Raw genomic sequence first — 72,089 nt, 5'->3', positions numbered from 1 at the left:
TCAAGCAAATGGAGAAAAACAATTTAGTGCACAGACTAATATGATCCAGATACAAAACACTACAAATGGAATAGTGTCCAAATATAAAGTGTGAATCAAGCTTATAGTATCGTTGAACTGTAGTAATCACATTGATGCAGACAGCCGACACGTGTTTTGTCGTGTAGACGACTTGTTTAAGGCTTGAACGCAGACTTAGTAGACACGAGTAAGGTCCATTGTCCTCTAATCATTACGTAGAGAAGTAGAATTAAACAATGGAAAGAATCGCAGTGTCAAACATCATACCCCAAATATAGAAATAATACTTAAAGAAGCTTGGGAGGAATATGCCTCGTATGGTACACAAGATTGAAGATACATTGCTCTTTGGCACAGTACGTATTAGTAGATACCCAAAAGTTAATATTGCCCTTACTACAGTTCAACGATTCTATAAGCTTGATTGACACTTTATATTTGGACACTCTTTTATTTGTATTGTCTTGTATCTGGACCATATTGGTATGTGCACTAAGTTGTTTTTCTCCTATTGCTTGTTTGAAATTAAAATTGACTGACAGCAGAGTTAGTTTTAAAAATAATTCTGCTGTGCTCTATATTGTATAATTTGTGCCTATGAAACAATAACACATATCTTGAATACTGAAGGGTATGAAATACAAAATACAAATTAAAAGTTTATTCTGCTGGGTTAGAATACAGTACTGACTTTTTCTTCTAGATGCCATATTTGCTAAATGATTCCTCTCTGTGGGCAGGTTATCATGGAGCAGTTTCTCCCTTACTGATGTCTGCTCATCACTGGATTTTCTTGTTATTGTGATAATATTCTTCCGCAGACGGCTGGTGGTGGCAATGAGTCCTAAACTCAGGGTCCTGTAAATGTCTTTTACTTCCTTCTTCTGATCCATCAGCCACCTACATTTTTCCAACACCTTGTTGTGAATAAGATCTGCTGACTCACTGGACATAGTTAAGTAGTTTAATCTTGAACACAGGTTGGAGTGGACCTTATCCCAGGCTGGCAACCACCAACTGCCAACTCAACCACCCCACCATTCCACTACCCTAAAACTCCGCAACAATGGATCAGACATGTCATGCATGACACAAGCAAAGCGTGAGCTCAACATAACACATCCCCTTCCGTTCAATGGAAAGCCATGTCTTGTACAAAATCAGACAAGCTATATAATGAAGAAAGAAAGAAAGAAAGAAAGAAAGAAAGAAAGAAAGAAAGAAAGAAAGAAAGAAAGAAAGAAAGAACGAAAGAAAGAAAGAAAGAAAGAAAAAGATAGAAAACCTAGAAGCAAATAGAAAGGAAGAAAGAGAAAAGGTAAACTGGAGAGTAAAAACTGCTAGGATGAAAACAACCACAGAGATAATACATTTTATAATAATTCAATGTCAGACAAATAACACACCAGTGAGATGTAAGTGCTATCCATCACTACACAATGAACAAACTTACATGCAAAGCCTTTTAAATACACCGGCGGTTGGCGATCTCTTACACCTCACTCACATCCGCATCTATTCTGTTCTTCCATACCGACTTCCGAAACCAGAAGAATGGTGACCCAAGCCCTCGTCAGCAGCAGGCTGGACTACGTCAATGCACTCTATGCAGGGATCCCGGCCAAACACCTGCGACAACTACAACGCATCCAAAACGCCTCCGCCCGACTGATCCTCAACGTCCTACGCCGCAGCCACATCACCTCCCACCTAAGAGACCTGCACTGGCTCCCCGTCAACAAGAGGATCACCTTCAAACTCCTCACCCACGCACACAAAGCATTCCACATCACCGAACCAGCCTACCCGAACAACAGACTCAACTTCTACACCCCCGCCCCCATTCTCCGCTCCGCCAGCCTCGCCCTTGCCGCCGTCCTGCGCCTCCAACGAACAACTTCCGGTGGCAGATCCTTCTCCTTCCTCACCGCCAAGACCTGGAACACCCTCCCCACCCATCTGCAGCAGACCCAAGACCTGCTCACCTTCAGAAAGCTCCTCTAGACCTGGCTCTTCGAGCAGTAGCAGCACCCTCTCCCCTCAGCGCCTTAAGACGCTCACGGGTAAGTAGTGCTCTTTACAAGTTCATTGATTGATTGATTGATTGATTGATTGATAGTGCTCTCCATGAGAACCACAAATGTTTCACCTCCTCCACTCCTACCCCTTTAAGGATACTAACCGAACTCCCCATCTTTCGTTAGCATAAAACCACTGCACTTCTACTCTCTCTTCACAACACACTCTCCTCCCCTCTGGTACAAAGCCACCCTGAGTTGATTCCAACGTTCACCATTCTCCAAAACCATATAACATTTATAAGGATGCACCACTCTATGTGGACACCTACATTTGGATAAACCTTTCATCACATGTCCAGTCTGAATTTTCATCTAGTCACCTTCAATGACACCACATCTTGTGTCGGAATCATTAGACAACTCAGAGACCTGAACACCTTCTCTAGCCACCCACTCTCTCATCCAAGAAGGTACCATCTTGGTTCCTGGAACTCTACACCTCATGAGTTCAAAAGGGGATTTGGACGTTGATTCCTGTTCCATGGTACAATAAACCCAGACTAAATTTTGCACTGTCCTTCTGATACCTTGACCTGCAACAACTGCCATCTGAATCACTCCCTTCACCATTCTATTGGCCCTTTCCACACTGCCATTTCCTTGTGGATTGTAAAATGCTCTGCAATGATGAGCAATACCATTCAATTTCAGAAAACCTTCCATATCCTGGGACACTAACTGTGTATTATTTATTGTCTGTGATGAGTATGGATGAAGTCCCTTCCTCCCCAAAAATTTCCCGTAAGGCTACAATTGTGGCCTCGGTCGTGATCTCTTTCATAAAAACTACAGACACTCACAAGGTGCACTCACCATTTATCTCAGACATGGGTCCGATAACGTCGATACACACACTGTGCCAAGACTTGCCGGGATTGGAAATATGTTCAATAATGGACTGCTTACCCATCTTTGAGTCTTTTCTCTTTTTTTTGCAAACACTACAATTCACCACTCACCCAGTAGCCAGATTATCCATACCTGGCCACCACAAATTGAGCTGTGAACTGATGCTGTTTCAAACCTTGCCCTAGGTGTCCACTTCACCCTCAAACCCAATGGAGGCACAAACCTATGACCTCTCAAAAGACTTTCACACCACACATTGATAGCTCATCTATGATCTTGACAGAAGGTCGCACAGACAAAGCTACACAACTTTCCCTCCTTCTGCCAGCTGCCACCATGCGCATCACCTCAATGAGGGTGTTATCCTTCTCCATTTCCTCACACCATTCTTACATGGAAAAGGCACCAGAGCCCTCCCTCACAACATCCTGTAGCAAAGCAAACTGGTTCTTCAGCCTGCTCACCAGAACCAACTACTTGTTCACAATAAACAGATAACCAGGACAAGCAATCCCCCTGAAAATTACACCAGCCTGGTATATATTCTAACACGTAACAATATTCCTGAAATCTGGCTGCCAATCTGGATAATCTTGCCACCCCGTTCCAGCTCCACTGGGCAAAAGAATTTAAACCGGAGGTTTGTGATCAGAGCATAATGCAAACTTTGTTCTCCACACATCCGTTTGATAGTATTCCACTCTCTACACAGCAGGTGAGGCTTATCTCTCAATGACGGAGCAGTTCCTCTCAGTACAAATCAATGTCCTAGATATGATGTGAAGGTGACCGTTTTCTCACCTCCTGGATATTTCTGAACAAAAATTGCCCCAAAGTCCAGTAGCACTCACATCCACTGTTATAATAGTTTTGAGCCCAATATCAAAAGGAACTAAAATACCTAGCAAATTTCATTCTTAATGGCATTAAAACATTCCTCATGTTATGGACCCTAACAGAGTTCTGTCTCTTCCTCAGAAATGCCCTGAGCCCCTTTGTTTTATCAGCAAACCTCTACAAATTTAGAATAATAATTTATGAGACTCATAAAGGATCTCAATCGATCTTTGTCTGTAGGTCTCGGCTTAAGTTTGATAGCTTTCAGCAAGTTTTTCCTAGGCTTGACACCATCAAATATTCCACTGTCTAAATGAGGAATTAACATTTTTCCTTGCACAATGTAATTCCAATGTCTGCAATTCTCTGCAAGGCCTGCTTCAAAACCAATTGTGCTCTTTTACTGTTTTTCCAAAAATGTATATATCGTCTTGGAAGTAAAGCATGTTATCCATTCCTTTGAGTACTTCTGAGGTCATACATTGAAATACGCTTGCTGCTGAAGAGAGACCAAACGGCATGCCTATGAACTGAAAAGTCCCTTCCAAAATGATTAATGCAGTGAACGGTTTTGAGTCTTGGTGGAGCTTAATCTGATGGTATGCACTCTTGAATTCTAACTTAGAAAATACCTTTACCCCTTCAACATCAGTACTAACTCATTGATATTTGGTAAAGAAAACGTATCAGCCACAATGTTTTGGTTCAAAGACCTCAAGTCACACAGAACCTTAAACGACCGTCAGATTTGCTGTGATAACTACTGGAGAACATCAATTGGAGGTTTCCACAGGCTCTATGATCCCCTCATGCAACATTTGTTTTAACAATTTATTCACACCTTCCCTGACAATTGTAGGGACTCCCCTCAGCTTACATTGCAGCGGTACCACTCCCTTCTTGAGCATTATTTTGTGGACATATCCTTTCAACAGGTCAAATTTTCCATCAAAAACTTCTTTCATAGAATCCAAAATTTCAGTAATTGACTCATCATCCACAACCATTACTAGCAAGGGCGCCTTGGGGTTAACAATTATCTGTAGGTCGTATTGATGTACCCATCCTATAATAGCAGGACATTCCCCAGACATGTAAACCTTTCCTTTAGTGATCACCCAAACTCTGTCTTAGAGTCCATCAACCTTACAATGTACCCCTTTGTAACCAGTAGGACACTTTTCTCTAGTTTTTAACAATGTACCACCCCAAAATTGTGTAAATACGGTTTTAGGCTCTATGGTGTACATTTATCCTCTGTCAACCATGAGTAGTACATCACAGTAATTGACCTTATTTTTCCTAGGCCCCTCAGTATCCATGCTATCCTCACTGCCTGTACTTAAAGTTCTGTCAAAAGACTCAACAGAATCAGTGGACTCATCAGTGACACAGGATACCTTCCCCGAGGTGCCAGCCTGTGTACCTTTGCAAAATGACCTGTGTGACAGTTTCTACATTCTCTGTTATTGGAGGAACAAACTATTGAATCAGAAGCATTACCGGCACTGCCACATCAATTAAAACTCCTTGCCTGTTTGGTCAAAGCAAACACTCTCCCTTTAAAAGTTGTGGGTTTCACAGGGTGACATACATCATAAGAAGACTTACTTACAGTGATAGCTCTTGCTAGGACTTTTGACAGCCACCAGAAACCAGGAAAGGTGCTTTGCACACATGAATAAATGAGCGTATGAACCACCCATACACAAACATGCTTTCCCAACATTCCAATGGTGTCATGCTGTCAATTTTTAATAGAAATGAAATACTAAAGGACAGACGTGCTTCTGTGTGTGTGCACATGTGTAAAATACAATATGGCTTTGATTAAGTGAAAGCTTCTTCAATGGCCATTTATACTTCACATACTTTTAACTTGCACATAAATCTGCTAGTTGAAGAGGAAAGAGAAGCAATATTGCATTGCAAAGATCCTGCTTATGCAATAACAATGAAGCAATGTGTCTTGAATAGCTTGAGAGATTTTCAGTGGCATTTCATAAAAAATGCAAAAAGGTTGCCCCTCTGTACACCGATTTTTCCATTTGACTGCTTTTTTAGGTCTCGACTATTCTATCCCGTAAGGGATAAATAGACGAGAGTATAGAGGGCAAACCAAGCTCTGAAACCATTGCGGATTTCGTCCAGTTCATGTGGTGCACTCGTGCGGAACGCACGTCCACTTCAAAGCCATCAGCCTCCCTCCCACAGGCATCTGAAGCTTCCCCAGCATGCCCTCGGCCTCAGGCATTGAAGCGTGAAGCTTCCCATGGCCTCGCTCAGCCTCCCTTCTCCTCCCCCCTAACTCACCCCTGCCAGGACCCTAAGGCTGACTTCTTAGGACTGACTTTTCCAAATCTCTGTCCCTCACCCCTTCTTTATTTCTTCTATCTCTCACCCCTTTTTTTCAAACTAGCCTAGAGTATTTTCATACAGGGAAAACTGTTGGCTTTTTGTTTTTATTGCGGTATCTCGTAATTTAGAGCCGATTAGGTAACTATTTTGGCAAACCCAGTTTCAACCCGGGTGTGCGGACAAAAGCAATTTGAATACATAAATTCTCATTCATACTGTGCTTGTCTTGCACTTGCTTTCCTTTTTCAAACAGTGTCCGCCTTCCCCCCTACCACCCGTGAGTGTGCCTTCCCTCTACCACCCGTGAGTCTGCCTTCCCCCCAGGGAGGCTGCCTCACCACATTTCCTCCCTTACCGCCCATTAGTCTGCTTTGACACCGTGAATCTGCCCCAGCGAATCCGCTCCCCCCTTATAGCGCCCGTGAGCCTGCCTTTCCTTCCATTAACGCCCCGTGAGTTTGCTCTTACTCCAAACCCCCCATTAGTTAGATTGCCCCACCCATTGCCACGACCCCTCAAGACTGTCTGCCAACTTCCTTCCGTTGCAACCGCCCTCTCCAGTGACTTACCATCCCAGGGGCTGACAAAATGCCACCCGTTAGACTGCTTTCTGCCTACGGAACTCATCCCTTGTCTCAAATCTGTTCCCCACTGCCATTCCCAGAGACTGCATCTGTTGTATAAAAGCACAGCTCACGTTTTCATGCTGTTTAACTTCATCTTGATGTTAATTGAAGCATACACATTTCTCAAGCATTAGTAGTGTTTGTTTATTTCGCAGTACGTATTATTAGTATTCTTTGTTACAAAGTACCAAATGCTTGGCGTTTAGCGTATTTTGCCTTCTATTTTCGCTACGCCATTTCTCAACCCACATTACTGTGGTTTTCACATTTCACAGCCCGCATTTTTAGCGATATCTGCGCCGCTGTAGCAACTAATTTAAACTTTAGCTTCTTTGTGCATTCCGCTCGAGCTACGTTCTTTTGCAAACAAATTTTTTTGCATTTTCACATTTAGTACTCTGCATCTTTGCTGCTTTGCAGCCGCACCCAAGGACTTACATTTGCCGTCTTCTTGAAGCCCAAAGTAACGACTTCACAAGTTTAAAACATGTTAGGTATATGTTAACAAGGCTTTATTGGGCCTTTCAACTACAAAGCTTGCTTTTCCGCTGTCTGTGGTTTTGATTTTCGCTCCCGTTTGTACTATCACATGTACCAGCCCGCATTATTAGTGCTTTTTGTTACAATCTCCAAACTGCTTTGCTTTACGCGTGCTTTTGCTTCCGTTTACGATAAATATTTATCAAGCCGCATTACTAGTGAATTGTCATTTATGAGCCCGCATTATTAGTATTTTTTGATACAATGTACCAAATACTTTGCTTTTCACGTTTATTTTTGCTTTGATCAGCCCGCAACTGGTGCCTTTTTAGTGCTCCGAGCCTCTATTGCGGGTGTCTTGTGCGGTTTTGGGTTTTCAGTCCGTTTCTACTATTACACGTACCAGCCTTCATTATTTGTGCTTTTAGTTACAAGGTACAAACTGCTTTAATTTATACGTGATTTTGCCATTGGTGTTCGCAATGCCATTTATTTTTAAATCCGCATTATCACGGTTTTTACATTTATCAGCCCGCAAATCGTGCCTTTTAGTGGTCCGTGTCTTGTTAATGTTTACTTTGCGCCGTGGCTGCCGGTCGTCAGTGCTTGTTTTATCACTGGTGTTTTTGGCGTGAGCATTGCACAGAAAACAGGTTTTTTTTAGATATTTATTTAACCCCTGCTGCACTCTGGGCTCCGATTGCGGATTCACAAGGGCGGATATGTTTTTCTGTGACCGGCTCCATCCCATTATGTAATTGTACATATTGATGAGACGTTTGTGCGATTAAGCATACACTAGTCACTGGCTGATTTGCTCGTTTTCCCCATCTCTTTTCCTTTCCCTCTCCTACCGGCTATGCTTACCTCCCAACCCTTACTATGGAAAAAAACATGGGCTTGCTTACCAGCAAATTTCTCATGTTTCGAATGTTTAATTTTACCAGTTGTTACTTTTCCCACTTTGGAAAGATGTACATCCTTTGTACTGTGTTTTCTGGAAATGTTTGTTTATCATATCCCTTAGGCTACTGCCCTTGCATTGCACCCTGCAGCGTGCTCCAAAGGGATCCGCTCCCCCGCCTCTCTAGTTTTCTTTCTCGTAGCACCCCGATCTACCACATTCTTTCCCTCCCCTTCTCCTTATCTTTCAAGGCCGCGAGGCCGTGCTTCAAAGGGATCTGCTCCCCTGCCTCCCTAGTTTTCTCTCTCGTCGCACCCCCATCTACCACCTTCTTTCCCTCCCTCCCTCTCACTGAAGAGCTGTATAGAGCACTCGCCAGCTTTGAGTGCCTGTATGCACGTCATATGCTGTGTACTGTCCCAGACATGCCGTTCTCTTTCTCTACCCATAAACAGTCTTCCGATATCAGTCCAAAAGCAGTCCGTTAGTGTTGAGTAATTATGGAATACCATACTGCATTTCGTTCAAGTCCTAACACTATGAAGATAATTTCAATAAAGCGGATGCCAAAGCTGATTTTATATTTAGTGTATCCTTTCTTTTATGTGACACAACCTTCAACGCTCAGTAAAAGATGTGCCCTCCCTCTGCGCCACCGCCGTTTCGTAATATGATTTTATTAAGTGGTGATGTATTTAGAGCGCACTCCATAACATTACACTCTGCACTCAATGCAACATACACTCCAAACAATACCACTCAGTGCCACATAATTACACGCCACATAATTACACTGCACTCAATGCGACATACAAGACAAATACCACTCAGTACCACACAATAACACGCCACGTAATTACACTGCACTCAATGTAACATACACTCCAAACAATACCACTCAGTGCCACATAACTACAAGCCACATAATTACACTGCACTCAATGCAACATACACTCCAAATACCACTCAGTGCCACATAACTACAAACAACATAATTACACTGCGCTCAACGCAACATACACTCCAAATACCACTCAGTGCCACATAATTACACACCAAATAATTACACTGCCCTCAATGCAACATACACTCCAAATACCACTCAGTGCCACATAGTTACACGCCACATAATTACACTGCACTCAATTGAACATGTACTCCAAATACCACTCAGTGCCACATAATTACACACCACATAAATACACTCTACTGAATGCAACACACACTCCACACAATTACACTCAGTGCCACATAATTATAAGCTACATAATTACAATGCACTCAATGCAACATACACTCCAAACAATACCACTCAGTGCCACATAATTACATGCCACACAATTACACTCTACTGAATACAACATACACTCCACACAATACCACTCAGTGCCACATAATTATATGCTACATAATTACACTGCGCTCAACGCAACATACACTACAAATACCACTCAGTGTCACATAATTACAAGCCACATAATTACACTGCACTCAATGCAACATACACTCCAAATACCACTCAGTGCCACATAAGTATATGCTACATATTTACACTGCGCTCAACGCAACATACACTCCAAATACCACTCAGTGCCACATAATTACACACCACATAATTACACTGCACTCAATGTAACATACACTCCAAACAATACCACCCAGTGCCACATAATTACACTGCACTCAATGCAACATACACTCCAAATAGCACTCAGTGCCACATAACTACACACAACATAATTACACTGCGCTCAACGCAACATACACTCCAAATACCACTCAGTGTCACATAATTACACACCATATAATTACACTGCTCTCAATGCAACATACACTCCAAATACCATTCAGTGCCACATAATTACACACCACAAAATTACACTGCACTCCATGGAACATTCCCTCCAAATACCACTCAGTGCCACATAGTTACATGCCACATAATTACACTGCCCCCAATGCAACATACACTCCAAATATCACTCAGTGCCACATAGTTACACACCACATAATTACACTGCACCCAATTGAACATACACTCCAAATACCACTCAGTGCCACATACTTACACACCACATAAATACACTCTACTGAATGCAACACACACTCCACACAATTACACTCAGTGCCACATAATTATAAGCTACATAATTACAATGCACTCAATGCAACATACACTCCAAACAATACCACTCAGTGCCACATAATTACATGCCACACAATTACACTCTACTGAATACAACATACACTCCACACAATACCACTCAGTGCCACATATTTATATGCTACATAATTACACTGCGCTCAACGCAACATACACTCCAAATACCACTCAGTGTCACATAATTACAAGCCACATAATTACACTGCACTCAATGCAACATACACTCCAAATACCACTCAGTGCCACATAAGTATATGCTACATATTTACACTGCGCTCAACGCAACATACACTCCAAATACCACTCAGTGCCACATAATTACACACCACATAATTACACTGCACTCAAAGTAACATACACTCCAAACAATACCACTCAGTGCCACATAATTACACTGCACTCAATGCAACATACACTCCAAATACCACTCAGTGCCACATAACTACACACAGCATAATTACACTGCGCTCAATGCAACATACACTCCAAATACCACTCAGTGCCACATAATTACACACCATATAATTACACTGCTCTCAATGCAACATACACTCCAAATACCATTCAGTGCCACATAATCACACGCCACATAATTACACTGCACTCCATGGAACATTCACTCCAAATACCACTCAGTGCCACATAGTTACATGCCACATAATTACACTGCCCTCAATGCAACATACACTCCAAATATCACTCAGTGCCACATAGTTACACGCCACATAATTACACTCCACTCAATTGAACATACACTCCAAATACCACTCAGTGCCACATAATTACACACCACATAAATACACTCTACTGAATGCAACACAAACTCCACACAATTACACTCAGTGCCACATATTTATATGCTACATAATTACACTGCGCTCAACGCAACATACACTCCAAATACCACTCAGTGTCACATAATTACAAGCCACATAATTACACTGCACTCAATGCAACATACACTCCAAATACCACTCAGTGCCACATAAGTATATGCTACATATTTACACTGCGCTCAACGCAACATACACTCCAAATACCACTCAGTGCCACATAATTACACACCAAATAATTATACTGCACTCAATGTAACATACACTCCAAACAATACCACTCAGTGCCACATAATTAACCACTACATAATTACACTGCGCTCAACGCAACATACACTCCAAATACCACTCAGTGCCACATAATTACACACCACATAATTACACTGCTCTCAATGCAACATACACTCCAAATACCATTCAGTGCCACATAATTACATGCCACATAATTACACTGCCCTCAATGCAACATACACTCCAAATACCACTCAGTGCCACATAGTTACACGCCACATAATTACACTGCACTCAATTGAACATGCACTCCAAATACCACTCAGTGCCACATAATTACACACCACATAAATACACTCTACTGAATACAACACACACTCCACACAATTACACTCAGTGCCACATAATTATAAGCTACATAATTACAATGCACTCAATGTAACATACACTCCAAACAATACCACTCAGTGCCACATAATTACATGCCACACAATTACACTCTACTGAATACAACATACACTCCACACAATACCACTCAGTGCCACATAATTATATGCTACATAATTACACTGCGCTCAACGCAACATACACTCCAAATACCACTCAGTGTCACATAATTACAAGCCACATATTACATGGCACTCAATGCAACATACACCCCAAATACCACTCAGTGCCACATAAGTATATGCTACATATTTACACTGCGCTCAATGCAACATACACTCCAAATACCACTCAGTGCCACATAATTACACGCCACATAATTACACTGCACTCAATGTAACATACACTCCAAACAATACCACTCAGTGCCACATAATTACCGCCACATAATTACACTGCACTCAATGCAACATACACTCCAAATACCACTCAGTGCCACATAACTACACACAACATAATTACACTGCGCTCAACGCAACATACACTCCAAATACCACTCAGTGCCACATAATTACACACCACATAATTACACTGCTCTCAATGCAACATACACTCCAAATACCATTCAGTGCCACATAATTACACGCCACATAATTACACTGCACTCCATGGAACATTCACTCCAAAGACCACTCAGTGCCACATAGTTACATGCCACATAACTACACTGCCCTCAATGCAACATACACTCCAAATACCACTCAGTGCCACATAGTTACACGCCACATAATTACACTGCACTCAATTGAACATGCACTCCAAATACCACTCAGTGCCACATAAGTATATGCTACATATTTACACTGCGCTCAACGCAACATACACTCCAAATACCACTCAGTGCCACATAATTACACACCACATAATTACACTGCACTCAAAGTAACATACACTCCAAACAATACCACTCAGTGCCACATAATTACACTGCACTCAATGCAACATACACTCCAAATACCACTCAGTGCCACATAACTACACACAACATAATTACACTGCGCTCAATGCAACATACACTCCAAATACCACTCAGTGCCACATAATTACACACCATATAATTACACTGCTCTCAATGCAACATACACTCCAAATACCATTCAGTGCCACATAATCACACGCCACATAATTACACTGCACTCCATGGAACATTCACTCCAAATACCACTCAGTGCCACATAGTTACATGCCACATAATTACACTGCCCTCAATGCAACATACACTCCAAATATCACTCAGTGCCACATAGTTACACGCCACATAATTACACTCCACTCAATTGAACATACACTCCAAATACCACTCAGTGCCACATAATTACACACCACATAAATACACTCTACTGAATGCAACACAAACTCCACACAATTACACTCAGTGCCACATAATTATAAGCTACATAATTACAATGCACTCAATGCAACATACACTCCGACCAATACCACTCAGTGCCACATAATTACATGCCACACAATTACACTCTACTGAATACAACATGCACTCCACACAATACCACTCAGTGCCACATATTTATATGCTACATAATTACACTGCGCTCAACGCAACATACACTCCAAATACCACTCAGTGTCACATAATTACAAGCCACATAATTACACTGCACTCAATGCAACATACACTCCAAATACCACTCAGTGCCACATAAGTATATGCTACATATTTACACTGCGCTCAACGCAACATACACTCCAAATACCACTCAGTGCCACATAATTACACACCAAATAATTATACTGCACTCAATGTAACATACACTCCAAACAATACCACTCAGTGCCACATAATTACACACAACATAATTACACTGCGCTCAACGCAACATACACTCCAAATACCACTCAGTGCCACATAATTACACACCACATAATTACACTGCTCTCAATGCAACATACACTCCAAATACCATTCAGTGCCACATAATTACACGCCACATAATTACACTGCCCTCAATGCAACATACACTCCAAATACCACTCAGTGCCACATAGTTACACGCCACATAATTACACTGCACTCAATTGAACATGCACTCCAAATACCACTCAGTGCCACATAATTACACACCACATAAATACACTCTACTGAATACAACACACACTCCACACAATTACACTCAGTGCCACATAATTATAAGCTACATAATTACAATGCACTCAATGTAACATACACTCCAAACAATACCACTCAGTGCCACATAATTACATGCCACACAATTACACTCTACTGAATACAACATACACTCCACACAATACCACTCAGTGCCACATAATTATATGCTACATAATTACACTGCGCTCAACGCAACATACACTCCAAATACCACTCAGTGTCACATAATTACAAGCCACATATTACATGGCACTCAATGCAACATACACCCCAAATACCACTCAGTGCCACATAAGTATATGCTACATATTTACACTGCGCTCAATGCAACATACACTCCAAATACCACTCAGTGCCACATAATTACACGCCACATAATTACACTGCACTCAATGTAACATACACTCCAAACAATACCACTCAGTGCCACATAATTACCGCCACATAATTACACTGCACTCAATGCAACATACACTCCAAATACCACTCAGTGCCACATAACTACACACAACATAATTACACTGCGCTCAACGCAACATTCACTCCAAAGACCACTCAGTGCCACATAGTTACATGCCACATAACTACACTGCGCTCAACGCAACATACACTCCAAATACCACTCAGTGCCACATAATTACACACCACATAATTACACTGCTCTCAATGCAACATACACTCCAAATACCATTCAGTGCCACATAATTACACGCCACATAATTACACTGCACTCCATGGAACATTCACTCCAAAGACCACTCAGTGCCACATAGTTACATGCCACATAACTACACTGCCCTCAATGCAACATACACTCCAAATACCACTCAGTGCCACATAGTTACACGCCACATAATTACACTGCACTCAATTGAACATGCACTCCAAATACCACTCAGTGCCACATAAGTATATGCTACATATTTACACTGCGCTCAACGCAACATACACTCCAAATACCACTCAGTGCCACATAATTACACACCACATAATTACACTGCACTCAAAGTAACATACACTCCAAACAATACCACTCAGTGCCACATAATTACACTGCACTCAATGCAACATACACTCCAAATACCACTCAGTGCCACATAACTACACACAACATAATTACACTGCGCTCAATGCAACATACACTCCAAATACCACTCAGTGCCACATAATTACACACCATATAATTACACTGCTCTCAATGCAACATACACTCCAAATACCATTCAGTGCCACATAATCACACGCCACATAATTACACTGCACTCCATGGAACATTCACTCCAAATACCACTCAGTGCCACATAGTTACATGCCACATAATTACACTGCCCTCAATGCAACATACACTCCAAATATCACTCAGTGCCACATAGTTACACGCCACATAATTACACTCCACTCAATTGAACATACACTCCAAATACCACTCAGTGCCACATAATTACACACCACATAAATACACTCTACTGAATGCAACACAAACTCCACACAATTACACTCAGTGCCACATAATTATAAGCTACATAATTACAATGCACTCAATGCAACATACACTCCGACCAATACCACTCAGTGCCACATAATTACATGCCACACAATTACACTCTACTGAATACAACATGCACTCCACACAATACCACTCAGTGCCACATATTTATATGCTACATAATTACACTGCGCTCAACGCAACATACACTCCAAATACCACTCAGTGTCACATAATTACAAGCCACATAATTACACTGCACTCAATGCAACATACACTCCAAATACCACTCAGTGCCACATAAGTATATGCTACATATTTACACTGCGCTCAACGCAACATACACTCCAAATACCACTCAGTGCCACATAATTACACACCAAATAATTATACTGCACTCAATGTAACATACACTCCAAACAATACCACTCAGTGCCACATAATTACACACAACATAATTACACTGCGCTCAACGCAACATACACTCCAAATACCACTCAGTGCCACATAATTACACACCACATAATTACACTGCTCTCAATGCAACATACACTCCAAATACCATTCAGTGCCACATAATTACACGCCACATAATTACACTGCCCTCAATGCAACATACACTCCAAATACCACTCAGTGCCACATAGTTACACGCCACATAATTACACTGCACTCAATTGAACATGCACTCCAAATACCACTCAGTGCCACATAATTACACACCACATAAATACACTCTACTGAATACAACACACACTCCACACAATTACACTCAGTGCCACATAATTATAAGCTACATAATTACAATGCACTCAATGTAACATACACTCCAAACAATACCACTCAGTGCCACATAATTACATGCCACACAATTACACTCTACTGAATACAACATACACTCCACACAATACCACTCAGTGCCACATAATTATATGCTACATAATTACACTGCGCTCAACGCAACATACACTCCAAATACCACTCAGTGTCACATAATTACAAGCCACATATTACATGGCACTCAATGCAACATACACCCCAAATACCACTCAGTGCCACATAAGTATATGCTACATATTTACACTGCGCTCAATGCAACATACACTCCAAATACCACTCAGTGCCACATAATTACACGCCACATAATTACACTGCACTCAATGTAACATACACTCCAAACAATACCACTCAGTGCCACATAATTACCGCCACATAATTACACTGCACTCAATGCAACATACACTCCAAATACCACTCAGTGCCACATAACTACACACAACATAATTACACTGCGCTCAACGCAACATTCACTCCAAAGACCACTCAGTGCCACATAGTTACATGCCACATAACTACACTGCCCTCAATGCAACATACACTCCAAATACCACTCAGTGCCACATAGTTACACGCCACATAATTACACTGCACTCAATTGAACATGCACTCCAAATACCACTCAGTGCCACATAATTACACACCACATAAATACACTCTACTGAATGCAACACACACTCCACACAATTACACTCAGTGCCACATAATTATAAGCTACATAATTACAATGCACTCAATGCAACATACACTCCAAACAATACCACTCAGTGCCACATAATTACATGCCACACAATTACACTCTACTGAATACAACATACACTCCACACAATACCACTCAGTGCCACATAATTATATGCTACATAATTACACTGCGCTCAACGCAACATACACTCCAAATACCACTCAGTGTCACATAATTACAAGCCACAAAATTACATGGCACTCAATGCACCATACACTCCAAATACCACTCAGTGCCACATAAGTATATGCTACATATTTACACTGCGCTCAATGCAACATACACTCCAAATACCACTTAGTGCCACATACTTACACGCCACATAATTACACTGCACTCAATGCAACATACACTCCAAATACCACTCAGTGCTACATAGTTACATGCCACATAATCACACTCTATCTATCTACCGCATCACCACAGCATCACTCAGCAGCACCATAGCATCACTCAGGAGCACCACAACATCACTATGCGCTCCACCGGGGTCACTGAATGCCACAGCATCACTGAACGCCATAGCATCACTCGTCACAACCACATCACTCAGCGCTACCACAGCATCAATCTGTGTAAACATTCAACAGCAACTGATTCAAATATGTTTTCCCAATGTTTCAAGCTTTATTACAAATGTCACAAAAAGATGTTATTATTTCACTTCAGTTCTTGGATTTTCGTCACAATAAAATACACTGAACATAATCTTCACAAAAGTTATTCACAAAAGTTTAAGCTATTGCCATTATAAATTACAATAACTTTTATTTAAGTATTAATTATTTAAAAAAATTAAAAGCAATTGTTATTTGTAATTTCAATACATCTAAGTCACGTAAATACAACACATATTGCATTACAAATGTTATAGGTGTCACATTTGCGAAATTTAAAAGTATTGGCATTGGAAATGACAGAGCTATTAATTTCACTATTTTCAGAACCAACACATACATAAAAAATGTGTCATTTACAATATCAATAGCTCAAACTTTCCTAATGAGAGACCTATTGCATTGCAAATGCTTGTCTTTCTTATTTGACATTCCACAATGTATGTATTTTTTTCAGCATGTACTTTCTGTTTCTCTCTTCCATACATTAATGAACTCACTGATATCTATGTTCCTTGATCGCATTCTTTTTCTCACTGCCCAGATCTGGCTGGCAGGATCCTTTTCTGCTTTAGCATATTTTCTTTTCTGCCTCCTTCCTCTGTTTTGTAATAATCTTTAAAATATCTGCTATTTCATGGCTGTGGCTGCACCCACTCTCCTTATCTAACTAACTCATTAAAGAACAGCTGTTTTCTTGTGCCTCTCAGTGTTAACTCCACACCATGATTTTGCTGTTTACTTATTAGTTTTACCTTCCTTTCTGTAATGCGATCTTTAGAACTACCAAGAGCACTTTGGTGAAGGTTTTTTAAATTCCATGAATATGAATTAGAATTACCCTGAAAGGTGGTTTTAATAATCCCATGTTTGATAACATCATGATGCAGGGCACAGGCTGACCTAGGATACAATAATACAAATATAGAGCAAGATTCAGGACAATGTTGGGTCCTTAAAAGATGCCAATACTAACGACAGCATTGACCTTTATGGGTCAGAGGGCCAAGGTGTATTCACTACCACGAATATCAGTAAAACAGCCCTTGACAGTTCTTCTTCCATTATCTTGCTCATTTACAGAGTTTCCCCCATATATTGGAGGATTCTGAGCATGCCCTTAGAGCCTGTAAGTTGAGGTCCCCCGACAACCCCTGTCCTCTCCAAATCTTGGGTGCTAATGCAGAGGACATAAACCATGCTCTGAATGAGTTGATCAATAACTCATTGGTCCAGGCCTTTGTTCCCAGTTGCTGGAAAAACGCCAGGTTGATCCACTGCTCAAAAAACCTTTGGCAGATAAGTCCGTCCTGGTAAACTACATGCCGATTTCCCTGTTACCAGCCTTTGCTAAGATCCTCGAAAAATGTAGTACATTTCCAACTTCCGAGCTATCTTGATGCTAACTAGTAGCGGCAGTCTTCAGAATCGGGCTTTCGCCCAGAACACTGCACTGAGTCTGCTTTGGTTGAGGTCTCAGACACTATTAAAATGGCCATGGAATGCAGGAAGAAAGTGGCCTTGCTGCTTTTAGACCTTTCTGTTGCATTTGATACGGTCTCCCATCTTATCCTGATGCAACGCTTGCAGGACATTAGCTTGGGTGGGACCACCCTGGCCTTGCTACATTCCTTTTTATTGAACAGAGATTAGTGGGTCTGGATGCCACCATGTGTGTCAGACTCTAAGTCAATTGAGTTTGGGGTTCCCCAGGGCTCTGCCTTGATCCCTAATTGGTTCAATGTCTATATGTCCCTTTTGGAAACCCTGGTGAAATCCTTTCGAGAGCAGATCATGTCTTACACTGACAACACGCAGATTATTCTAACTTGGAACGGGAACATCTCTGGTGAATGCAGATTTGAACCGTGTCTGTCAGCAGTGTTTCAATAGATGTGTCAGAGTACCATGAGCAAAACAGAGGTACTGGTTTTTGGTTCTCCTCTCCCCCCTTTGTGGGTTGGTGAGGTTTGGCCTAGTTCTGCTCCCTCTCCTCCGACTATAACTATGGTGGTTAAGAAACTAGGAGTGTAGTTCAATAGTAACCTGTCCTTATTATTATTATTATCATGTTTCTTATATAGCGCCTAAATCGACCCCCGAAGGGGTATCTCCGCGCTTGCCTTGGGAACCCGTCCTGGCTTTTCCCTGTGAGATAGCCCCTACAGGGCATCCCCAAGGTGAAAGCCAGGCATCCCGCCGCGGGGGGCCGTTGTGGAGATTAAGCAAGCTTAATGCCCAGAGTTGCAGAGTGTGAACCCATGATTAGGTCAGGCACCGAAGTGAGAATTATCGAGTCCATGGACATTTGAGCTCAAGACCCTGCCGCGTCGGGAATTGAACCCTGTTCCCGGGTCTGACCTCTGCTTCAGGGTCTGCCTGCTCTAACCAGTGAGCCACACTTCTCCACTATACCTTTATACCACAAGTAGGGAGCACAGTTGAGATCTACCTTGACCTTCTCTGTTTTTTAAAATACTTTTTTTCCTTCTTCCTGCTCCTTGTCGGAAGATGGTAGTGCATGCCCTCATAACATTTCAGCTGGACTACGCTAATGCATTATACTGGGCCTACCCCTGTATCAGCCTAAGTGACTCCAGGTTCTGCAGCTAGGCTCCTGCTCAACATTCCTAGGAAGGTTTCTTTTCAGTGCCATTGGCTTTCCATATGGGCGAGAGGGAAGTTTAAGGGATTGGTGCTTGCCCTTAGATCTTTCTATAGTATAGCCCCTAAATATCTATCCAAGTGACTCACCCATTATCATCCTTCCAGAAACTTTTGTTCAGCTGAATCATTGTTGGCTGTTGTTCCATAGACAAGGTGGAATAGATGGGGGGGGGGGGCACTTTTCTCTCAGCGCTAGCTACAGCAGGATGAAATGCATTTCAAATGCATCTTCATGCGACCAGGGTTTTAAACGCAGCCTGAAAACCTGTTTTTTTAATGATGCCTTTTAGATGTTGTCCCTTTTGTGGCAAGACAATGGTCTATTGCACATGTAGTGCCGGGACACTCTTCAGAGTAGCTGCGTGCTGTACAAACATTATTTGATTGATTGATTGCTATAATATCGGAATCTTTGTCCAATCCAATCCAATCCAAAATTTCTTTATTTCGGTCCTTAAGACCATAAAAGATTCACACAAAATACATTTTAAAAGGTACATTACAGTTTAAAAAACAATAATAGATGAGCTTTAAAAATGTACCAGGAGTAAAAATGGATTGGAGACTCAGTTACATAACATTACAGAGGATAATTTCAGAATGTAAAAAGGATAGTTATGGATGAATGGGAGAAACATTCAACTTTTATACATTTAGGCGAGTAACAGTTTTTGACTTATCTGCCACATAGCCATAATGAACTTAGCCACAGCAAATACAATATGGGGCAGGGTGCTTGTTTTTAAAATTCTATATACAGACAAGTAAGACCTAGATCCCAAATTCCTGAATCTTTGTTGTTGGACTGTGGAGCAACCACAGAGCCATTGTTCCTCCCGATTATTCAGGTATAGCAAAGACCCCTGTTGGCCCTCTTTGATGATCAATATGGAAATACGTTGGTCAGCATTTTTGACCTTTAAGTCGAATATCATCAATGAGGTAAGGCTTGTCCCCAAGTCTTGTTGAAACAAATTGTTTGATCTAAGAAGGAATAAGGCAAATCGTTAATGATGTTGCCCAATTTCTTATGGAGTCTGTTGGACCTGGCCCTTTTAGCAGGTTCACCCCGAAACTTTTTGCTTTTTCCTAGGCTGTTTCTGGAACCTGGTGTTGGTGATTTTAGGCCTTTGCACACTTTTTCACTGTGGTACAGTGTAAAGTGCTTGAGCTCTCTGTGTATGTGTGGTGAGTGACCTGCCCTCCCATAGGAATGAATTGGGAATATGTATGCCCATGGTAGTTCCTGATGTGTGTGGAGTGCAGGGTCGAGTTTGATATGTACGAACTTGTGAGATTGAACGCTGCGTAATGATATATGCGGCATGACTGTGTCTAGTGTAGAAGGGCCACTTTTAGAAGTTGGCATATTTGTGTCTGGCGTGTGATTGGCTGGTGAGCCTGGTCCAGGAGTGGGCCTGCTTGTGGATTGACTGTCTGGTTTGAGGGTGACAGGGGCTGGGGAGCCCCAGGAGGTTGTCTGAGTCAGCCCGTGGATGAAAGGCTGCATCTGCTGCCAGGGAAGTGGGAGGAGATGGCACCTGGGAGTGAAGAGGGCTGTGCCTGCCTGCCACAATGCTGGCTCCACCTCCTGCTGGGCGGCTGTTGCCTCTGCCCCTCACAGTCAAAGGAATTCCCTATAACCAGTTCTAGCTGTTTCTCACACTACCTGCACCCTTCAGACAAAGGATTTCTCTGTATAAAAAGGGTGCTGTGACACTCTAAAAACTTTCCTTTTTTTGGACTTGAATCTTGCCAGGGGCGTGCTGCTGCTTGGGCCCAGGGGAATCCCTGGGCCCTGTCCAGCCCCTGGACCCCTGATGGACTTTCCTGCTCTGGGAGCTGCTGGGCTCCACCTTATGCCCTGGACTATTGAGGTCCTGGACCCCTGAAGGCCTCTGCAGGACTTTGTGTGCCTTTAGCGCTGGGAGCGCTTTATCCCTGCTCTAATCGCCTAGGAGTGCTTTTATTTCCACTGGAACCTTGTTGGTCCTCTAGCGCTTGGTAGCACTTTTATTTCCCATTTATTTAGTTAATTAACGGGTGCCACCCCGTTTTTATTTAATTATTTGAAGCCGGTGCCCACCCGGCATTGCCTCGTGCCGATTTCACCGCCGCTGGCCCGGAGATCGAGAGAGAGGAGCTGCGCCCACCTCCCTGCCAGGGGCCGCGCTGCCATTGGTGGCCCTCAGTGCAGGAAGCCAGCCAGATTCTTCGGTGACGTGGGCGGGGCCTCGAGGCGGTACTTCCGCTTCCCCCTGCCCGGGGGAAGCCTGCTTTGGTGTTCGTTGGCGGTCTCCCGTGTGGAGAGGGAGACCGGAAAGGCTGGCCGCAGCACGAGGAAGGAAGGCTGGTGGTGCTTGCGGGGCTCCCGTGTGCTGAGGGAGCCCCGGGAACGAAGGAGAGCCCCGCCCAGGAGACAGCCTGGTGAGTCGGAAGGGCTGGGGGGGGGCTCGGTGCGGCTGCTGTTGGTGCCGGAGAGCGGCACATGGGGCGAGAGTAGAGGTAGGGCGGCTCCAGCTGGCAGTGGGCTGCCCCAACGTTTCAAAGGAGCCTGAGGCTCCAATGCCCACATCTGTGTGCACGAGTCCTGAGAGGACTCCGGGGGCATTTCTGTGTTTATGAGTCCAGGAGGGACTCCAACGACGGCCGCATTTTATGCACGAGTCCTGAGAGACTCGAGGGGACACTTCTTTGTTTTAGGGCCCAGAGAGGCTCCTGGACAGTTAATGATTTTGAGTCCCCAAAGGGGGGACTCCAACGGTTGGGGGAATATGTTGTGACAGAGCCTGTGTGGCTCCAACGTGGACACAAGTGCTTTCAGAGCCTGTTTGGCTCCAGCGTGGGCGCAGTTTGCGCCTAATTGTCAGTGAGGACCCCATCGCAGTTTGAAGTTCCCAGCTGCCCAGCAATTAGTGGGCAGCTGCACCATTTAGGTCTTGTGAGTGTTCCCAGGTGCCCAGCAAGTAGTGGGCACCTGCTACGTTTAGGCTTGTGCTTGGACTGGCGCTGCATGGCAGCGCACCCTGACATTTGGACACAGGGCGTCTTAGCCCAAACAAGGCCAGTTGGCCTAGGGACTGCCACAGGTGGTGGCTTATGTAAGTTTTGCGCAATGTGGTTACCTGCTATGTTTAGGATGGTAATTGCCTACTGTGTGTTTTTGCGCTATTGAGTTGTGTTGGGGCACCTCTGAATGTTTTTATGCATCATGTGTCTTTCTTTCCCTGCGCTGCACCTCTGAATGTTTTAGGCGTCATGTGTCTCCTAGCGCTGTGCCTCTGAATGTGTTTGTGATGCATCATGTGCCTTGTTCTTAACACCGCAGAATGTGTAGGTTTATGCATCATGTGTTTCTCTTTGCTACTCCTCTGAATGTATATTTATGCATCATGGGTAATGTGTTCTTTCCTAGACCCCTAAACGCTGTGTGATACTTAGGTGGTTGTCCGTACACCTTTGAATCTTTTTAGGCATCATGTGTTTTTCCTTGACTACTCTTCTGAATGTGTTTCATGCATCATGGGTAATGTGTTCTTGTTTATACCCCTAAATGTATTTTATTCTTAGGTGGTTGTTCTTTTAGTACAGGTGGTCCTAGTGAGGTCCTGGTACCTGTTCCCAACTGGATGTGATCTATAATTGTTATTTTGTGCTATACTTATTCTAATTTCTACTAAGTACTGATTCTGACAATGGCCCATGTGGCCCTGTCCTGTAAATAATCCTTTGTGAATATTGCCCGTGCCAGTTGGCACCATGTATATAGTGTGATACTATCTGATGTGTTTTTACAATACAAAAGTTATTTTATAATACCCTTGTGTTGAGTTCCTTTTGTGGTGTGCCTAGGATGTTGTTGCTGTTGTGTGCTGGTGCAAATGCTTTACACATTGCTTCCGAGTTTAGCCTTACTGCTCGTGCCAAGCTACCAAGGGGTGAGCAGGGGTTATCTTGGCATGTGACTCCCTTGCCCTGACTAGAATGGTGGTTCTGCCTGGCTTTGGCGTCAGCCTTAGCCTACCAGGAATAGCCAGTTCTAACATTGTTGGACAGCTGTGGGATTTGGGCTTGTGTTTGCGCAGTGCCACAGCGACAGCTGGCTACACTACAAAACTCTGCAGTTTATAGATAGTCACATGGGTGGGATTATTGTTTTTGATTTTTGTTTTTCCTCAAGAGGGTCATTTTCAAATGTGTTCCTGCACTTTATGTTTAGTGGCAGATGAAAGAAAGTGACAGGGCGGGACGCCAGTAGAGGGGGAGGTTCCCATAGATTAGGAATCCCTTGCTGGGTCCAGTGCCCAATCCTGTTCCTGTCCCTGTGTGGGTGGATGGAAGAGAGGGAGTGTGGAGGAGAAATGGCTAGCTCAGGAGGGTGGTTATCACCTGAGTGTAGTGTGTGTGTGTCTGGATTCCCCAGTATGGTAGGATCCAGTGTTGGCAGCTAAAATGTGTCCAGTGCATGCGAAGTCCCATTCCCAGTTCCCAGAGTATGGTGCCTGGTGCTCAGTAAGAGGGGTACAGGTTGAGAGTCAGTGGCAGTGAGGAACTGTCTCACCAGTCTGAAGGGGGAGTGTGTGGAGGAGTTAGTGTGAGTTTTTTTTAAGGAGCTTGCACATGAGGTGTACCTCTGGTGGTGTGCAGGAGGTCCTGCAGAGGCACTGGACAAGAAGGTGGACGTCTGGCGGTGTGCTAGATGTCTTGCAGAGGCATTAGGGAGTGATTCTCAAAGGAGTATCTGATGATCCTGTGAAGGGGAAGAGGTTCATGTGTAACCCAGCTAGGTCCCAGTAGTATGGTAGGGGTGTAGGGGCTCACGCCCTGTCTCAGTGGAGGCGGAGTGAGTGTGGGACGGTGTGTCCCACGTTGGCCCGAAACCCTATCTCAGGGCCTGGAGGGTTCCCTAAGGGAGCGCCAGGTCAGGGGCCTAGGCTGTACTTACAGGTCATTTGAAGAGGATCTTCCTGTGTCTAAAGGACGGGGAGTGTCTGTAATCAGAACTCTAGCGGTCCTAGTGTTGGGCAGCACAGCTCCTAAGTGGAGGGTGCAGAAGTCCTGGCTCGCTGAGCATTTGACCGTCTAGAGTGCTTGACCATTTGTGGGGCCTCTGGAGGTTGTTCCCCGAGGATGGGGGAGGCGAGGTTCAGGTTCAGCCTGACCTGGAGGGAAGGGCATCTGTACTCAGTTTCCCGACCGGTTTCAGCTTCTTGAGGTACCGCTCCAAGTTGAGAGGGTGCAGAACTCTGGAAGGGGGTGCAGAGGGACGGTGTACTTCTGACCCCGGTTCAACCTGAGGGTTTAGATCCTAGGTTGGGGGATTAAGAAGCTTCCAGGTCAAGAGGAATCTCTACCAAAGTGGATCAGCTGTAGAGACTGAGGGGGCTGCCCTTGCTGTGTGATCTGAGGCTCACCTGCAGTTTGTTGTTTCCACTAAGGTAGAGGCAAGGGGACTTTGCTGTGTGCTGTGTCCCCCCACCTGCTTGAAGAGGAACTGTGCTGCGTGCGTTGTACCTCAGAAGTGAAATAGTTTCCAGGTGGTAGACCAGTGAGGGAGTGAGGTCCTGATCTGGTAGGAGAAGAGAGTTCTGGTTTGAAGGTAACCAGGTGGGTTCAGAGTGGCGAAAAACTGGAGGGTGTCCCTGCCGTGCGGGCCCGTGTCCGTGTTTTGTCGCCCAAAGCAGTGAAGCCCATCAGTGGAGTGATTGGTCTACCCTGCGTTTTGGCTGGAAGGGGGTTGTGTTGGACCTGGCCCTTTTGGCAGGTTCACCCCGAAACTTTTTGCTTTTTCCTAGCCTGTTTCTGGAACCTGGTGTTGGTGTTTTTAGGCCTTTGCACACTTTTTCACTGTGGTACAGTGCAAAGTGCTTGAGCTCTCTGTGTATGTGTGGTGAGTGACCTGCCCTCCCATAGGAATGAATGGGGAATATGTATGCCCATGGTAGTTCCTGATGTGTGGGGAGTGCAGGGTCGAGTTTGATATGTACGGACTCGTGAGATTGAACGCTGCGTAATGATATATGCGGCATGACTGTGTCTAGTGTAGAAGTGCCACTTTTAGAAGTTGGCATATTTGTGTAATTTGTGTCTGGCGTGTGATTGGCTGGTGAGCCTGGTCCAGGAGTGCCTGGGTCTGCTTGTGGATTTACTGTCTGATTTGAAGGTGACAGGGGCTGGGGAGCCCCAGGAGGTTGTCTGAGTCAGCCCGTGGATGAAAGGCTGCATCTGCTGCCAGGGAAGTGGGAGGAGATGGCACCTGGGAGTGAAGAGGGCTGTGCCTGCCTGCCACAATGCTGGCTCCACCTCCTGCTGGGCGGCTGTCGCCTCTGCCCCTCACAGTCAAAGGAATTCCCTATAACCAGTTCTAGCTGGTTCTCACACTGCCTGCACCCTTTAGACAAAGTATTACTCTGTATAAAAAGGGTGCTGTGACACTCTAAAAATGTTCTTGTTTTTGGACTTGAATCTTGCCAGGGGCGTGCTGCTGCTTGGGCCCAGGGGAATCCCTGGGCCCTGCCCAGCCCCATGACCCCTGATGGACTTTCCTGCTCTGGGAGCTGCTGGGCTCCACCTTATGCCCTGGACTATTGAGGTCCTGGACCCCTGAAGGACTTTGCAGGACTTTGTGTGCCTTTAGCGCTGGGAGCGCTTTATCCCTGCTCTAAGCGCCTGGGAGCGCTTTTATTTCCACTGGGACCTTGTTGGTCCTCTAGCGCTTGGTAGCGCTTTTATTTCCCATTTATTTAGTTAATTTACGGGTGCCACCCCGTTTTTATTTAATTATTTTCGAGTCGGTGCCCACCCGGCATTGCCTTGTGTTGATTTCACCGGTGCTGGCCCGGAGATCGAGAGAGAGGAGCTGCGCCCGTCTCCCTGCCAAGAGCCGCGCTGCCATTGGCGGCCCTCAGCGCAGGAAGCCAGGCAGATTCTTCAGTGACGTGGGCAAGGCCTCGAGGCGGTCACTTGCGCTTCCCCCTGCCCGGGGGAAGCCTGCTTTGGTGTTCGTTGCCGGTCTCCCGTGTGGAGAGGGAGACCGGAAAGGCTGGCCGCGGCACGAGGAAGGAAGGCTGGTGGTGCTTGCGGGGCTCCCGTTTGCTGAGGGAGCCCCGGGAACGAAGGAGAGCCCCGCCCAGGAGACAGCCCGGTGAGTCCGAAGGGCTGGGGGGGCTCGGTGCGGCTGCTGTTGGTGCCGGAGAGGGGCACATGGGGCGAGAGTAGAGGTAGGGTGGCCCCAACGTTTCAAAGGAGCCTGAGGCTCCAATGCCCACATCTGTGTGCACGAGTCCTGAGAGGACTCCGGGGGCATTTCTGTGTTTATGAGTCCAGGAGGGACTCCAATGACTGCCACATTTTGTGCACGAGTCCAGAGAGAATCGAGGGGACAGTTCTTTGTTTTAGGGCCCAGAGAGGCTCCTGGACAGTTAATGATTTTGAGTCCCCAAAGGGGGGACTCCAACGGCTGGGGGCATATGTTGTGACAGAGCCTGTGTGGCTCCAACGTGGACACAAGTGCTTTCAGAGCCTGTGTGGCTCCAGCGTGGGCGCAGTTTTGGCCTAAGGGTCAGTGAGGACCCTGTCGCAGTTTGAAGTTCCCAGCTACCCAGCAATTAGTGGGCAGCTGCACCGTTTAGGTCTTGTGAGTGTTCCCAGGTGCCCAACAAGTATTGGGCACCTGCTACGTTTAGGCTTGTGCTTGGACTGGCGCTGCATGGCAGCGCGCCCTGACATTTGGACACAGGGGGTCTTAGCCCCAACAAGGCCAGTTGGCCTAGGGACTGCCACAGGTGGTGGCTTATGTAAGTTTTGCGCAATGTGGTTACCTGCTATGTATAGGATGGTAATTGCCTACTGTGTGTTTTTGCGCTATTGAGTTGTGTTGGACATGAGTCCCTTGCTCACTGCACCATCAGGATTCAAGCAAGCCTGGCCGAAGACGGCTGTAATGCCAGAAACCGGTCCCCGGAAGCTTGTTTCCTATTCAGTAAAAGAATTGGCTTGGTAGTTTGGTCTGCCCTGTTCCCATGATGCACTGGGCCAGGGACAGACTAATTTGCATGTAGCCAGGTTCAGAGCTGGGATGGTGCAGTGAGCTAAAAAACAGTGATAGATCAAGCCCGGATCTGTTGACTGGGTAGAAGTGCCCTGCTTAATTCAGATACTCTGTCCATCACCACCCCCTTACCTGAATCGCTTTGTCCACCATAAGCGTGGAAGGGTATGCTCAGACATTAGTCCCTTGCTCACTGCACCATCAGGAATCAAGCAAGCCGGGCCGAAGACAGCTGTAATGCCAGAAACCGGTCCCCGGAAGCTTGTTTCCTTTCCAGTAAAAGAATTGGCTTGGTAGTTTGGTCTGCCCTGTTCCCATGATGCACTGGGCCAGGGACAGACTAATTTGCATGTAGCCAGGTTCTGAGCTGGGATGGTGCAGTGAGCTAAACAACGGTGATGGATCAAGCCCGGATCTGTTGACTGGGTAGGAGTGCTCTGCTTAATTCAGATACTCTGTCCATTACCACCCCCTTACCTGAATCGTTTTGTCCACCTTAAGCGTGGAAGGGTATGCTCAGACATGAGTCCCTTGCTCACTGCACCATCAGGATTCAAGCAAACCGTGCCGAAGACGGCTGTAATGCCAGAAACCGGTCCCCGGAAGCTTGTTTCCTTTCCAGTAAAGAATTGGCTTGGTAGTTTGGTCTGCCCTGTTCCCATGATGCACTGGGCCAGGGACAGACTAATTTGCATGTAGCCAGGTTCTGAGCTGGGATGGTGCAGTGAGCTAAAAAACGGTGATGGATCAAGCCCGGATCTGTTGACTGGGTAGGAGTGCTCTGCTTAATTCAGATACTCTGTCCATCACCACCCCCTTACCTGAATCATTGAGTTGTGTTGGGGAACCTCTGAATGTTTTTATGCATCATGTGTCTTTCTTTCCCTGCGCTGCACCTCTGAATGTTGTAGGCATCATGTGTCTCCTAGCGCTGCACCTCTGAATGTGTTTGTGATGCATCATGTGCCTTGTTCTTAACACCGCTGAATGTGTAGGTTTATGCATCATGTGTTTCTCTTTACTACTCCTCTGAATGTATATTTATGCATCGTGGGTAATGTGTTCTTTCCTAGACCCCTAAACACTGTGTGATACTTAGGTGGTTGTCCGTACACCTCTGAATGTTTTTAGGCATCATGTATTTTTCCTTTACTACTCCTCTGAATGTGTTTCATGCATCATGGGTAATGTGTTCTTGTTTATACCCCTAAATGTATTTTATTCTTAGGTAGTTGTTCTTTTAGTACAGGTGGTCCTAGTGAGGTCCTGGTACCTGTTCCCAGTAGTTACTGGATGTGATCTATAATTGTTATTTTGTGCTATACTTATTCTAATTTCTACTAAGTGCTGATTCTGACAGTGGCCCATGTGGCCCTGTCCTGTAAATAATCCCTTGTGAATGTTGCCCGTGCCAGTTGGCACCATGTATATTGTGTGATACTATCTGATGTGTTTTTACAATACAAAAGTTATTTTATAATAACCTTGTGTGGAGTTCCTTTTGTGGTGTGCCTAGGATGTTGTTGCTGTTGTGTTCTGACGCAAATGCTTAACACATTGCCTCCGAGTTTAGCATTACTGCTCGTGCCAAGCTACCAGGGGGTGAGCAGGGGTTATCTTGGCGTGTGACTCCCTTGCCCTGACTAGAATGGTGGCTTCTGCCTGGCTTTGGCGTCAGCCTTAGCCTACCAGAAATAGCCAGTTCCAACAGAGTCATAACATAAATTACTTATAAAAATGTTGGTAACTTAGATATGTGCAATTAACCTTAAAAAAGGGACCTGAGTCACATTTCTTCTGGATTCAGGAAAGAAATGATAACCAACAGTGTCTCAAGCTGTACCAGACTTTGGATGTTAGTGGCCTAATGAAGATCCCTGTGTCTTGATTTTACGGTTCAGAGTCAGCAGCACCTAACAATGTTTAGCAACAGTGAAGAGCTTTATTGAAGACAAAACATCACAAGGACAGTAGATCATCTCAGTGGCAATAGAACTGCATTACCTATGAAATGAAAGAAATTTACCGCAATGAAAATGGATCTGTATTTACTTCTGAAACACAGACTGAAAAAATATCACAAATGCTAGACTGAAACTACCACAATGGTGTGGGGCCTTACTAAAGGCACACAGCTTTGATATGTTTTGTGCTGGTTTGTCTGATTTGTGCTACTAAAACCTGTGTTGATGTCATGATTTTGTACACCTATGAAAAGGCAGAACTCATTCTCTAAAGCTACCAAGGCTGTGACGCCGGGATGTCCAGGTACCTTTTTGCTCAATCTGTGTATAATCAGTCAGAGCACAAAACTGCATCAAGGCACCAGGAGCATCCTTGAAATGGGGGACAATGACCTTCCTTTGTATGCATAGGCGCTAAGGCGCTCGACCTCGGACCTGTGGAGCTGGGTTCGAGTCTCGGTAATGATGCCAAACATCCTGTGATTCCGGGCAAATCACTTACAGGCACATGCATCAATATATTTTTGAATTAAGGAATTGCAAACTGCAATGCATCAAGAAATCGCTATAAAAAAAGTGATTTCTTAAAATTGCTTAATTGCGATTCTCTAATTGAGAATTACAATTAAGGAATACTTCCCCATCCATTCCTATAGGCCTAGAGGCCCATAGGAATGAATGGAAATACATTCTTAATTTGCAATTCACCTTTAAAAATTCGCATATTAAGAATGCAATTTCAAGGGTGCAGGGGTGTCCAAAGGACACCCTATAGCACCCCTGAAATCTGCTTAGGAGTACATTTTGCACACTCACATGACCAAAGGGCATGTGTGTGTGTAAAATGGAACTTTGAAAAATGCACTTTAGTGCATTTTTCTAAGTTTTCGCAAATTACCATGAAGGTCAACTTCATGGTAATTTGCTCCCCTTATTTGCGAATTCGTAAATTTTTTAAGTTTGATGCATTGCATTTAAGGAATCTAAATTTGAGATTCCTTAAATGCAATCGCAATTTAAGAAATCGCAATTTTGCGATTTCTTAAATTGCGAAAATAACAAAAATGTTAATGCATCCCAAAAATTGGAATTGCATTCGCAAACGGCCGAATTTTGCGATTCGCACCGTTTGCGAATGCAATTTCCTTTGATGCATGTGGCTGTTAAGCTCCCCGTGCCTAACAAAAATGTATGTGTGTCCTCATGTAACGTAACTGGTGCTGTGTAAAGCGCTCTGATACCCTATTCGGGTCAAGTTCGTGCTATATAAAACTCTGATAAGTGGAAAGTTTTATCTTCCATAGTGCATCGTGACTCTAAAAATTGTTTGAATCCTTTACTGGGTACTTTGTCACAACCTATCAATTAGCTTTTCAAAAGCAATGTTGTAATTTTTCTTTCTTTTCTTCACCTCACTGTTCCTTTTCTCGTATTGACTATCTACTTGTTCACTCTTCTCTTGTTTCATCCTCTTCTTCTCCGCTTATTCATCCTATTTTGATTTTCTGATCACGCTGCGGTTACTTTTACTTTGTTATCCTTTGCTCCTAAATCACGTGCTTGCTCCTGGAGATTAAATACAGAAGTTTTGCATGATACTGCTCAGGTTAAGGAATTCTCTAATGCAATAGAAACTTTTTTCCATGAGAATGAAGGTTCAGTCTCTTCCCCAATTGTCCTCTGGGATTCGTTTAAATGCACTTTCCGTGGTCAGGCTATTAAATGTATGTCCAAACGGAATTCTGATATTAAAAAAGAGCTTACAGATTTATCTTTTAAAATTAAAACTTTGGAATCTACTTTTAGACAATCTAGAGATGCACCCTGTCTACAGTTAATAAAACAATTAAAATACAAATATAATACTATAGTTACCAAAAGAGCCCATATTGGAGTACAAGCGCAGAAATCCAAAAGATTACTTTTAAAGAATCGAGCTGGGAAGATTCTTGCAGCTACATTAAAATTTCAGGATTTTTCGTCTAAGTCCTCTCAAATTTCTTCTATTACGGACCACTCGGGCTCTACAAAATTTCAGACTGGGGAAATTCTTGAAGTTTTTCGTGATTTTTATAATAACTTATATACTCCTTCTAATCAGACCTCTTTTGAGCACTGTCAAGATTTTTTAAAATCTGTTCCAGTACAGTCGGTTTCTGAGGATGATCGTACTTTTTTAAATGGCCCGATTTCCCCGGAGGAAGTTGTTACCGCAATTAAAGCTACACGTTCAGGCAAAGCCCTGGGCCCTGATGGTTACCCTATTTTGTTTTATAAAACTTTTCTCCCTGCGCTTGTTCCCAAATTGCAATCTGTCTTTGATTCTTTTGTTAAAGTTGGGTCTGTCTCTGGTACTGCAGCTGAAGCTACTATTGTAGTGATTCCAAAAGAAGGGAAAGATCATTCGGACCCCAAAAACTTCCGTCCTATTTCTCTTCTCAACATGGAAGCTAAGATTTTTGCCAAAATCCTGGCCAAAAGATTAGAATCCTTTATTCCTCATCTTGTCCATCCCTCTCAAACCGGTTTTGTGAAGGGTCGTCTTGCGCGCGATAATATACACACTTTTTGTCATATCCTTGGATCAGCTAAACGATCTGAACTCCCTGCCGCTGCCTTGGCCCTTGACGCTGAAAAGGCCTTTGACAAGGTCTCTTAACCGTTTCTTCGTGATGTCTTGCATGCATATAACCTTGGTGACTCCTTCATTAATATGGTAATGTCCTTATATTCCCAACCTAGAGCTAACATAAGAGTCAATGGTGCTACGTCGACCTTTTTTAATCTTCGTCAGGGTACTAGACAAGGTTGTCCTTTATCTCCACTTTTGTTTTTGCTATCTATTGATCCCCTTCTCAGATTGATTGAGTTACACCCAGACATTAAAGGTTTTTCTTTTGGGCCTCACTGTATTAAAACTGCTGCCTACGCAGACGATGTTCTTATTTTCTCAGACGATATCGTCTTGGCAATTCCTGCTATTTCAAATACCATTTCCCTCTTCTCAAAGGTTTCAGGTTATACCTTAAATAAGGATAAGACGGAAATGTTCACATATGGGCTCTGCGGGTTTTAAATGGCAGTCTACACATTTAAAATACTTAGGTATTTATTTCTGTTCTACCTTATACGCCACTACTGCCTATAACGAATCCCAGACTCTTCTTAAAGTTCGTCGTCTTTTGGATACATGGTCCCCGAAACATATTTCCTGGTGGGGTCGCCTCCAGACTCTTAACAGCATCGCTGCTGCTGCGATTTTTGCGATGTGCGGCTTTTTTAAAAAGCCGCGTTACATGACGAGCTCAGCTCGTCATCAGCACACGCCGCCCGTGGCTGATGACGAGCTGAGCTCGTCATCAGCAGCGAAGGGGTTAAAATGATGATAACACCCATTATTAATTTCGTATCATCCATGCTTCCGGTTAAGTTATCAGATTCCTTTTTTCATGAACTTGATGTTTTGACCTCTAAATTTTTGTGGAACGACAAACGTGCTAGAATTGCTTACAAATTCTTGCGACGACCTTTTGATATGGGAGGTTGCAATTTTCCTGATTGGGAAAAGTACCAAACTGCCTTTTTGGCTTCTCAAGGTGCTTCATGGTTCTCTCCTCCACCTCTTCATGTTCCCTCTTGGCTATTAATAGAACGGGAATTAGCATCTCCTTTGCCAACTGCCTCTTTTTGCACCACATCTACTTTGCATATTCTGTTCTCTCGTTCTATAATTCTTGATACAATTGCCGCGGTCTGGAAAGTAGATAAGAAAGTGGCAATCCCATTACATAAATCTAGGTGGTCATCTATTTGGCGGAATTCTAAAATTAAACTCAATATTACTCCTACTCTCATGTCCTATTGGGCGGCTGAAGGGATTTCCCTTGTTAAACATCTTTATGGTGCTAATGATGAGCCATTACCATTTTCCACCTTGGCTCAAAAGCATTCTTTAACTAACTTAGATTTGTATACTTTTCTTAAAATCAAAGTGGCACTTGCTAAGTTATGTCTTCATCCTACCTCTCCTCCCACTTCTCTCTTTCATATCTGGACTAAATCTGGTCATGTAGCCTCCAAAATTTATAAATTTTTATCATCTGTTTCACTACCCACACATACGGTTGCTCAACAAAAATGGCTACATCATTTTGATCATGGAGTTACAGATCATATTTCTTCAGACACTTGGCAATTGATTGGTAAACTTTCTCTCCGCAATAAAATCGCCCCATCATTAATGCAATCTAAATTTTTCTCTGTCAACCTCCTTCATTGGACGCCTGTTCGTCTACATTCGCTCAATCTCAAAGATGACAATTTATGTTGGAGCTGTGGATTATCGATGGGCGACTTTCAGCATATGTTTTTTGAATGTTCCCTTCTCCAGCCTTTTTGGAACCTCATTCATAAACATCTCTCTCTCATCTTTGGTATTGAGTTCCAACTCTCTTTTCCATTAATAATATTGGGTCCATTGGCTGCCCCTGCTCCTCTCCCCTTGGATCCAATGGAATTACAGTTAAAGGATCTCCTTTTGACTGTCGCGGTGAAAGTCATACTTCTATTCTATTCTATTCTATTCTATTGTTTTGGTAGAGCACAAACAGCTGCCCCAGCAATGAGGCGTCCCGGCGCTAGAGAAACCGCAAACCCTGGCCTGAGCGAAATAAGATGAAAGGGAATTAGGGAAGAGGGAATAGATGTGTCTTAATTGCTTTCCGGAACGCCGGAAGACTGTCTATGGAGCGGATGTATTGCGGCAGACTGTTCCATAGTTTGGCTCCAAGGACCCTAAAGGAGCGGACGCCCATGCGGCAGAGTTTTATGCGCGGAACGCACAGGAGGTTTTAGTTGGAGGATCGCAGGTTACGTGACGGGGTGTAGGGGGTGAGGAGAGGTCGAAGCAGAGGAGGGGTATCCAGTTTGATGATTTTAAAGGTCATAATGAGGGTCTTGAATTTAATTCTGGAGTCAACAGGTAGCCAGTGTAGTTTTTGGATGGTTGTTCTGGCTGAGCATCTGCGGGGGAGGCTGACTAGCATTCTAGCCGCAGAGTTTTGCACGCTTTGAAGTCGTGATAACTCTCCTTTGTTCTTGCTAAGGAGGAGGACGTTGGCGTAGTCAAGACGCGAGAGGATGGTAGCCTGAATAATAAGTTGGCGAGTCTTGGCGTTAAAGAAGCCTAGTATGTGGCTGAGACTCCTCAGCAGGCCTATACAGGTGCCAGCAACTTTTTTGGTGTGGGCCTGAAAGTTGAGTGAGGCATCCATCCAAACTCCTAGATTTGTAACTAGGGATTTGGGAGGTGGGATGGTGCCAAGGGTGGACGGCCACCAGTGCTCATTCCAGAGGCTGGTGTTTTGCCAAGGAGTAGCACTTCTGTTTTACCAGCATTGAGCTGTAAACAGTTGTCTGTCATCCATTGGGCTACTGCGGAGAGACCGTTTTTAAAGCTGGAGGAGGCGATGGAAGGGCCTTCTGTAAGAGCGATGGCCAATTGTGTGTTGTCGGCGTACGACACCAATGTCAGGCCCCATTCTTTGGCCCCTGCTGCTAGAGGTTGCACGTAAATATTAAAAAGGGATGGGCTCAACACAGAGCCCTGCGGAACTCTCTGTGCAATAGGATAGGGTTTAGATAGAAAGGGGGGTGCTGAGACCCGAAAGGATCTGTCTTTGAGGAAAGATCGGAACCACTCCAATGCGTGGCCAGATACTCCAAATGTCTCCAGACGATTTAGGAGGATGTCATGGGATACCGTATCAAAGGCCGCGCTGAGATCAAGAAGAATCAGCGCAGCACTTTGACCGGCATCTAAAATCGTTCGGAGGTGCTCTGTGGTGGCCAGGAGAGCAGACTCAGTACTATGGCCTGGTCTGAACCCATTTTGAGATGGGTCCAGGATGATATTTTGGACCATGTGCTGGGATAGAGCATTGTTCACATGTGTTTCAGCAAGTTTAGACAGCCATGGGAGCAGGGAGATTGGTCGAAAATTCTCCGGGTTAGATGGGTCTAAGGTGGGTTTCTTGATAATGGGTGAAACTCACGCTTGCTTCCAGGCAGATGGTACACTTGCTGAGGTGAAGGAGAGGTTCAGAATAGAGGTAAGTGAAGGTAGAAAAAAGTTGAGTGACTCTAAAAATTGAGCCGGGAGCATGGGGTCTGCCGGCGAACCAGATTTAACTTTCCGGCATAGCTTGGTGAGATTGTCAATGGAAATTTCCGGAAAGTGAGTCAGGGTAGTATAGTCGGGGGGAGGAGTAGGGTTTTTGGAAGGGCTGGGGGAGTGCTGAGGAAAAGAAGTATAGATTTTCTGTACCTTGTCGACAAAGAACATAGCAAGATCTTCGCATTGTTGTGCAGAGGAGGTACTAGGGAGGGGGGATTTGCTGCTCTGAAGTTCTTGAACGAGTTTAAAGACTTCTTTGGCAGGGGTGGGACTAGAATCAATTTTGTCTGCATAGAAGGCGGTTCGCGCAGCGCGGATGGCTTTATGGTATGTTTTTAGTTTTAGTAGATAGTTGGATTTTTCTTCGTTGTTATATTCCCTTCTCCATAAGCGCTCGGCTTTTTTACAGTCTTTGCGCATGGTTTTGAGGGTGTCATTATACCATGGATTGGACGGTGAGTTGCGTCCTTTCGTCCATTATGGAATGGAAATCCTTTTCCTCTGTTTCTTATCATACTTGGTGGGCTTGGGTCTCCTTTTTGCGTAGTGCTCACACCTCGGTTGATCAAGCTCACCTTTCTCCGTCTATCTCTAGTGGGGTCTGTAAAGCTTTAGACGATTATATGGATTTGTCATCAAAAGGGTTGGTTGCTCAGTTTCCTTTTGAAGTGTCTGTTTGATTGGCGTCTTGTGTTTTGCATGTTGGGTTAGTCCGGTGGAAATCCTTCTTTTTCCTTTTCTTCTTCTTCTTCTCTTTCCTGTCTTCGGTCCCCTTCCATCTTTTCTCTGCTTTCTCTTTCTTTCTTCTTTCTCTAGCTCTATATCCTTCCCTGACCCCGAGAATAACAGCTGATAGTGATACATTTGTTATTGACTTGATATTAGCCTTTACCTACTTAGTTTCTTTGGTTATAACAGGCTACTTTTATTTAGGAATGCATTTACTATGCTTACACTTCAAGGTTAACCTCTGATTGTTGGTCTATCCTGCCTCAATTGTATCACTTTTATTATATTATGTACCTTTTATTCTTTGTCACTTATTTATAAATAAAATACTTTGAAATAAAAAAAAGCAATGTTGTAATAGTCGTGTAAGGTGAAAAATGTTCCAAACAGTGTATTCAACAGAGTGTGCACATTTATTTATCTGAGCATTGATCTAATCATAACCTTGAATTGATTGGGCATTAAATAATTAGACTATTGGCTAATAGATCACGGAAATTGTGTGTGTGACAATGGGAAACTCATTGAAGTCGCGATCAAAATTTCAGAGTTAAGATACAATTTATACATGGGAGATCATCCCACACTGTATGGTTATTCTGATGTGAGCAAGCTATAAATAAATAAATATATAGAGGAAAGTTGTACATACGATTGGTGCTAAGGGTCAGCGACTCGACGGTGTTATTCGTCCTTCATGAAGTCAAATTTCTTCACATTATAAACTATATTGATTCTTCTCTTTGCTGCCCTGGCCACTGTTAAGGACTAGTTCAGATGCAACTTATGCACAACAGATTAGCCTCTATGATCTAGCTCTCATCTGTTCAATTATTTAAGAAAACAGTGAACCCAAAATTATGGCTCAGACCTTTCCTAAATGTTGCATAGTAAGTCCCTGGTTTACCTCGCTATCACAAAACACACTTTTTAGCAGGAATCAAATTGCCACTCATAATTTTTGTTGGGCAACATATTTTCCACATATTGTATAACAAATTATTGAAGGAACAAGTGCACAGTTATTGAAATGTACATGAGTGCGGGGAGCGGAAACTCTGTTCACAAACAAAAGCAACTATTAGACATGTAGAAATGGGTGACAAAAAGAGTGACATCTAATTAGTAAAACACTGTGCTTCCCGTTCTGCGTTATCAAACTAAACTAGGGCGATTAGGCAATACGTCATAAATACTTTACTGAAAACTATTTTAGGACCATTTATATTGCATTTATGAAATGTATTTGCAACATATTGGATTGCATTTAGTACAAAGGTGCCTACGTATGTTCTTTCTGTCTCTCTGTAATTGTTTTGAGACATCTAGATAATCTTGCAGATGTCTCGAGCATCTAGAATGAAAGCTCCACGAAAGGCCAAACTTGTTAGTCTTTCTGCTTTCTTGCAGATGGTGCTGTAATGCAGGTTTAAAGAAGCCAACTTCTGGACATTGAAAAATGTTTTGACATGCCCAGTGCATTTTTGCACTGTTCTCTCCATCAGGTAGTTGCTTTTCCGATGCTATTGTATTGTAAAGAAATAGCATGCTGAAACTGGTAAAAGATGTTGACTCATGCGCAGTGTGATTTGAGGCCGGCATCACTGATGGGGGAGCCCCTTAGCATGAGCCAACGCGTTACTGTTTTGATGTATCCATGAAAGAGAATATGAAATGCATGTCAGGAGGGAGCATCAGCAACAGGTGCAATATTATATTTGTAGAAGCTCTACATTAAGTGCAAAGAGAATCCTAATGTATTAGGCGATATACACCTCGAAGAACAATCAGAGCAAGTGAACAACAACTTGACAACGTATGGGAAAACACAAATTGAATTTGCGCAGAGTGGAAGTTAAGTTTTTTGCGATCAGGAACTTCCCTGACCTGGTAGGCACTATTTTATAAATTATGGAGTGATGTAGAGAATTGGAATGTATGCCGCGTCAATGACTCATGTTGCGAGACAAGGCTTCTGCAGGGCTTATAGTGAAATCATGAATCCCTCCTCACCTATTGTGCTAAGAAAAACAGAGGGCCATATTTACGAGCCCTGAGGCATGGCTCTTGCACCACTCTTTGTGTTGCTGGAGTGACGCAATCAAACATGAGATTTATGGGGCCATGCATGGCAACCTTGCGTGGCCTGAGTGGCTTCATACATTTCAAGTAAAGCAACAATGAGCAAATCACAGAGTTGCATTACTCTGCATCAGGGAGGTGTTCTATGGGTGTTGCTTGCGTGTTCCATGCAAAATCCATGGATGCTGCCACATTCCCAGAATTACCAGAAGTGATAGACCTGGGAATGTGTAAAAAACCTACGCCTCCCCAGGTGAGGGCTAATGGGGAGAAACATGTTTATTTCTCCTTGTTATTTCCGCTTTCTATTAATGCTGCATTCCGCAGCACACATAGAAATCGGAAAATACCTCAGGGGATTGTTTTTGTGCAGGGAGTTGCCTTTTCCTGCACAAAAACAGTCCACCTTACAACACAGGCACTCTTGTTCCATGGTGCAAGGGTGCCTGCGTTGGAGCTAGGCAGCCAATATGGCACCAGCGCAGGAGACGAGGCAGGAATGTACCCTTTTCTTTTAAATAAGGCACATTCCTGCCCTTTGCCTGGTACGCAGTGCAGTGCAGTAAGGTGACTTGCTGCACTGCACTGACCTTACTGCACTGCACTGTGTGACAATCTCATAAATATGCCCCAGAGTGTTGACTATCCAAAGTAATCATGGGGTGCAGGAAACAATCCAGAACAATAGAACTCATATAAAGAATGCTTAGTTTAAAACGTAATGCTCCCTATTCATGAATACGATTGTAAAAGTAAGGAAGAGACCTCTGTCTCTGCTTGAACATACTTTACCAAGTTTTTTCTTTTCATGTATATGCCACAATGTACGCCTGGAAAGATGTGCAAGGCGAATGTTTCCAGTTATTATTCTGGGAATGTCAGTTAACTTTTCTAATGGATACTCTTTGTAGAACTTCCAATAGTCAGGTACTCCACACTGGCAAAATAGAGACTTCTGTGCAAATGCACTTTTTTTCCTCTTCAAGGAAAATATTTCTCCCCTAAAGGGAATCCCTTCTTCTCTAGATCCTCATCAGAACTAGGAGCGATCTGCTTCCCTTGCCATCCAGGAATGGCAAGGCTGGTCCCCAAGGCTAATTCCTGAACTACATCTTGGACCATTTCCAGGAGTATAAAAGGATTGGACAAGGGTTTGGAATGGCAGATGGACCACTGGAGACTACAAACAACAAACTATCTTCTACATAGATAGGTTCTGAAGGTTGTGATTGTGAGCACAAATAGTACAAGCTGCTTGTAAAACAAACTACAAATGAGTGCCTGTGCCTGGGAATTGTATCTTATTTCTTAACTATTCTGTCGTTTTGATGCTGCTGTTTATGTACCACATGTAGTGTTCTCTGAGCAAGGCCTTGCTACTTCAGCCAAACAACCAAGGGAAAGCTCAGTGTAGAAAAGGGCCTCTTTTGACATGATTAGCTCCCACTTTTTGCTTGATGCCTGATGTGATTTTGAACTGTAAGTGCCAGATCGCTTTCCCAAAACTGTATCATGATTGGAACAACTTCTGACACTCTTGTATGTCCCTAGTGATTGGTACCCCTGGTACCTAGGGTAGGGGCACTGAAGAGGGCACACTGGAGCTGCAGCCTGAATTGTGCCACCCCAGGGACCCCTCACCAAGGCCATGCAAACTGCAGGCTGTGTGTCTCAGTGCAGAGAAAACTGAAAAGTCAACATGGCACACAGCCTTGTGCCACGCACTCACACACTGCATGAGATATAGCTAAGTCACCCCTGTTATGGGCCTTACAGCACTAAGGCAGGGTGCACTATATCCCATGTGTCATCTTCTCTACACAAGCAGGTATGACCCTGCAATATCTGAGCCGCTCTTGGATATTGGATGTTGGATATTGTAAGTGCACAGGGAAACCATAAAGAGTACGTGGGCTGGATACTTGCCATTACAAGTTTCCTAGCTCCATGATGGCTTCACTTTACCCTAAGATGTTTGCTATCAAACATCTTGTGCTAATAGATCCTCACTGATGCTAGAGTAGGATTTAACATTAAATGCACACAGGAGACCCTCAGAGGGTCCCCTGAAAACCTGAAAATGCACTAGTGTGGTCACTGACTAGTTATATCCAGTCTGCCACTACCAGATATGTTTCTGACCTCCTGGGGTGGGAGCCTGCTCTCTCAGAAGCCAGAAACAAAGCCTAGTCTGGGCAGTTGTGCTTCACACCTCCTCCAGACCAGAATGGCATTCAAGAGCGGGAAGGTACCAAGGCGTTGCCACCTTTGACGTTCAGCACAGGCTTCCCCGGATAGTGAGGAATACCAACCTCCCTGTCCTGTACCACATTTGGTGGGAGGACAGGTGGGGAAATTAGTTAGATAAGGAGGAGGGTCCACACTCAGCCAGCACCACCCCTGGGGTGGGGCAAGCAATGTGAACCCCTCTCCTGAAAATTCACCATCTTGGGATGGTAGAGAAACAACCTATCAGGTCTAGGGTAGTGCCCCTTACCACAAGAAGAGGTCACTTAGAGGGAGTGGGCAACTAAGGGTAGGTAGTCCATTGGCTACTTCCTGTCTACCACTGTAACACCCCTAAATTCAGTATTTAGGTGGCATCCCTAGACCTGGAACTTAGAGTCGACGGAGGTTCCCCAGCGGTCCCCAACATTTTAAATGTGGGTGTCCTGGGTGGGACAAGGGCACCCACACTACAGGCCGTGCCCAGGGGATGGGGGCCACAGGGTAAAAGAATGGAGGGCACCTGGCCCCCTCCCTTTTTTGTTTTTTGAATATTTTTTTTAAAGGGGCAGGGCCTGGGGGATGGGGTCACCCCATCGAAAAATGGTCCAGAATGCGGGCTGCGTGTCCCCCCTCCCTTTTAAAATAATTAATAACTTTGTTTTTAAAAGGAGGCAGGCCCATGGGGGATGGGGTCCCCAGGTCCCAATATAGTTTATGGAAGGGGGGTCATGCGGCCCCCCTTCCTAAAAAATAGAGGGAAAAAATTGGGAAAAAAAGACAGCAACACACTGGAGGCCCGCCCCCTTTTTCCACCACTCTGCAATTCTCAGTTCATGATCTTCACAGTAAAGTCCACTGTTTATATCTGTAATACTTTTCATCTGATTGTTCCCTTAATATGTGGAAAAAATATTTCTATTTATGAAGACATCATCTGAATCAATTCCTTCTATGGAATTCTTTTCTTTCCAGTTTTTTTTGTTCGGATATAACACAAATTCTTTGGTAATAAAGAGTCAATAGAATGTTCTGCAAAAGAAGACGTTCCAGGAGAGAAGGGGTGCATTGTGAGATGCGAGTCCCGTATCATGCAGAAATTAAACAGAACATTACTTTCATGGTGATCCATGAACCGGGGGCCTAGAAAAAGAAGGGGGTCCCAAAACGAGTTTTCTTCATGTCAATTTCCATAGGAACTTTTGACATCCACAGCTCAAACCTCTGAATGGAATAACACCAAATTTGGCAGAATAGTACACAGCTACAGCTCAAACTTCTGAACGGAATGACACCAAATTTGGCAGAAAGGGGTCCCACGGGGACCTTACAGGATGAAAAAAAAGCATTGTTAAAATATTTGAAATTCACTTTAAACAAACAAAGTTTACAGGGACATTATAATTAGAAAGTGAGTTTTAGAAATCCTTAGAAATTCCCTGAAAAAACCAAAGGTTGCAGGGACGTTATAGTTAGGCTCAGATTTCACATGTACAAAGCCAGAGAAATTTAGCAGTTATAGTTAGCTGAGCTAACTATTACTTACGTCCCCGCAATGCACTGTTTAAGACCTCACATTTTACATCACTCATGACATGGTCAGTGACGTCACTCATAAAATCACTGATGAGATTTAAAATGACATCACTGATGGCATCATCCAGTCATTCTGAGTGTTTTTTTAAAGTTTATGATTGTTAAACATATATACTAAGATAACATCAAAGTTACATTAGAATACTTATTGTACTACTACTAAATTATACTATTTCTATAATATTATTATGTGAGTGGCTGTCTGATTGTGTGTATCCACAGGTGAGTAGGTGTCTGAATAGCTCTACTGGTGTATAAGATGGTGGGTGAGTGGTTGTATGTGTGAGTGAGTGACTGTGTGAGTGGTGTATTAGTGAGTGGCTGCATATGGTAGTGGCTGTATGGGTAAGTGAGTGGCTATGTGAGTGGCTGTATGGGTGAGTGGCTATGTGAGTGGCTGTATGGGTGAGTGATTGACTGTGTGTGCAGCTGTGTGAGTGAGTGGGTGTGTCAGTGATATATGGGTGAGTGAGTTTGTTTGTGCTAGGCTGTTTGGGTGAGTGAGTGTTAGAGGGGCTGTATGAGTCAATCAATCCATCAGGAGTATGTAAGGTGCAGCTACTCACCCGCGAGGGTCTTAAGGCACTAGGAGGGGCTCCGTGGGTGCTGGGTCATACGAAAAGCCAGGTCTTGAGGTCCTTCCTGAACTGGTACAGTGCGGAGCTTTGACTGAGGTGCAGGGGGAGGTAGTTCTAGATCTTGGCTGTGAGGTAGGAGAAGGACTTTCCAACTGTTCTGGTCTTTTAGATGCATGGGATGGTGGCCAGAGAGAGGTCGGCTGATCGGAGGTTTCTCTTGGGTGTGTGGAAGGAGAGGCAGTTATTCAGGTATGCTGGTCCAATGTTGTTATGGGCCTTGTATGCATGTATGAGGAGCTGGAAGGCTATTCTTTGTTCAATGGGGAGCCAGTGGAGAGCGCAGAGGTGTTAGGTGATATGGTTGTGATGGGTCAGGGATGTCTTGGATCAATCTGGTGTGAGATAATATATTTCCTAGGCAATTATAAATTTATATAGTGATGATTCTTTCTATTTAATATCTTCAGGGTACAGGATTGATTAAAAATGGTCACGAATAAAAGACCAAAGGATTTCTGTGATGCGGGTGTTCGATCTAACACGGCTCCGGTCGGCTGCCTTCCGGCGTCTGACGTCACGGAAGGAAGAAGATTAATCTTCTTCCTTCCGAAAGAATCATCACTATATAAATTAATCTCTCAAGTATTAAGGACTGCATCGTTCCTTTCTACACAGCAGAGCTATCCATACTTTGCTTTGTGTCCTTTCTAGTTTTTAAGTGTGGTAATTTCCTGAAGAAGGCGTATGTTACGCCGAAACGCGCGTTGATAATTACTACTGTATTATGTATTTTTAATTTTAGATGATTTATTATGTGGATATTATGTATTGTTTGTAAAAATGAGATTTTATCTGTTTTGTTTTACCTTTCCTACATACTAAAGTCAGTACAGAACATATAATAAAATACGCTGTACTTTTTAGACATTTGTTTTCTCATGTTTTTTGTTGAGCCCTCCATGGAGCACTGTCATTATTATTTATAATTGCCTAGGAAATATATTTTCTCACACTTGTTGTTTTCCCTGTCCTAGGAAGTTTTTGACTTAGAATTCAGGGGGCCTTTGATATTCACATATTGGATCAATCTGGTTGCAGTGTTCTGCATGGCCTGGAGCTTGCGAAGTAGTTGTTTGTTGATTCTGGCGTAGAGAGTGTTGTCGTAGTCCAGTCTGCTACTGATGAGGGTGTGCATGACTGTGTTTCTGGATTCGGAAGGGATTTATCTGAAAATATTTCGGAGTATGAGGAGAGTGGTGAAGGAGGCCGAGAAAGAATACGGTGCTGATCATGCGCTTCATTGTGAGAGTTGAGTCTAGTATGATGCCAAGGTTTTGTGCATGGTCCGTCAGGGTTGGGGGTTTCTGATGGAAAAGGACCACCAGGTGTCGTCCCATGCGGAGGGGGTGGAGCCAAGCATGAGGACTTCGGTTTTTTCAGAGTTGGGTTTCAGGCAGCTCTTCTTCATCCAGGTAGAGATGGCTTTCATCCCTTCTTGGAAGTTGTGCCTGATGATGTTGGGTTCCTTGGTGAGGGAGAGGATGAGCTGGGTGTCATCAGCGTAGGAGGCGATGTTGAAAATGTGGTTTCTGATGATGGTTGCAAGGGGGGCCATGTAGATGTTAAAGAGGGATGGGCTGAGGGAAGATCCCAGGGGGACTCCACATCTGGTCTGTATTGGGTCTGAGAGGTAGGGTGAGAGTCTGACTCACTGAGCTGTGCCTGTGGGAAATGAGTGTATCCATTTGAGGGCCTTTCTGTGGATGCCGGCATCATGGTGTCTGGTGGCTACTGTGCAGGGGGAGATCGTGTCAAAGGCAACGGAGAGGTCCAGGAGGTTGAAGGCTGCCGTTTAGCCCTGGTCGAGGAGGGATAGGATGTCATCGGTGGTGACGAGTAGGGCAGACTCGGTGCTGTAGTTGCTGTGGAATCTGGATTAAGAGATGCCCAGGACATTGTTGGCTTCAATAAAGTTTGCTAGCTCGGTGTTTAAGGCCTTTCGATGACCTTGGCTGCAAATGGAAGCAGGGAGATGAGCCTGGCCCGGAAGATAAGGAATTCCGAGACTGTTGTGCCTTTTGAATTTGAAGGTTGGTCCAAGAAGATTGGACTATATGCAGATGACATTATAATTGATACACCTAAATTACAACAAACTATGACTTGTCTCCTAGATGTAACCAGTGACTTCATGAGTGTTTCAGGTTATGACATTAACAAGCAGAAAATAGAAGTGCTGGCTTGGAATATGAGCACTGGGGGTATTCCTTGTAAAAATGATATGAGGTATCTGGGAGTTAGGATAACCCATAATATAGCGGTTCTTACCAAGATCAACTTTGATAGGCTCAAAAAGGAGATCAATGCTAGCCTACAGGGATGGTCGCATTTACCACTCACACTATTTTGCCGTGCAAATTTGGTGATGATTTTGCCAAAACTAATATTTTTATTCAAAACATTCTCTTTGTCTTTCAAAAATGAATTGGTTAGTTAGATTGCAGGGAGAAATTAGCACATATCTTTGGGCATCAAAAGGACCGCGCCTTTCTTGGAAAAAGCTCAGGAGGAGGCTAGCGAAGGGGGGGGGGGTTAGCGTTGTCGAACTTACAACTGTACCCATTGCCATTTTTGTTGAAAGATGGAAGGATGCTACTAGGGACCCTTACTGATACAGAACTTGGTGCAATGTTTAGAGGGATGCTGAATAAGCAGAACCATGCCGAGAATGGGTTTATATACAAATTTGCAGATCCAAAATATTTTAAGAAGGTTAGGTGGAAGGTTTTAAAGGACATGGCGGAAACATGGTACAGAATTAGAAGGGCACTAAGAATTCCATACTACAGTCAGATGGCTTCGATTTGGGACGCACCAGGGTCCCCACCCTGGACCAGGGATTTATTGGCTCGACCGTAAAAAGAGATGGGGCTTTTGAGTTAAAAGCAGCTATTTCTTGATGAAAAGCTAACCCCGGTCTCTCCGACAGAGCTGGGTTGGTTACAATCTATGAGATATATTGCAAAGTTGGATATTTCATATCGGATAGAAAAAGATGCACATTTTGGAATCTTTTTTTGACACGTTATGGGTGAGGGTGTGGATGTTTTGGCTACTATGAGTTAAAAATCGAATGATTAAGCCTTTGCCTACCTCGGCTGGTGAAAGTAGTCTTCGTTACACAGGAAGACAAGGGGTTCGGGTTTGATCGCGTGGCTGCGGAAGGAGGACCTCTAGTGCTTTTTGCTCGTGTGAAGAATTACAAGAAGAAAGAAAGCTCCTGCTGAAACGCCACTTTATTTTACAGGGGGTACGCACACAAAGGAGTGCAGTGCTAACCTGCTTCTCAGCACAGGATCCTCAGCTTAGTTGCAGTTTTGTGAAATTTTTAAAAGCAGTGGAAAAAAAACTACCAAAAATTGACACATGAACTATCTATAAACAGGACATATGATTTAATTTACGAATTGCCTGAAAACTGTAAAGAAACTGTGGAAAAAACATGAATAGTCTAACAGGCTACAAAGTGGATGAGAATTACAGAAGGCCTAACGTGGGCGGCCAGCAAACAAAATCAACTTGTATGCTGAACTGTTGTTTTCTGCAACATAGAATAGAATCAATCTTAAACGCATGTTTTTATGAGTATTTTAATTTTTCTATTGTGTACTATATCGCATTGGTTTTAATTAACTGTGCAATAAACATAAACTAAACAGTGCTTTTTGCTCAAGGGCATTTCCTTAGGGGGGAGCCTCATTCCTAAACAGCAGTGATCTACCAACCCCATATTCCAGTAAATGAGGTTTAAAGCCCAGGGTGGTTGCGTTAAAGAAATGGGCGCCAGCAATGAGGATAAAAAGAAAAAAACAAAGACAACGAGACTACAAAAAGGTGTATCTCCCTCAAACAAGGGTATTTCCTCTAATTATATACAGTAGGTGGATCTTTGTTTGCTGGAGCTGCCCTCATATTTTTCACCATTAAAGAAACGTCTCTAAAATCTAAAGAAAATATGCTAGTGGACTGTTTACATAGCAGTCCATCATACTGGCAAAAAGTGGGAAGAACTTTTCATACTTCTAAGCTGGACGGGGCAGGGACAAACAGGCAATGCCTGTGGAGGAAGAACAATGGATTCTGCTCGCAGCAGGAGAGGACGGCAAAGAACCCACTTGTCACAGTCACTACAAATTGCACTCCTATAGATGAATGAGGCATCCACATCGTGCAAGCTTTGCAGATCATGTTTTAATTTGGATTTGCTCAGAAAGACACTTACTTTGCCTTCACTAAGCACAGGTAGTTAGGGTCTCTTAATATGAACCAAAATATTCTATCTTGCAAGAAACAAATGCGCCAAGATGCCTCTTTTTTACCCTGACTAATGTTTGTGGTCAGTAGTTTACTAATTTAACATACAAGGTTTGATTTTCATAAGTAATTTATGGCTCTACACAGTTTTATTACATTTCCCGTAATCACAAATACATTGGAATTCATGAACACGCTGGTCTATGCAAATACGTCGGCATTCGTGAATATCATATGACTACGGAATAAAGGCATATCATTGGATAACAAACTTGTCCTTATCCAAGAAAGGAAGTTCCCACCAAGTTGTCTTTTCAATTATCTTCCAGTGCTGAAAATGGAGGTTGTGATTTTAGCAGCTCCAGTTTCAATATTAAAAAAAGTTTAGGGTGTTTTTGGAAATTCTTTTTAAATAAAACCGCATCTGTTGACAATAAGAAGCAGCAGTCATACCACATTAATGGCAGTTCCTTGGAGGAAGAACCCCTGGCGAAGTGCCAATCGATGGTGTGGCATCTTTCCAGCATCCCCTCAGGAACAAAGTGGGTAGAAAGCTTGTCAAGTGCACTTTATGTGAGAACACCCTCTCCAGGGGAACTACAAATAAATACTATAGTAGCTGTGATCTCTCGCTGGACAAATTAAGATTCCGGGGTGCTGGGGTCTATCCCGCAGCTCTAAGAGGTGCCGGTCACTGACCACCCTGAACATTTTGGGTAATGTTCGGTGGGGGGTTCCATTGCGGGACTTGCCTGGGTCATCACGTTGGGGGCCTAGGACAGGATTCCACCGCAACAGATACTACTCATTTTTGGAAGTATGGGGGTGGGGAATCAGGGGTTTTGTCAGGTTTCAGGTTTTCTGTTTTGTAGTTCGCGCGCCATACATACATCTTCTAGTCACATTAACAACAAATCATTGGTCACTGCACCAGAAGTATGGTGGGTTATTGGTTGTTGGTTTGGCGTTTTATGCACCATAAACGCACCTTTATGTTTCTTCGTTCCCACATTGTCTTTCACACTACATATTGAGGACTAAACATGGCCCACATTGCGGGTGATTCTCCGTTGATATTTTATTGTTACAAGACACACATCTTCTGGCCGATAAAGCCTCATGCCTCTCCCGCTATGTGTCACCACAGAGTACCAATCTGGCTTTACGAGGGAGGTGCATGGTACAGTAGTCCTTATCCACCGCAGTGTTCCACTCCAGATCACACAAAATTGGTTGGACCCAAGTGGCCATTTCACGGTCATCTCTGGTACTATAGCTGGGAACAGATCACAATAGGCAGCGTCTTTGCCCCTCCACCGCTGGGCCAGACATTCATCGATAAAATGACACAGCTATGGGGAGATCATCTGGGAGGCCTGACAATTCTGGGTGGAGATTGACGTGATATCATGGGTCCTTCAGAAAGGTGACAGGCTACACTGTTGGATGCTCCCCCTCCCAGATCTAAACTGAACACACTGACACCTACATTGGGCTGGGCAGACTCGTGGCCGGCCTTTCATCCCTCCAAAGCCGGGTTTACTTATGCATCGTCCATCCACCCCACCCTTTCATGCTTGGATTATTTGTTCCTTCCTCACAATTATATAGACAGGGTGACACACACCTCTATCCTGCCTCGGGGCCTTTCCTATCATTTACCGGTTCAACTCAGGCTACGCCTGCAGACCCGTCGTGCCCCTATAGATGGCGCATGTCTCCCTGGCTGCTCAGAGGTGCCGGGTATCAGGACATGCTACATCGGGCAATTGCTAACTATTTTAATTTTGATATCGGGACTTCCCCGTCCCCGGTCAACCTCTGGGGGGCCTTTAAGTCCACGATCGGAGGGGTTGATATAAGTTATTGCAACGGGGAAAAACAGTGCAGTCTGGCACAGATACAGGAGCTGGAAGACAGACAGGTTTATTTGCAATCCCTAATTATGGAGAGCTCCGACACCTGTGCCCGCTGCAGTCTACTACATGTTAAGCAGCAACTACACCAGATGCTCAATGATGACGCCAAAGAGGCCTGGCTGGTAACCCAATATAGGATTTATCAGTGGTCGACACGTCCAGGCAAATGCTGCATAGACTGTGCCTGGCCAGAGCATCCCCGAGGCAGGTTTTCCTATTGAGGTCCCCAGATGGTGACATGTATGCCTCCCCTGAGGCGATGGTACAGGCCCTTGCTGATTTCTATGCAGCACTATATGAAGAGCGCGAGGTGATAACTGAACGGCTCTTCAATTACTTTTTTTCTGATATCCCTCCTCGACACCTCTCGGACAAACAACGCAATCCCTTAGATGCGCCCATCTCCCTGGATGAGCCACAGGCAGCGCTATACAACACGCACGGGGACGTGCACCCGGCCCAAACGGGTTCCCATGCGATTTCATGCACCCGCATATGGGGACTCTTGGCCCTCACCTCCTTAAGGAGCTACAAGCGGCCTAAGATCACTGTATCCTGCCAACAGATTGGGGACACACCAAAATTGTTGTCTTCATCCAAGCCGGCCCGCCCTCCAGAAGATCAGGGTTCGTATCGCCCCATATCCCTGTTCAATAATGAGCCTAAACTACTAGGGAAGGTCCTGGCTGACCACTTCTGAATTTGTATCCAGGATCTGGTGCATCCAGACCAGTCTGGTTTAATGCCACAACGTTCTACCAGACACAACATCCGACGAGCCCATAATGCTGTGGCCTAGGCCCACCATCTGGGGCGCACCATGGCTGTCTTGCTGGCAGACATTGATAAAGCGTTTTGTTGAGCTGGACCTACCTCTTTAAATTCTTAGAGGCTGTTAACCTGGGGCCTCATTTTCAAGCCTGTGTGAAAACTGTTATATACGAACCTCACTGCCACTGTTCGCGTGGCTGGATATTGCTCTGCTCCCTTCCCAATTCACAGGGGAATGAGACAGGGGAGCCCCCTTTCCCTGCTTTTATTAGCCTTGGCTATCGAGCCCTTGGCAGCGTGGATGCACCTAGATTCGTTCTTCCAAGGGCTGTACTGGTCACCAGAGTGCTCAGATAGGATCGCGCTCTATGCTGATGACGCGTTATTCTTCATATCAGATCCTTGGGCCTCCAGAGTGCGGATGCTCCAGATCCTGCGGATATTTGGGGAGACATCCGGACTATGCGCTTACCCATCCAAATCCATCCTGTTCCCAATATGCGGAGAGCAGAGGAGTCAAGTTTGGGCCTCTCAGCTGATCATCGCAGGTGAGGGTTTCAAGTACCTTGGGGTATACATCACCAAATGTCCCAACGTGGGTTGGTTGTGTAATATAGCCCCGCTACTGGACCCATCTCCCTCTTTCGTTTTATGGCCATTCCACCATCTTCTAAATGGTGTCACTGCCACGCTTCTTTATAGGCTGCAGAATTATCCATATCCTATCTCCAGTTGTGGTTTCTTCTAATAAATGCGCTCCTGAACAGGTTCCTATGGGGGTGTGTGGTCCGGGTGGCTCTTGCCACGTGTATTCAGCCCACGTACTGCGGTGGGATTGCGGCGGCTGACGTTCAGGCGTATTACTGGGCTTTGCAGCTCCAATTGATCAATGACTGGTGGTACAGTGATCAGGCAGACCCAGCCTACGCTGTGGAAAGGCTCTTCTTTGTGGATACCCCATCTGCTCCACCTTCTATACAGTAGCTAGGCCTTGGAGATGCTTCGCCCAGCCTGCCGTATGGTGATCCAGATATGGAGGGGAGTGGCCAAGTCTGTGGGTTGGTGGGGCATCTTCACTAGCGCTACTCCCCTTTGGCAGGGGTCGCACCTTCTGCCTGTTTCGACCTCGGTGGAGTTCCACAGATGGGACAATATCAGGATATCTACACTAGGTGATATAATGCTGGGCGCCACACTTAAATACTTCCAGAGGTTGCAGGAAGATTTTAACCTACACAAATCCCAGTTCCATAAGTACCTACAGCTCCGCCCTGCTCTGTCTCCTCTGATACAAAATCTCATGTTTTTACCCGAATTTCACCCACTGTAGGGCAGGTTGTTGATGGGCGATCAGGAGGCTCACAAAAATTGTCAAATATATCAAACCCTCACTACACACTCCAAAAATACTATACAATGGACCTGGGCGGCGTGGGAGGCGGACTTACCTGCCCTGACAGACGATGATTGGACCGAGGCATTGGCTAGTCCCACGTATTCTTCTGTTTCCACTAGATACTGGCTGATCTAATTTCAGTACCTCCACAGAATATATGACACACGCCTCCGCCTCTGGAAGATGGGGGCTATTCCATCCCCCATGTGTCTCAGCTGTAACTTTCACAAAGGGTCGTTTCTTCATACGGTGTGGAGCTGTGGGGCACTGCAACATTTCTGGTCAGGCGTACTGTCTTGCTTGGGGGGGGTACTGGCATGGGACATCCCAACAGACCCTAGACTGACACTTCTGCACTGCACCAAAGACCTCGGGGGAACAGATACAAGAGGCACCTCTTGTTCTTGGGTCTCACACTAGCTAAGCGGGACATTCCATGACATTGGAAGGCCACCTCCCCCCGGGATAGCGACATGGAAAAAGGCCTTAGACACATGCATGTCTGCTGAAATTGCGGTGTTCCAGGTGTGGGACTGTCTGCAGAAGCATGGGAAGATTTGGGCCAGGTGGGCTAAATATCGAGGTATCGACTTGTCTCTCCTGACCCTGCCAGCAGACCAGGACCCTATTGAACAGCTGGAACTCACCAGTTTAATGCGATAGCTCAATACAGTCGTAGAAGGGAACTTTTGTGTTGTATTCATATCTTGCTTTTCATGGGGTGTATGGTGCATGATTTGGGGTGGGGGCGGGGGTAGTTCTTGGTCTGAGGTTCTGCAGACCTTCTAGGGGAAACTTTTCAGTTCCTAAAGTCTCTACCATCTACCGTCTGCCATTTACTTGTACAATGCTTGTTGGGCTCTGCCCACTTGGTACTATAGAAAATCAATCAAATCTGTTGTTAAAAAAATAATGCAAAATGATAAGAAAAACTCTAAAAAAAGATTTTTAAAAAAGGTACAGAAAAGTAACAAAAACAAAGGTTCGCATTAGAACCACCTTTCTTGGTTTAAAAAAAAGGAAAATTATAAGTGTCTATATGTAAAAGAAAGTTTATGAGTGTTAGTGGGAGAGTGGGTGAGTGAATGATTATGTGGATGTGTAATTGTTTGAATGAGTGGCTGTATTGGTGAATAAATGCGTTTGTGAGTACCTATATGGGTGAGTGAGTGAGTGACTAAGTGGGTGTGTGAGTGGCTGTATAGGTCTATCAGTACATGTGTGCGTATCTGTATGACTGGATGACTGGGAGTATGAATGGATATATCAATGTGTGACTGGGTGTGTCAGTGGCTGTATGAGTTGGTGAGTGGGTGTGTGGGTGGCTTTATGGGTGAGAGGGTATGTGAGTGGCTGTATAGGTGAGTGAGTAGATGTGTGAGTAGTTTATGAGTATATGAATAGATGTGTGAGTGTCTGTATGGGTGAATGGCTGGCCATGTAAATGGTTATATGAGTGAATATGTGACTCTGCAAGTGGTTGTATGGCTTAGTGAGTGGGTGTATGGGTAAATGAGTGGTTGTGTGATTGGCTGGGTGGGTGAATGAGTGGCTGTATGTGTGGCTTTATGGCTTAGTGAGTAGCTGTATGAGGTAATTAGGAGGGTACATGAGTCTCTGTATGGGCAAGTTAGTTGGTGCATGAGTGGCTGTAAGTGTGAGTGAATGTGTATGTGTGTAGCTATATAGGTGAGTGAGTGATTGCGTCAGTAATTGTATGGGTGATTAAGTGACTGTGTAATTACTAGATTGGGTGACTGTGTGTGTGTGTGTGTGAGGAGCTATATGGGTGAGTGAGTAGGTGTGTCAGTCACTGTATGTGTGAGTGATGGAATCTAATAGTGTCTGAATGGGTGAGTGAGTGGATATATGAGTGGCTGTATGGGTGAGTGAGTGGGTGTGTCAGTAGCTGTATGGGTGAGTGATTGGATGTTACAATGGTTACATGGGAGAGTGACTAGGTGAATTAGTGATTGTATGGGTGAATGAATGGGTATATAAGTGGTAGTATGAGTGAATGAGTTCTTGTATCAGTGACTATTTACGTAAAGGACTGTGTGTCTTACTATCTGAATGAGTAAGTGAATGGGTGTGTGAGCATCTGTATAGGTGAATGAGTATGTGTGTAAATACCGGTATGGGTGGGTGGGTGAGTGGGTGTGTCAGTGACTATATGGGTGACTGACTGAGTGTGTGAGTAGCTTTATAGATGAGTGAGTAGCTGTGTCAGTGACTGTATGGTAGACTAAGGGCCTCATTTATGAGACTCCTTGCACCTCCAGAACATCACTTTTTGTGACGTTACGTAGTGCAGAAGCCTGCGTGATATTTATTAGGCAGCACTAAGCCACTTTTTTGAGCTTAATGCTGCCTGATAAATATAATTTCCCTTAACACAGTGTTCTGCATTAAAGGGATGAGCAATGGGTGTTGCTGGGGGCATTCCCAGCAACATCCATGGCCTTTTGACACTGTCCCAGATTTTTGAGAAATTGTAAATCTGTGGCAGTGCCAAAAGCTTACGCCTCCCGAGGGGAGGCGTAAGGGAGGCACAACAAGGAGAAACATCTTTATTTCTCCTAGTTTTTCCTTTTTCTATGTGTGGTGCATTCAGCATCACATAAAAGAAAGAGGAAAAAGCCTCTTGTGATTATTTTTGTACAGAAAGGTTTCCGTTTCAGTACAAAAATAATCATCCCCGCAATGCAGGCACCCTTGCACCATGGTCCAAAGTTGCAAAGGTGCCTGGGTTGGCGCACGGCAGCCCATTATGTTGTAAATCAACAGCGATTAGGTTAAGCATTAGCATGCTGTATTTAACCATTGTCGTAGCAATCGAACCAACTCCATTTTGTATTTGTGGCAGCCATTTTGTCTGCAACATGTTGCCATGTGCTCATCATGTGCTTTGTCCTACCTCCTTGTTAACTGCGCCTGAATTCTGCCCAGCAGCAGGCTATATTTAGCATCCCCCACTTCAGCATGTCCAGGCATGCCCAGTAGGATCTGCAGCTGTTACTAATTAGTTCCAGATAGGAATGTGTTTACTAGTTTATGAAAACTGTTAACTCGCCCGCTCATCGATTGTGCCTTCCAATGTGCCCTTATATGTACATAAAACTTGCTCTTGTATTTTGTACCGCCTTCTTTTGAGCCCCCTGATTGAGTATAAGAGGGACCATGTGCTTTAGTTCGGTGTGCTACTCTATACAATACTGAAGGGTGTTGTATGGACTGTAGTACCACCTTTAAAGGTTTAATAAACTATGCTTTTGTATTTTCCAGTTTCTGTGCCAACTTCTTCCTATGGTCTGAGGACTTTTGTGCAGAGAAGGGAGAACCCCTTGCACTGGTAGGCCTTGCTGAGGCTTACTTACATCAATTATCCACCGGGGAAAAGGACAGGAATGTGCCTTATCTTATAGATATAGTGCATGCTCTTTTCCTTTGCCATAGTGAAGCGCAGCAGGAAGCCCTGCTGCGCTGCACCATGGCAAAACCTCTTAAATGAGGCCCTGATTGTGTGTGTCAGTAGATGATGGGTGACTGACTGTGTTAGTAGATGTGTGAGAGACTATATGTGTGTGAGTGAGTGGGTTTGTTAGTAGCTATATGAGTGAGTGATTGGGTGTGTCAGTTGTTACATGGGTGAGTGACTGTATGTGTGACTGAGTGGGTATATGAGTGGTTATATGTGCAAGTGAGTAGATGGGTCAATGACTGTATGGATGAATGATTGGATGTCTCAGTGGTTATATGGAAAGTGACTGGCTGTGTAAGTGATTGTAAGAGTGACTGACTGACTGTGTGAGCAGTAATATGAGTGAATGTGTGCCTCTGTGATTGATGGATACCTGAATGAATGGTTGGGTGCTATGTTGTGTTATAAAATGTATAAAGCGTGCATCTACCCTGGGGTATCTTGGCGCTAACAAAACTTGAGCACAATTGACATACCTATTATCAAGCTTTAACTGTTAAAAAGCCAATTTTTCAGTAGCTTTCTGATAGTAAGCTGTGAGAGGGCTGTCCTGATGTGAGGGGAAGTAGATTTCAGTGCTTGCTCGCTCCTATAACAAAGGTGCTTCCTCCCCATCTTACTTTATTGAACCTGGGGGGACAGCACTTTTTTTAGCTCCTCTAGATCTCAAATGTCCACTAGGTTCATACCATAATAGAGCTCTTTTCAAATAGTCAGGGCTAGTGTCATGCAAGGCCTTTTATGTTAGTCATAGCCCCTTAAATTTAGTCTGTTTTTTGGCTGTTAGCCAGTGCAGTTCTTTGATTTCTTTTGAGACTGATTGAAACTTTGGAACACCCAGTAGTAGTCTAGCTGCTACATTTCACAGCATCTGAAGTTTGTTGAGATATTGCTCTTGTAGATTTAGATAAATACCATTGCAGATATTGATCTTTGTTAGCACTAATGAGGTGATAACATTTTTTGTGGTAAAAAGGATTAATGGAAGGATTTTCTTAATTATTCTTAGTGTTGAAAGATGAAGAAACTGCAGAGTTAATCTGTTAGCCAAAATTCAATATATTATCGATTATTACACCAAGATTCTTTGCCTTTGCGACTGGGGAGGGGAGTGATCCCAATTCCGATGGTCAGCTTGAGGGGGTCCAGAATTGTGGATTATTTCCAAAAAGTATAACTTTGGTCTTATTGGAACTAGTGATTGCTCATCCAGATGCTGACAGTTCTCATAGGTCATTTAGCTGTGAGCTTGTAAAATTAGTATTTATTTATTTATTTAAATGTATATAACAGCGTGCAGCTACCCCAAGGTTTCCGGCGCCGACAGAGAACAACAGAGGGAAGAGGGCCTATTGGCTTAAGAGCCAAGTTTTAAGGGATCTGCAGAAAGACAAAAGGTCAGATTGTAGGTGGAGGGGCAATGGAAACGCCTTCCACACAGTGAGGCCAAGGTGAGAGAAAGATCGCCCACCCATATGAGACAGAATTTCTCTTGAGTAGAGGATCTGAGAGTGCGGGAGGGGACATAGGGGACGGCCAGCTGTTGTACATAGTCGGGGGCCTTAGCATGCTTAATGCGGAACATGTACGTGAGGGCCTTGAACTTGACTCGATTCTCCACTGAAAGCCAGTGGAGATGGATCAAAGACCTGGACGTTGAAACAGTTTTGGGAAGTGGGCAGAGTAGTCTTGCGGCAGAGTTTTGTACTCGCTGCAGTTTGTGTGTTATTTCTTTGTTGACACCCAGATAAAGAATATTCCCATAGTCCAGCCTGGAAGTCACCATGGCCTGGACCACGGTACGCTGGGTATGAGATGGAAGCATCCACAAAATCTTCCTTAACCATTTCAAAATGGTAAAACAGGTGGCAGCCACCTTAGTTGCTTGCTGCCGCATGGAAAGAGAGTCATCCATAATAAAGCCAAGGTTTGCACCTGAGTGGCAGGCTGAGGTATCGTACCCATTTCTGGAGGCCAATGTTGAGGGCCCCAGAGACTGCAGTCCTTGCCAAGGATCAGAACCTCAGTTTTATCGCCGTTGAGTTTCAAAAAGTTGGCGTTCATCCAAACCATAACTTTATTGAGGCCTAGTATTGTTAAAGGAAGACAGCACAATTTGAGTATCGTTTGTGTATGATTTGAGGGAGAATCCAAAAGATTGAATTAATGAGACCAGTTCTTTAAAATACAAGTTGAATAGGGTAGGGGTAAGTAAGGACCTCTCTGGGACCCCACACGGAAGTCTAAAAGATTTGGAGATAAAGTTGTCTAGCTTAACAGAATTCTTCCTTTCTTCAAGCAAGCATTTGAACAATGCAAGGGCTTTGTATTTTATACCTAGTGTCCTGAGGTGGCCAACCAATATTGCATGGATTACCGTATTGAAGGCCGCCAATAAGTCAAGGAGGACAAGGGCTGCAGAACCTCCCTTGTCTAACACAACCCTTAACTCATCGGTGGCCTTGATCAGAGCAGTTTTGGTACTATGACGGGCCAGAATCCAAATTGTACAGGATCCAACAGCTGGTTGGCCTGAATAAAATGGGCCAGTTGAAGGTTCATAATTGTCTCAACAATTTTTGTGGGAAATGATAATCTGGAGATGTGGCAATAGTTAGACAGATCATCCTTGTTAAGATTAGTTTTTTTCAGAAGCGGTAGAAATAATGCTTTCTTTCAGATGTGTGGGAAAAGTCCAGTCTCTAACATAACATTGAAAATATTATTCTGGTTCAGTGCTATGAGATCAGGAATCAATTTAACACCTTGACCGCAAAACGAATTTCGCCGCGCTGCTGATGATTTATTGAGTGTGCGAGGTTCGGACGGCGCCCGGCCGTCCTCCCCTCACGCCCACTGTGACGTCAGATGGCCAGGGGGCGTCAGACGCATGGGAGGGATTAAGTACTGAGGGTCGATACAGATCATAAGGGAAGCCTGATTTAATGGAAAGTATAAACTCTGTGACCTGCTTTGGAGTAACCAGGACAAATTCTGTAAAGTCTTTTTGATCTGGTTCATTTCGGATTATACAATTATTGTGAGAATCCTCATTATTAGCCAAAATATTGCTCATAGTGTAAATCTTGTAGATGTGATCAACCTTATTATAAAAGTGTTGAGTGATTGACTGCTAATGGTTTTATTAATGTGTTAGTCACTTGAAAGAATTCCAGAGAGAATTTCTACGCAGATTCAATCTGCTCTGTGAAAAAATTAGCCTTTTCTTTAGTGAGTACTCCTTTGTACTTATTTAGAGAAAGTTTATAGATTCATTTTTCATGGGCCTTAGAGTGAGACCTCAATTTCCTCTCAAGCCTTCAACAGTTTTGTTTTTGAAGATGGAGAGCCTCTGTAAACCATGGTGCAGGTGATTTATTTCTGAATGATTTGGTAGTTTTAAAAGGAACTAGTTCAGATAAGGCTGAAATGAGTCAGTTAGAGAATTCCCTCACAGCTAACTCTGAGTACAGGGAAAGGGTACAGGGAAAGAGAGGGCTGAGAGTGAGATATTACTGAAATTGTTTACTATCCCGTTTGTTCCAGGCTCGGTAGGTAGTAGGAATACTACATGTTGTACTAGTTTGGGCCAAGTTAGAAACATTAAGATAAACAATAATGGCAGAATGGCAGAATGGTCTGTCCATGTTAGGGGCAAGCAATCTTTAAACAAAATATGAGGATTTATTGGGAAAATTTCAGTAAGGATGAGGTCAACTGAGTTGGTAGCTTTGTTAATGGCCTGTGGGAGACCAAAGGCATTCATCATTTCCAATAACGTTATGGTGTCTTTATCATATGGAATATCAAGGTGAAATTACAATCACCTAATATAGTATAATCTTTACTACAGATCCCATCTCCCAGAAGTGCGCCAAAGGATTACAAGAACCATCCTATCATGCCTGGAGGGGAGATATTCCATTAATCCTCTGCAGGTTTGTTTTTTTGTTAGCACAAAGCTAAATGATAGCCATTCACAATCATGGGCTGACACCCCTTAATGGGATGATCTATCTGAAGTTGGGTATAGCAATTATTAAATCTGTATTAGGAGTTTCGTTAGTTCCTGCTTCTGTCATGTAAAAAATATCTAACTGGTGACTTCCTACTAAATCTGCTAGTTCCCATGCATGGGTAACTAGGAAGGGAACGTTGAGAAGTGCACATTGTAATATTGTTGATAAATTGCTGGGCACTCTTAATGAGGCATCTTCAGCTCTTGAGGGGTAACCAATGTCAGTAACTAAAAGTTGCTTCTGGAGCACAGAGCCACCCCTCCTAAGGAGAGATCTGTCAAATTTACATACAGACAGGCTTGTCTACCAGTGTTTAAAGCACTTAGGGCCAGATGTAGGTCACCCAATACCGGTCGGTAACGGACAAAATTACCGAATTTCGGCCGTTACTGACCAGTATTGGGCTTTACAGATGTAGGTGTCATTTTTTGTAGGATTCGGTATTTTACCGAATCGGTAATTTAAGGATTCGGTAAAATACCGAATTCTTTACATACCGATTCGGTAAAATACCGAATCCAGGATGTAGGAAGCACTCTAGTTAGTGCATTCCTCAGTTAGGGATTCGTTATTTACCACCAACTAGAAGTTGGTGGTAAAGAATGAAAAACCTTGAAAAGGCATTTTTTTTTGCTTTTCCAACAGTGCCATGTTGCAGACATACATGCCCTTAGGGCAGGGTGTCAAAGTGAGACCCTGCCACCCTTCAATGTTTCCCCCAATTACCGAATCGGTATTTACTGATTCGGTAATTGACATTCATTCCTATGGGCCTCCAGGCCCATAGGAATGAATGGCAATTACCAAATCGGTAAATACCGATTCGGTAATTACCAAAACTTACCGATTCAGTAATTCTTTCGGTAAAATTACCTACATCCCATTTGCCTGTTCTTAAATACCGAATCGGTATGATTTGGTATTTAAGAATCAGTAATCTGGGATTACCTACATCTGGCCCCAAGTTCCATTCCTGAGTAGGTAATCCTGTGGATTTGATCTGGAGCAAAATCGGCGGCAGATCCGGTGCTCAGCATGTTACGGACATGGACATACGAAGACGGGCTTGCCTTTGAGCGCCTTCTGCATGCCAGCTGCTCGCCCGCTGCACAGACAGACTATGGGATGATTTAAATATCCCTTTACTGAGTGTGTGGGTGTGTGGTTTGGTGTGTGAATGAGTTACTATGTGAGTGGGTGTGTGAGTAGGTGAGTGAGTGGTTGTGTTAGTGGCTGGGTGGGTTAATGAGTGCCTGTGGGCATGGCTTTATGGCTCAGTGAATGGGAGTGGGCGTTGCTGTATGGGTGAGTAAAGGGGTATGTGTGTGTCTCTGTATGGGTGAGTAGGTGGGTGCAGGTGTGAATGAGTAGGCAGATGAGTTGCTGTATGTGTGAGTGAATATATATGTGTGTAGCTTTATAGGGGATTGGGTGGCTGTGTCAGCTACTGTATGTATTAGTACATGATTGTGTGAGTTCCAGAAAGGGTGTCTGAGTGCATGTGGCAGTAGCTGTATTGGTGAGTGAGTAGGTGTGTCAATCACTGTATGGGTGGATGAGTGGCTTTATGGGTGAGTGAGTGGGTGTAGGTGTGGCTGTATGGGTGAGTGAGTGGATGTGTCAGTGTTTACATGGGAGAGTGACTGGGTATATTTATGAGTGAATGACTGGGTGTATGGGTGATAGTATGGATGACTGAGTGCTTGTGTCAGTGACTGTAGAGGTGAATGAGTTTGTATCTTACTATCTGGAAGTGAATGGGTGTGTGAGTATCTGTATGGATGAGTGAATATATGTATAACGAGCTGTAGGGGTGAGTGAGTTAATGGGTATGTCAATGACTGTGAGTGACTGAGTGTGTGAGTGACTGTATGGGTGAGTGAGTAGCCGTGGCAGTGACTGTATATGAGAGTGTGTATGTCAGTAGCTCTATGGGTGACTGGCTGTGTTAGTAGATGTATAGTTGAGTGAGTGGTTGTGTAAGAGACTATATGGGCAGGTGAGTGTAGGTTACAGAAGGTCACAGAAGATAATTTAGTGCTTTCTTCCAAACAGCACTTCATGCTCTATTTTTAAAATCTAATGCATTCTCAAGTTTATGAAGGTAAGCATTAAGTTTGTGACAATGTTTATATTTCCAATACTTCCCAAAGAACCCTGAGCTTCATCGGGGAGAAGCGTCTTGAAAGCAGGCTGTCCTTTGATGGGGTAAGTTGCTGTAGGTCACAGAAGACAAATTAGTGCTTTCTTCCAAACGGCACTTCATGCTCTATTTTTTAAATCTAATGCATTCTCCAGTGTACAAAGGCAAGCATTACGTTTGAGACCATGCTCACCTCATGGAAGATTAAAAGTTTCCGTTTATTCAGTATTCTTGAGACTTCATGACAAACTTCACCAGATAACGTTTGGTACTCCAGTTTATTGGTATGTTCAACAGGTTACATAAGTAGTCAATGTAAAGCAATACCTTTAATGTTCTGTGCAGCTAATCCAGTTGGTGCTGTCATTATACATGACAGATTCACTTCTGTAATCCTCTGTATGTAAGCAGTGACAACTTCACTTAAAAAGCTTTACCTGGATCCAGGTTGACCACTGACGTATAATAGTATTGGCTTAAATGATGCTCATTTACATTCATTCTTCTTGTGGAGGAATACATGCTCTTTTTTCTCTTTTACCTCCATATACATTTCTGTCTGTTCATCATTCAGTTGTTCAACTAATTCTTTTAAATCAACACTTTCCTGTTTTGCTTATTGAATTGCACTTCACACCTCATTCATGGCTATTGCAGCTTCATTTTCAATAATGGATTGTCTAAGAGGATCTTGACTCAGTGGTTCTGAACTGTTGCTGCTTTGTGAACCCTCCTTCGTATCCCAGCAGCAATTGCTTCTTTCTTTGCAATTTCATCATTTAACATTCTCAAATAGTTTGGAAAGTTTGAATAGTAATTGCTGTCTTTCACAGTGCTGAAACCATCTTCATAGCAGTCAAAGTCTCAAAGTAATTCCGATTCAGAATGCCACAGCTTGAAGAGTTGTAGAAGTGCCAAATAGAAAAGCTCTCTTTTATCTGGAGTTTGCAACTAAGCTTTCTGTGATTGAAAAGATTTCCCTTTGTGTGTCGGACCAAAGAAGCATTTCAACCAACTACTGCATATTTTCCTTCATCTAAGTTTTCTGTTATATTGCTTCTATATCTGTACTGTTGAAGTATTTCATAAATACACATATTTTCTAGATGTGGACTCCTTCTTAGATAGTATGTGTCCATCATATTTGATTTCTCAATGTCTCTACTTTCTGGGTTGAACTCTGCTAAGTACTGAATTTCCAGGAAATACTTCAATACTATATTACCTGTGCTTGCATGGCCTAGATTTACCCAAACAATTCTCCTTTACTTTGAGTACAAACTGGCTGAGCTCAGCCAATCACAGCATTCATAGGGGCCTATCACAATGGGAAAGCATTTTCAATCTAACGCTGTATAATTTCTTGGTTATAGTATTTTCTGCAGAAGCCTCATCCCACATCTCCTCCATCTCTGAGTTTTGTCATGTTCAAAGTCATGTAATGAGCAACAGCAATGGATGGAGTTTTCTGCAGCAAATGGCACATTCATATTTGCATTCAACATTTTCAAAATTACAGGGTTATATTCATTAATATACTTGGAGGCCTCTGTTCTTTTCAGTTGAATGTGTTTTTAGGGATTTTCATTCCAGTATATATCTGAAAGCAGATAAAAAACTGTTCTCTCTTCCTTGGGAAATGACAGGTCATGGAAATTCAAAACAACATCCTGTGTCCTGTGTAAAATTTTCCTTCACATCTGTATTTTCGATGATAGTACTTGCCCCATCTATATGTTTGAAAGCACAAAACTTGCTGTCTGAGGCATTTTTCATGATTGTTTTTCTGGATGGTGCATATCACTTACTGTTCTATGAAAGAGAATACAGATTCATCACTGTCTGTTCCAAATTCTATTGTATTTTTGATCCATAAAAGTTTGTATGTATGAAGAGCACCACTTGCTTGGCACTCCTTACACTAAAAGAAATCAGTAACTTCACCAAGAGGCGGGTTTCTTTTGTTGTAGATGAAAGACAGCATGTCTTTAAATCTGTGGTTAAAATATCTGCAAATATTAAGATTCAAAGTGAAAAGTTCCCCTGTTGAGTGGTTCATCTCAAGAACTCAAGCAAGTCATCCCATGCATACTCTACACAACTCAGTGTCAAAAACCAAGTAAGTACATCTAGGTTTCTCAATATACATTTCAGTTCTCCATGACAAAGATACCAATACTAATTGTTACCACGTTGGCACACCATCAAATTAATCCAGTTGAATTCCAACTTCTCATCATTCCCATGAACGCTGTCAAAAAATTCCTTTGCACAGAGATTTTGTAGGTAAATTCCTATCTTCACTATGTAGTTTACAGAATATGAAAGTCCAAACAAGTCACTCTCAAATAGAAGCTGGAATATGTATGGAAAATACTGGCAACATCTAGGATCCTCTGATTATAATCTGGTTCACCTGTATTCAGCTGCTGATATATGTAAGAAGGTGTCAATCAATTGGCCACTTGCTCCAGTGGGAAATAGCTGTGGAAAATAGCATGCCTCTAAACGTTTCTCCCACACACTCATGGGAGCTCCTATTGCTTTTTTCATTTTAAAGAGATCAATAGCATCACCAGTGTTCATAATTTTCTTCTGATCTTGATCAATCTACTTTTTTAATCTTTCCTCTTGATAGTAATGTTTCATCCTCTATAAAAGGAAAACATCAACATTTTTGTAATAAATAATATTTTCTTATCAGGTATAATGTGGCTTTTTTTACTAATCCACTAACTCTTGCCAATTTTTTTTGTTCGTAGTGGGCACACCATTTGCGAGAATGACAAGTGGTTCATCAATGTCTCTACTCCTACAACTTCAATATTTAAATCTAAAGGTAAGTAAACAACTCTTCCTTTAAGGCCTTCTGTAGCCCAGTTGGTGGCAGCTTCCCTTTCTTTGGTTCCATATGAACTATTTCCTGAAGTTGATTACAATTGATTCCTAAACATTTAATTCTAGAAGTTCTTTTAGAATTGATACCAATTCTAATGATATAAATTGCTCTCGATGGCATTTTGTTATCCTCTAACTTATTATAGCAATACTTACATATAATTTCTGTGTTGGCAAATCAAAATATTCCTCTACAAATAAATATACAGAACATTCTTGCCACTTATCTCTATTCTCTTGATCAGTGTTTGAGTAAAGAACTACATTGTGTGTTTGGGTTTTTGTAGTGAGTGCATTGACAGCAAATAGAAACACAGTTTTTCTCTGAAAGAAACTGTTAAACCTTGCAAACTCTAGTGTACAGTTATTGTTACTAATACCTGTGTCCTATTCCTCTACACCTGTACATACCAACTCCTCATTTTTGCTAGACCCTTGTGCAGAACCAAATAAATAAAACTGAACATCTTTGCAAACTTTTTCTACCTCTGGTACTATGCCACGCAAAAGAGCTCTGTTAATTTCTCCTAATAGTAAAGCAAGAGTTTTCACATAGTAAAGTCTCCGAACTAGATTTTGCATTTTAGAATTATGAACAGCTAACATTATGAAGTGACGTAAGGTGAATCTGCACACTTTCTTTGATACACATGCCAGTGAATGTCCATGTAAATGAGTATACTTCCTTACTTTGCATGGATCTAATCCTTGCAAAACCGCAATTTTCTGTTTCAGACTTCTACATTGAAACTCACGTAGGAAAGTTATCAATATATAAATTGATTCCTTTTGAACATTGGAAATACTGTTCCAGTCCCATTTATAGATAGGGGCCTGTCTGTGTCTTCTTTGTACCACTTCAGCTATCACTTCCTCAACATTCCTAGGAACCTTATTCCATTTTGCAATGGGCATACCATCTATAACTTCATAACATTAACCAGTTGTTTGAACGGCATCCACTTATGTGTTCTCTTAGAAGTAGCTTTCTTCATTAAAGAAAGGCTCGATGGTGAGCATATGCTTTCATTCATCTCTGAAAATGTTACAGAAACTACTTCTATTCGCAAGTCTTTTTTCTATGTATCCCTCCATAAACAACACTGTTTTATCCAGTGTTCTCATTCTGCTCCGAATCAAACTAAATAGCTTCCTATACAGGCAAATGCCTTATCAAATATAGCCTAAAAACTTTATTTTTGTTTGACTGCTTCTCTTCTCCTTTTATACTGCCTCGCACTTTGTACCAAATTCCTAATTACCACACTATGAAACATTCTGATTCTTATTTCCTCTACTTTCTTGCTAAACTATCTGGTTTCCTATACAATTTATTGCTCTTATTTTCACTTCACTTTTCTATTTTATTAGCTGATTTGAAACCTTCCTTTTTATGTGCATGGTTTTACTCACATTTTTCCAAATATTATTTTAAGAAGCCTTTTAGTTTTATTACAAGCTGCTCTTTTCTCTTTAACCACATTGTCCTTGTTGGACTTGGCCTTTTTTGCAGGGCTATCCCCAAACTTTTTGCTTCTTCCTCCTTTTTTGTCTAACCTTGTTGTAGTCGGCTATAGGACTCTGGGCACTTTACCACTGCTGATCAGTGCTAAAGTACATAGGCTCTCTGTGTAAATTGTGTTTATAGATTGGTTATCCATGATTGGCATATTTTATTTACTGGTATCCCCTAGTAAAGTGCACTGAGTGTGTCAGGGCCTGTAAATCAAATGCTACTAGTGGGTCTGCAGCACTGATTGTGCCACCCACATGAGTAACCCAGAAAAGGTATCTCAGACCTGCCACTGCAGTGTCTGTTAGCAGTTTATAAACTGTCATGTCGACCTGGCAAGTGCACCCACTTCCCAGGACCTTACCTTTCCCTTTCCTTTCATACATGTAAGACACCCCTATGGTAGGTCCAAGGCACTCCCATGGGCAGGTTATACTGTATGAGAAAGGTAGGACATTTACTGTGTGTTTGAAATGTCCTCATAGTGAAATACTGCAAATTTCATTTTTCGCTAATGATGGGCTATCTGTCTCATAGGATAGAATGACAAATACTCTGTAACATCTTACAAGTATAACCTCTCATTTGGAAAAGATAGAGAAATAAAGTTTAGGCTCTCTGAACTCAGAATTTAATAACACATGTTTAGTAAAGATTGTTTTTGAAGTGTGTGTTTGAAAATGGCATTTTTAGAAAGTAGGCATTTTCTTGTTTAGCCATTCTGTGTGCCTCTGCCTCTTTGTGGATTGACTGTCTCTTTTTGGAGTGACAGGGTCTGGGGATGTGCATTTACTGTAGGCCACTGGGAGGGGGGTTGACGTTTGCCTGGCCCTTCCTGGATGACTTAGAGCTGAGCTGAATTAGGCTTGGCAACATTTAGAGTAGTGGGAGGAGATTTTCTTGCACCTGAATAGAGTATGTCGCCCTTGCACAATGCTGTCTCCACTCCCTGCGGTCATAATGCACCAGTGAGGACAGAACTGGGTTGGACTGGGCTCGGAGACCCTTGAACAAAGAGAACAAATACATTTTAGGGTATAAGTATTGCACCTGAAACCCAGAACTTTAGATTACTTCTGGCCTCAAGAGGAACCTTTGCTAAGGAGAAAAGCTGAAGAGCTGAGAGGAGGACACCTGCAAAACACAAACAATCATTAGCTCTAAAATGCTGGAGAAACAACGAGAAGAGACTACAGAAGAAATATCTTGTTGCGAGTGGGGGAGTCCTTTAATTAGGATGAAATCCCATCAACCACTGAGGTGGCATGCTTCATCATCTGGGATTCTCCTCTTGGCGGATATTCCTAGCCCTACCAATGGCTACAACCCCCTCACTGTGAGGGAAGATCTCAGGGATGTTTTCAGATCCCTACTCTGTGAAAGATATCCTAAAATCCTCAAGATGTCAAACAAAAAGTTTGGGTAACGGGCGCAGTGCAGAGAAATGGATCTCAAAGTGTGAGTGATGTGATACTAAAACTAACTACTAAGAATGAATTAAACTTTATTGGCTCACTCCTAGTGTTAGGATTAAAAACAGTGCACTTACAGTATGAGAGAATGGTTACTGCAGGTGACAGATGAAACAGGTCTACATGTTTCGGCCAGATTGACCCGGAAAGGTGTCACAGCCTTCTTCCAGACCTATTGAGAAAGTGCTATTGTGTGAATAATGTGAGACTATAAAAAGTAATCAAAGGTGGAGAGAAAAAGAAAAAAGATTTATAACCAGTAATCCACTTTTGGTGAACACGATTTACTGGTTTTATCTATGGGGAACAGAAGCAACAACAACAATCAAATGCAGTGTCTCTAAACATTAAATCAACACAAAATATACGTAGTGTGAGTCGAAATGTCCTCATCAATGGTAATGCCATTGAAGTGCATACAAAGAGAGTTAAAAATTAATAGTCTTACCCAGGGAGTACAGATAAGAGGCCTCACCTCAGCCTGGCAACAGCTCAGAGGAGAAGAGAGGCACCACTCTGAAAAAAGGATGTTATTAGGTATCAGACCAGTATAACAATATTCAGTCAGACAAAACTCCAAACAAACTTGCAAATTGGAGGAGCCTTGCTATAGTATACACAAGTATATCGGAAACAAAGGTTCCAGTGGTACATCAAAAGTATCAATGATAATTAATACAACGTACGTTAATTAATAACACATAAAGGGTTACACCAGGGCACCTGAGAACCAGTAAGTCTATTTTCTAATAATATAATGTGGTTTGATGTGTGCTAGCCTAATGATATGCAAATGTGAATAATAATCAGTGCCACAACACACGGTAGTAAAAAGACAAAAAAGTCAAACAGCTCTAAAATTTAGCAATATAGTTTATACAAGTCAACAGACATCAAACTACTGCCAAAATACAGAGATACATGTACTTCTGGCAAATGTAAAAAAATGTAAATAAAGAGAGTACAAATAATCAGACGTATCATGGTGGCCTCATGATAGCGTCAGGTTGTAAAAGGTGTCTTACAATAATGGTAATGCAGCTTCAATGGGCTGACTGGAGACCAAAGAGATGGTACAATGAAGATAATAGGAACCGCTTAAAAAAGTGTGAGTGGGTCATTAGATCAACACCGTAAACTGTATGGTAAGTAGCAGTGTTCACAGCAGCTGCCGCTCTTATTGGTGCCCAATCTATGAGTACAGATTGCTGTTGAGATGCTAGCATAAGTGTGAGTTAGTTATTGGTGGCCAAACGGATGTAGCATATCCAGATATTTGTCACTATTGGTTCTAGCATGACTTTGTAAAAACCAGAATGAAATCCTATTTAAACGAGCAAAAACGTAAATCAAATCTGCTCGTAGCGAGACTATGTGAGAGCAAGGCTGCAACAGCCCCATACAGTGAGACCCTGGTGTGCACCATTGATCACCTAAGAGAGGATAGCATATGATAGGATAGGATAGAATAGGTTAGGATAGGATAAATGTTTATAGAACACTCGAATGTCGCAGCATCTTGGCGCTGTGTGTGAACAGGAGAAGATTAAGTTGTAAAAAAGGTATTAGTCTTGAGGGAACAACCAAGTCTTTAGGATTTTCCTAAACAGCAACCAATTTGGGTGGAGTCGCATACTAGAAGGCATTTGATTCCAAACGCTTGGCGGCACATAATGATAGAGACTGCCCCCGCAATTTTTCCCTAAGGATTTTAGGGGTGTGGATGAGGCCTGTATTTGTGGATCTAAGAGTTATGGATGGAGAGTACCATAAAAACACCTTCTGGGTCTCTACCGCCCCTCCACCATAAAGAGCCTTGTGCACCAGACACAAGGCCTTGAATTCTACTAGTAGCTGGACAGGGAGCCAGTGAAGAGACCTTTTGCCAGGTGAGGTAGAATGGCCTTTTGGGATGTTTAGTAATAATCGTGGTGCAGCATTTTGCAGTGATTGCAATTTCCTGATCTGGGACTTGTCAATACCCGTAATAAGAGTGTTACAGTAATCTAATTTAGAAAGCAAGAGCGCTACCATGACAGTTTTGTTATGCTCCCCTGGAATGAAGGAAAAATATTCCGCAAACACTTTAGTAGGAAGAAACAAGAGGAGGCCAGACGGTTGAACTGGGCTGAGAAATTGAGCTGATAGTCAAAGATCACTCACAGATTCTTGACCTTCTCGGTAGGTCAACGGCAATCACCTGCCACTGTCGGCCACCAGGTTTTTTTCCACAGTGAAAGGCCCTTGACGAACTCAAGTACTTCCATCTTATCAGTGCTTAAGAAAGTTCTGACTCATCCGTCCAGTGCATAATTTCTGTCAGACAAGTATGGAAGCCTTTAGTGACTGTCTCTGGTTGTTTAGACACTGAAATTACAAGCTGGAAACCATCAGCGTACGAAACCAGAGTGAAGCCATGCTTTCTGATGAGTCTGGCCAGGGGGGTAACATATATGTTAAAAAGCGTTAGGGGCAAGGCCGTACCTTGCTGCACTCCACACAGGAGTTGAAAGGAGTCGGACTGTCGACTGTACCAATGTATGGTTTGCTCACTAGCTTCTAGGAAGGAGGAGAGTAGGGTCAGAGCTGTGTCCTCAAATCCCACGTTCCTCAGCCCCTGCACTAACAATGTGTGTTTCACAGTGTCAAACGATGCTGACAGGTCTAGGAGAATGAGAACAGCTCTGCCCCCCAATCATCACTTTCCGTATTTCCTCCATTGCCATTATAAGGGTCGTCTCAGTGTAGTGGCATGGGCTAAAGCCGTGCTGTGTAGGATCAAGCAGATCATTGAGTTCAAGGTAGTGAGTTAACTCCTTGTTGACTGCTTTTTCAAGAATTTTGGCCGCAACCCTCAGCCCTGAAATCGGGCAATAGTTTTTTGTCTCAGTTGGGTCAAGGGCCGGCTTTTTAATGATCGATCTGATACATGCTTTTTTCCAGATCTGGGGGTAAATACCAGACTCTAGCACTTGGTTTCACACAGGGGTTAAGTGTGTAGTAATATTTCCAAACACTCAGTGCATGATGGCCACAGGACAGGGATCATTGGACGTGCCAGACTTTATGGATACGAGGAGTTTGTTAACCTTCTCATGGGAGATCGGACCGAAACGTGTAAGCGTGCAATGAGCTACCTTCACCTCAATATGTGGAATGTAACTGCCATCCGTGACACTGCCTATATTAAGGAGATCGATAAAGGGGGTCGTGATGAACAGAGTGTCTGAATTAAGCAGACCACTCTTACCCAGTCCAAAGATCAGGGCTTGATCCATCACCATTTTTAGCTCACTGCACCATCCCAGCTCAGAACCTGTCTACATGCAAATTAGTCTGTTCCTGTCCCAGTGCATGATGGGAACAGGGCAAACCAAACTACCAAGCCAATTCTTATACTGGGAAGGAAACAAGCTTCCGGGGACCAGTTTCTGGCATTTCAGCCGTCGTCGGCCCGGCTTGCTTGAATCCTGATGGTGCAATGAGCAAGGGACTCACATCTGAGTATACCCTTCTACGCTTATGGTGGACAAAATGATTCAGAAAAGGGGGTGGTGATGAACAGAGTGTCTGAATTAAGCAGACCACTCTTACCCAGTCCAAAGATCAGGGCTTGATCCATCACCATTTTTAGCTCACTGCACCATCCCAGCTCAGAACCTGGCTACATGCAAATTAGTCTGTTCCTGTCCCAGTGCATGATGGGAACAGGGCAAACCAAACTACCAAGCCAATTCTTATACTGGGAAGGAAACAAGCTTCCGGGGACCGGTTTCTGGCATTTCAGCCGTCGTTGGCCCGGCTTGCTTGAATCCTGATGGTGCAATGAGCAAGGGACTCACATCTGAGTATACCCTTCCACGCTTATGGTGGACAAAATGATTCAGAAAAGGGGGTGGTGATGAACAGAGTGTCTGAATTAAGGAGACCACTCTTACCCAGTCCAAAGATCAGGGCTTGATCCATCACCGTTTTTTAGCTCACTGCACCATCCCAGCTCAGAACCTGGCTACATGCAAATTAGTCTGTTCCTGTCCCAGTGCATGATGGGAACAGGGCAAACCAAACTACCAAGCCAATTCTTATACTGGGAAGGAAACAAGCTTCCGGGGACCGGTTTCTGGCATTTCAGCTGTCGTCGGCCCAGCTTGCTTGAATCCTGATGGTGCAATGATCAAGGGACTCACATCTGAGTATACCCTTCCACGCTTATGGTGGACAAAATGATTCAGAAAAGGGGGTGGTGATGAACAGAGTGTTTGAATTAAGCAGACCACTCTTACCCAGTCCAAAGATCAGGGCTTGATCCATCACCGTTTTTTAGCTCACTGCACCATCCCAGCTCAGAACCTGGCTACATGCAAATGAGTCTGTTCCTGTCCCAGTGCATGATGGGAACAGGGCAAACCAAACTACCAAGCCAAGTCTTATACTGGGAAGGAAACAAGCTTCCGG

This window comes from Lissotriton vulgaris, chromosome 8, assembly GCF_964263255.1.
Source record: "Lissotriton vulgaris chromosome 8, aLisVul1.2, whole genome shotgun sequence".
NCBI classification, from domain to species: domain Eukaryota; kingdom Metazoa; phylum Chordata; class Amphibia; order Caudata; family Salamandridae; genus Lissotriton; species Lissotriton vulgaris.
Note: the sequence above shows the minus strand (reverse complement) of the source record.